General features: G+C 36.0%; 1 protein-coding gene across 1 annotated transcript; it reads right to left on the bottom strand.

Moving 5' to 3' along the window:
- Nucleotides 1–43942: 43942 nt before the first annotated feature.
- LOC110450382 lies at nucleotides 43943–46500 on the bottom strand. Its single transcript, XM_021497868.1, has one exon. It carries the CDS (start codon nucleotides 45290–45292, stop codon nucleotides 44030–44032), a length of 1263 nt encoding a protein of 420 aa, XP_021353543.1. The 5' UTR covers nucleotides 45293–46500; the 3' UTR covers nucleotides 43943–44029.
- Nucleotides 46501–72089: the final 25589 nt, after the last annotated feature.

Genomic DNA, 72089 nt, shown 5'->3' with positions numbered 1-72089 from the left:
AATCTGCATTTTAGTATTTGTATTATGTGCTCGAATGACATCAGGTTTTGGAATATTGTTTTACTGTTGTTACGTGATAATTTTGTATACTCTGTCGACCCTCTTAACTCGGCAGAGTTTATGATATTCAACACTAAATTCTCTGTCCGCCAGCATGTGATGGTTTTAATGCGTCAACGCGTTTTAATAGACGACCTCGGATGTTATTGTTTAGCCACTCTTAGTTCTTGTACTTTGGACCATTAAACGCTTCGTTGTGATTGCTGATTTTACAAATTGGGCAATGAACTATTGGTACGGAGGCTGAGAGATGATTTTTTGCCAAAATAAGGTGTTGTTTTGTAATCTTAAACGGTATTTAGTCGCTGCGACTAACCAAAAATGCCGTTTTGCCTCAACTTGCACTTTGACCCCTCAAAACCCGTCACTTTAAAGTGTTAGATAAGGTCAAAGGGGAAACTTCATTAGCGAGCTACTTGTTTTGATTTTAGCAGCACACACGAAATTCATTTGTAATTATGTTTTTCCTAGCAGCAACAAAGTGAAACAGCGACAGAGTAGCAATGCGCCACTGAACAAAATAGCATTGTGATTCTTTTCTTCACCTCAATTTGACCAGGTAAGTTACTATTCCAGGGCCGCCTTAGTGAGGTATAAATAAGATGGGTAATGTTGATGTTGACAGACTATACCCCACTGGTGTTGATGCACGTCCTTAAATGACCTTAGCTGTTAATAGGACATTAAACCAAACCACACACAACCACTGGTGTTGATTACAAATAGCCTAAGCGTTAATGAATCAGGTATTAACGCTGACAAAATATTAATGTAAACAAATAAAAGGTTACTGCCCTTGTATGATGTCAAGATGGAGAAAAGCAATATTAAAATAATAGGAGAATGTAGTCCCTATCGAAATATATAGTTGAAATCACTTTTATAAATATCGATTTTATTTTTGGCAAAACAGGTGTTTATATTTTGTTAAATATTTAGTTCGTAGTATGTAAAATGACGCTTTGTCGCTCTTCCGCTTTTTCGCTTGGTCCCACAAAAGAAAAACTTTTTAACTAAATAGCATTACCATTTTCCTTCTAGACAAATAAACGCCATTTTTTATGTACCAAATAAAAGAAAAAGAAGATATTCGAGAAACTTGCTAAAAACTACCAATAATAACACTTTTTTCATTTTGTTATGCTTGTTCTTTTTCATTTTTGCATATTTCTGTTTCTTTTTCTCTTTTTCTCCTTTTATTTTTTTTGTTCTTTTCTTTTTCTTTTATATATTTCTCAAACGGGTTAATGAAACATTCAGGTGATCAAAATCAGTATATATATTTTTTTAATTATTCAATATTCTAGGGAGGGGGCCAGTCAGGAGGTTATGATGCCAAAACACATATGAGTTTCTTTCTTTGCTGGTATATTTTAGTAGAGTATATCCTTGCAATTTTTGTTCATGTCTAACAGGTAGCATAATTTTGTAAAGATGACGCATTGTTTTTTAATTATTTTTTTTCGTTGCAGCAACAAAGCAAATAATGAAATACAAAATATGACCCCAATCAGGGACCATATATTGGATGAGATTGAGATGGGACTGTGTGGTAACCTACGAACACGTGTGTTTATGATTGAATACCAGCTCTAATCAATTAGCCTGTTTGTCTACAATTGTATGTCTACCATTATATAGCTTTGCTTGGGAAAATCCGATTAGTATCACCATGACAGTCAGCGTTATCAGAATAACGTTAAATCGGAAGATCACATAAGGAGTAGGGTAACAGAGCCGTCAGCTGTATGGAGAGACAGACCCGGTTGTTTAGTATCCTGTCTTACCATCATCATCATTTATTCATCATCCATAATTCCATTAGGATTCTGTTTCGAACGCCGCTCACCAATCAACGAGTCTGGCATCGTGTGTCAATGTTTCCTGTACCGTCTTATGTCTGTATTGGAGAAGCATACCGGAGAATGATTGAACAACTTACATAATTTCTCGGGTGAAATATTGAAAAATCATTAATTCGATAAAAGTTCACTCGTGAAAGACATAAACAGATAAAAGTCACACTCGTGAAACATATTTGGTATTACTGAAGACAATTTAAGATAATCTCTATACGGATGCTCTGTTCGACAAAGGTGATCTAGAACCGTTTGTATAGTAATGTTATGGATATTTTTGTGATTAAATGAAAACAATGATACAAGATGAAATACACTTGTTTGTATTAGAAACATTCAAACAAGAAACCCTCGATCCCGTGAGCTATTATTTCGGCAAACATATAATTTAAACAATAATAATTATAATAATATCACATGTAACAGGGTTAATCACAGATAAAATTAGTAACATATTGACAGCACAATTGATGTCATACAAGGACTATGGTTTTGGTGCAAGCTAAATACTGATAGAGCAACTCTTCCTGATATCATGCAAACTATATATATATGTAGGTTCCATGAGATACAAAATGTTTTAATATTTTCTTATCTACCTCGACTCATTATAGTCTAGCGTATTGCGTTCTCTCATACACTCAGGTCTGACAGGAAGCTCCATTTAGCTGAAAGGACAAAACCATTAATACGTAAAAGAATAAAAGAAAAAGAAAATGATAAAAATAAAGAAAATGGAGAGAGGGCAAAAAAAGTAAAAAAAAAACGAATGAAAGAAAAAATCAAAACCAAACGAGAAAAAAGAGCTATTGAATTTGATTTCGAGAGAAAAACTGAGTAATAGTGTCCTAATTTAGGCAGATCATTCGTCTTTTCAAACGAAATGATAAATACATGGGTTTGGATTCTATTGTGCTGCAATTGGTGTGCTATGAATGCGATTTCTAAAGACCAGACATGACAAGCTATATAATGTTCAAAACGAATGGACCTATTTTTAGATTACGATTACATTTTGTCTGCATGGTCTTTCAAAATCTTTCAAGATTCACAGCACAGTAGTTGCATCCCTTTGTGGTTTCAATCGATACACATTCGTTCCTATCTCCATACAATAATTCAATTATAAAGAATTATTTTCTTTGAAGATTTATGATTCGTAATTTAAATGGATATTCAATTTAAATGAATGGTTCTCTAAGTTTATGTTGCTTCTCCCTGATAAGATATGTATCTGACGAACCCTTTTACCCTAATGAAACTGTGTGCTATCTGTTTCATGCCAACCTGCTACAATTTTTATATCCTGCAGAGACCTTCATCATGTTTGTATCATCGTTAAATGGCGCTATCAGGAACATTGTGATACTGGTATTGGTTCAACACGCAGGATATCAAAATAAACGGGGCAATACGTTTGCTTAAAAAAATGTTCAATGTTGAAAACTGAATATTTGTTATCAGTTTTAGTATTAGCTTATCACGGATTGTCAAAATGACAAAGGCAATTAAATATCTAAATATCTTGCTGAATCATCTATGGTGCAGTAAATTTAATATTTTATGCAGTTTCTCAAATCGTATTTCTAGAAATTGTTTGTCGTAAAATGGTGGTTCCTGACTCTCCTGATGAAATATCAGTCATCTCAATTGGCCATAATCTTTTAGCTAGGATTATTTCTTGCATTGGTTACTTTAGAAATAATAATGTTTAGTGCATGCAGTGTTAAATATCTCCATATCCATGTTTTTTCAGGAAAATATTTTTCATTGTAACATGTTACTTACTCCTCGGCTAACATTATGCTTTTGGTCCTGAAAAGGAAACAGGCTGACGTTAGTAATGTCCGCATTTAACAATCTGATGCACATAATCTATTAATCAGCTATTCCAGAAAGAAAGAAAAATCTATTCCACCCCACCAGGCTTTGCTTATCTGTTTAAGCAAAACAATGGTGATGTAATGTGATAAACAGTTGAACAAGTACCCTTTGATTTTTTTGTTTTTGCATTCTTGATTAAACATGTGTTTTCTACAGTATTGAGGGCTTTTAATTCACTTAAACATTGAACTAATCAGTAATTGTTACGTCTGCTTCTAGTTGCAAAATGGATATTCATGTTGTGCTTACCAGAACGAGTAGAACGAATTGTTATGCAATTTCTGCAGACACTACTAAGGCAATAGTGTGTGGTTAAACTTCCCTGTCTTCAAAAGATGGATTATGTATTTATTATTTCTTTGATTGGCTGATCCTTCGGTTTGAAGAAGGAGGAGAAAAGTTAGTAGAAGAACGCATCTTCACAAATAACTGTAGTAGCAACCCTAGACGATACGCCCATACGGGAAACATATATACAGTAAATAGTGATACGTTCAATTTGACATGTAAGTTATTAGAGGTTATATTAAGTATATAAAGCATTCTCCATTTTTTCTCATTTATCATGAAAACTCGATATAAGACAAAAACAGCAAGATAAATGCCTACATACTAAACTGTGTTCCGAAAGGGGTGTGTTAATAGCAACTCCGACTATTATTGTACAGTGGAAAAGCATATCGATTATTAATGGAATTGTGTGGAACACTTGTGTAGTATATTATCGTTACTGTCAAAGAAATGGCAAGTGCATTAGATGGCGGAGATTAATGCAAGCAACCTTGGAGACAATGTATGGAAAACAGACGTATACATGACAGTTTATTTAATCATCCCCAAAACTATCAGCTTTCTGTGTGCGACTGACACTGTAATGTTTATAATGTTATTAGTGTAAAATTGGAGATAAATCGTATACTTCACATTCGATATTTACAATTGACAGTTCACCACGTTTCGTCGTCCATCTTGTTGTTTTCACATTCGGAACCTAGTTATGTAATCGGAAGTGTTCCGAGTAACTTTAGCGGGAATTATGCATGCGCAGTTTGCCGTATTCTGTCTATATAAAGCGGTAGTTTTGTATTGTTCGTCAGTCAGAAGTGAAGTCCTTGTGAGACTGCCTGGCTCTCTCTCTTTCTTTCTAGGACTCATTAGGTAATAAGGTAGGGCCAGCAGTAATGTTTAGCTTTAGGGTTAGGAAGTAGCTATACACATGTCTAGTTAGAATTCCAATGCAGAATCCGTCGTCTATGCTTAGCAAGCAGTGTAGGAGTATGCCTAGCAGCCACTAGTTTGAATGAACGGTGTTGTATAGGGTGCGTGAGTGGGTGAGATATATCTTATCGTGTACTGTACTGCTATTACTTTACACTTGTTGTGTTGAATACAAGATATTGAAGTTTATATCCTTGAGTCTATGTTCATTTGCCATACTTCATGTTCATCAATCTATAAGTCCCCAATGGGCCCAAAATCAACGAACCTGGCTTTGGTTTCTTGGATAGAAACCGCTCCATTATACATTAGCAACAATTTGTAACAGCAGAATACCCCACTGTTTTCTTATTAAGATTATTAATTAGTCCCATAATTAACAAAGAACATCAGTAATGTATGTATATATATCCACTTTTAACGGTGTTTTTATAGTACCTGATATCCAGTTTTATATTTTTAAATCTCTTACTTGTATTTCTATCGTGGACGATACGGGTTTTAACAAGCTTTGATTCATCTGTGGTGAAAACACTTCATTTTCGACAAACTTCGCTCTTCTCTTTTAATATGTGAATGTTTATTTTTCATAATAAAGAGTAAGTCTTTGTCTTTTTCTGGGTTTTTTCTATACGAAATACGATTCATTACTCTAAGAATGCCATCGTTCCGCTGCGATCTATTTCTATCGTGTGCTGCGGTCATCATGCAGGGCTATAAAACGGTCACATATGCATTACCTTCGGAACTTATTTCTTTATCTATTCTATACTCAGCAGAGCGTATAATGCTACAAGAACAAGATGACGATATATCATATTTATGGCAAAGGTAAACCTTTTGTAATAAAACGCACATGCAATGGTTGAGTAGGAAAAATATAATCTCAGATTCGTTCTCTGACAATTCAGCTGTAATTTGGAAAGGTCACTGAAAGTCGTTCTATCAGCATCATATCTAATTTGAACTATCTTGAGAGTGGATATATGTAAATGCAGCAGCTGGACAAATGATACTTTAAAAATCACATTTTGTGGATTTTGTGTTCAAGCGACTTTGTATTAGAGGAGTGCCGAACGAGATAAGTCTATAGAATCACTACCATGTACAGCCTCTCTATAACACTTAAAGTGACGTTCAAGCTAGTGTTCGGATGTTTATCAGAACGCTTTTTGACCTTTTGACGCTTTTGATGTGAGGTATCCACTGGACACGTCCCTTGTGTACGCAAGTCTCTGAAACGGGTAGCATAGCTTCCCTTCAACTTTGGCTGACCTCGTTTGGCGGCCATTTGCTTCATTCTATTAATGTAAATACAACTAGACTTTCACTTTCAAACGATAGCCAGTCACCAGAAATATACCCATGAAACAGTACAGTATATCAGAAAACATACACTTTGTTATCTTCACTTGTGACATTCTAAGATGAAAGATTGCATTACAATAAAATAGATCTACGTATATTTTTATTGTAAGTAATGCTTGCTTTAATATTGTTCCGACATTTCTTAGACCACATGAAATAGTTATTTAACGTGATATGGCGTAATCAATTAACCTTTTTATTTACATTTAAGTTTACATGATATGATAACGTCTACAAAGCGGTCGATGAAAAACACGTAAACATTACCCACATGAATAAACTGAAATACATTAAATCATTCAGTTTTTAGTTCTGATACCAAATAGTATTTATAACATAATATATTGAGTTATCAAGTGAATATACCCATGTCATTTTATTTTACATATTAACTCATGTTTTATGACCTATCATCCCTGTGATTGGTTGTAAGTTAAAATATTTTTCAATTGTGCTGCCACGCTTAGTACAGGAACATGACGTTGACGTCACAGACTGACGCACTGGAGTCAAAATGGCGGCTTTTTACATTTTAAGATTGCATACAAATTGTTGTTTTACACGAATAAATGCCACAAATCTTGAGTATGTGATATAAAGGATCTTACACTCGTTTTCATTTCATGCGAAATGGAAACTTATGTAGAATCATATATTTTGATATCTGACGCCTACGCATGTCATCCCCTGAGAGAGATATTCTCTAAGCAGCTCTCGTGTGGTGCCGGTGATATACTAGTGTCGTCTACTAAATAAAGATACGTTTTATTACTCTTGTGCTCTTCAAATGTTTCGTATCAGCTAATGACAACTATATGATACATTTTTCATAGTGATCATGCACGCGATCGATTTTAATTGTGGTTTAAATTTGGAAGGGTTTTTTTAAATCTTGTCCTACACAACCTTATTAACTAAAATCAATATTACTGTGTGGTAACTTTAGTTAGCAATTGAATGACTGCTTCGCTGTTAATTGTAGGTTCAAAACATCATACACTGTCTATATTATTTAATACCTTTTTACTTTTTGTAGACTCAATGCGACTTTAAACTCACGATGGCCTGCCGCTTTGCATCATAGGCGCCATCTTGGATATTGAAAGACACACCAAGACCCTGGCAAGATAAAACATGCTGACCCCTCATACCCATATACAATTCTGTCACCAACCAGCAGACCATCAACTAGGAATATACAATAACTGTATGTTTAACACGTAGACATTTTGGCTATTTTTTACTTATTGTGTTTTATAAACCATCTTAAACGAACTTTGGTGACATTCAGCAAATGATTGTTCCGTTCTTGATTTTCATTATCTTCCCGCAGTTATTTTACGAGCATTCAAACTCATCATGTTCAACTTAACTTGTCTCGTCTTTTTTACGAGAACTGAGAAAATTTGATTTCAATCTTCAGTGGCGCCCGCTGAAGATGGTTTTACCAAAGAAAAATGAAATCTTCACAATACATTTGTGTCACTTTGCAGAGATCTTTTCTGAAAATTGATACATTTTAACATAAAAGTGTGTCATAATACAGTTTGTATCAGTTTCGAAATCATCAAAAGGTAGTGATATAGTTTGAAATTGTCTGTTTAATACCGACAGCGATTCGTTAAAAGTGTATGAATGTTTGTTGCTAAAGATATATATTTCAAATTTTTGTCTTAGTTTATGTCCTGAAATCAAAACCAATCAATATCTTAGGGTATGTCCTGTAATTAAAACCAGTCGATGTCTTAGTGTATGTCCTGTAATCAAACCCAGTCGATGTCTTAGTGTATGTCCTGTAATTAAAACCAGTCGATGTCTTAGTGTATGTCCTGTAATCAAAACCAGTCAATATCCTAGTGTATGTCCTGTAATCAAAACCAGTCGATGTCTTAGTGTATGTCCTGTAATCAAAACCAGTCGATGTCTTAGTGTATGTCCTGTAATCAAAACCAGTCAATGTCTTGACACAAAGACTTTTCAAACGACATATAAACAAAGCGGAGTATATTATAAACGCAACACATCTTTAAACTTATTAACATCATGAAATAGCAAGAACAAGAAAAGATAAAAAAAAACTACATGGAAGTGATTGAATTCCGATGTGTTTTAAAGAAGATCCAAAGCTAATGTTTTGATGGTTTAGTTTTATTCTAATTTCTTGAAGGTCTACAAACAATTGCATCACAAAAAATATATTTTTACCCTTTTTCTTCAATTTGCATGAAGATATGTCCAGCATTTTCTTTGCTCCTATACATGTATCTTAGTGTATTTAAACTTTCCTGTAAGTGTCATGTTTGATACAAACGCGACTGATCAGCATCCTTGAAATAAAGAAAATCTTCAGACGTACAAGGCTGTAACACTAGCGTGTTGGTATGACCACAGTGGGATGTATGTATGGTGGTGACAAACGTATATTTGTATAGTATACCTATACAATGTGTGTTCATTGTTGTAGTGTGTCTTTAAGACATCACACCAATACTGTGTATCTGTAAATGTGGATTGGCTCAGCGCAATATCTGTTTACAATGTAACGACACACTTATATTGTCAGTTGTGTGTCTTTATTGTGTGTCAGTCTGGTGTTTCTGTTTGGCGACAACCCTGCAGGTCGGGGGATCGAGACCAGAATACACCTGCTATTACCCACGGCTTGTGTCATAAGAGGCGACTAATGCAGAAACACTCTGCAGAATAAGGAATTTAATTTGGTGTCCGCTATTTGGGGACACAAAAGCGACCAGAATAAATCTACTGCACCCATTGCAAAATTTGGAATCTTTATTTTTCTCTTTATTTCTAACTTCCTTTTATATTATCAGGCATGTGTCTGTATAATGTGACTTTGTCATCTGTTTACATGATGTATCTGTTTGGCGTATCTTTATGACGACACACTTATATTTTCAGTACTGTGCCTGACTGATGTGCCTTTATTTTATGTCCGTCTAATGTGTCTGTTTGGCGAATATACATGTTTATATGGCAATATACGTATGGTATCAGCGGTCTGTATGATGATAACACCCTTCAATAGTGTACGGATTGGGTTTTTTAAATAACGTAAGCAGATTGAGATATATCCAAGTTTAATAGTTTCAGAGCAGAGCTGCAATATCGATATGTTTGGTGTAAATACACCAAAATACCAGGAAAGATGTGTGTTCTAAAAATATAACACTTCAAAAACACATTATAAACATAAAATGCACATGTTTATGCTGGCCGTATCTCAGTCAAATTGTACGAAAATAATAAGGTTCTACTGTGCTAGTGATTAACAGGAATTAAATGTATCATCGTTTACACTTTGTCAAATTTTTAATTGCCTAATTTATTCAAGTGTATATAACTTTCTTCACAAAACCGTTTGTAAAACTGTTATCTTACGTCTAAAGAACGTCTAAATCGTTTAAATCATTGTCAACTGTTACAACCGTATTTTCTACTTGGTTTGTACGGTATACTGTTAAATGACTTTCAAGTGGACTGTTGAATTTTGATTTGATTTTCGAGGTTTATGTTTTTAAATGGGTAAAAACCCTTTAGTATTCGTTAAGTGTAACCTTTCTTTCATTTGTTTGAAAACAACAATACATTCAAGACCTTTAACATGATCGATAAACTATTGGAAAAATATAATTCTGGAGTAGACGTCATTTTGTGTTTGAAAGTAGTTCCCTGAAGAAAAGGGTAATTTGTTCGACCCAAAGGACATGTGTGAGGCATTCGTACATGATGAACAAACTTGGTATTTAACTGAAATAAACAATGATAGAAGGACATTTCAGGTTATTTATAATCTATTGTTCTACAGAATCAGGTTTTTTTTCTGTGTCTTCTAATAAGGGAACATTGAAGAAACTACAATTAGTCTGCTACCCCCACTGCAACATTTCGGATCTTTATATTTTCTCTCTACTTCCTGAAAACAGTTTTTTTTCTTAGTGCTTTGCTTGTTTCTCATGTTTTAGTCTACGTGGGGCAGTAGTCAGGAACTGGTCGCAGGTCGGTTGTTTTTCTCCGGGTACTCCGGCTTGCATCCACCACGAAAATCTGGCAACATGATATAAAACACTCACACACAAACACGAGGATTAAGTGTCTGTACTAAGCGCCATCAACATAAGCACATCTCTCATGAGGCAGTCGCTGTTGCGATGACCATAAACACTCAATCAATCCAATCCCTCTTGGGAACCTCATTTGAATACGGAAGTCTGGTGGTAGAACGCAGGCCTCGTGACCGAAGGGTTGATGGTTCGAGGCACGGCACCGTTGTATCTTTGAGCCAAATACTTTACTCTGCTTGTTCCAGTCTACTCAGATGTAAATGAGTACGTAGTTGGGCAGTGCTAGAATTGTAGAATGCAAGATGTGAGCGCCGAAATGGCAGCAACGGCTGTATGCTTCCTATGGAGTTCAGAAAGATATTGTCTGGTTGCAAAGGCCCTATAACCACGGATAGTAATGTATGAACCGCTTTGAGACGGCCGACGAACAAGGTTGTGATAAAGCGCTATATAAGAACCCCGAATTGATATTATTATTATTAATATAATCGTAATGGTGAGCATGTAGACAAACTGCACACGTGATTTCGACAAGCTCTAGTGCCTTAGACCTAAACACGTTTCACGTGTTTATAAACGGATTGAGTTAAAATATTGATTACCGATCAAGTCCATCTCCTTGGGAGATTATTTGAGTTGATCTTGAGACAAATCCTACATGGACTGATTCTAAACATCCATTGGACCTAATATATTGATATTTGATCTGTAGGTTGCTGAGATGATTTGATATCATGTTTATTCAAATAGCTGACCTGACCTAATTTCTAAGTCACATGAACGAAAGTAAGTTAATTCTTACAACAAAAATCCATAAGTTATGTGTATTTGGCATGAAGTGTAAATTTGCCCCATGTGGATTTTCTTAAACAAATGTGACCTGGGCCTTGAAGAGATTTAAATATGTTTCCCAATTTCGTTAAACGAGTAACAAAGCCTGTGTGACTTCTTTTATATATATATAAAAATGATATATGATTAAAATGTTTTCAGAATTAAGTAACTCTTTGTTAATTAAAGTCATCGTCTTAACGTTGTTTAATCCGTGCACGCAGTTTACTTTCGTGTTTCCTTTAACAGTGCCTTACTATCTAAAAGTACATTGTACGAATGATCTCTTGGTGTTTTAAATAGAAATTGAATAAATACTCTGTTTCAGCGAATTCACCTCCAACGGATTTTGGCCTACATACATATGTATATCTTGAGATTATCTTTTGCATGCAGCGTAACCCTCTTTTTGTAAATGATAATACATCATATTTGGTACAAGTACGAGACAGAATAAATATATACCTTTAATACATTTATAAAAAAAAAGATTCAGAGAGGTGTAAACAATGTGATGGGGATATCTCTTGAGTTTTATGTGCGTAATATCTATTTAAGTATATCAAAAACTGACAGTTGGTTATTCTTTTTTTTTCGTTTTGTGTGTAAAGAAAGATATGGGTATATGTAGTTTGAAATGAGACATAAAACTGTATATAACACATTTGTTGACTAACACCAAGGCCATTTTTAAAGGTTCCATTATAAGATTCTTATGTTGCAAATCGTAGAAGTATTAGTTAATTTTGTGTTTTTCATGCAAAATATGTTCTATACCGATTGATGGGAAAGGACATTCGAAAATGTATAGATAAACATGATATTCATGCAAGAAAAGTAGATAAAATTACCTGCAAACGCAAATGTATTGCGAGGAAACCCAAAAGCAGGGCTTGTAAGCTGTTTATAGACAGAAGTTGATAATGCATTAACGCGCAATTACAATGCGTTCGAATGAAATTACTTTTGTTAGAGGTTCTTTGCCATCTACCGTACCCAAGCGCTATATTTGATAACAGATACCTTCTTTTATTGAAGGTTCTTCAAGAAATAATGTCAAATGTTCGTCGACATATACGAAATTTCAAATCTGAATGCTTTAATTCTATAGGAAATTATGTATCTTTACTTCCTTAAAAAATGTTATAGTAACAAGGGGGAAAATGGAAACCTATAATTTTGTCCTTCAATTATTTCAACACCAGATACATATATACATTGTTGTTTAACAATTTACAATGTAGCTTACTAATGTCAGCACTGTCAACAATTATGTATTATTTGTATTAATATAGTTAAACACAGACGTTATCATGTGAACATCACTAGAAAATGGAAAACACAATATCAATTTTGTCGCGATGTGGCTTTAAAACATGGGACAAACAGAGAGTTGGAATAACCACCACAATATTAACCAGTGTACTGATTATATATGATATATAAAATAAATCTTGTTTAAACGAAACCAATATTCACTCTCATATAAATGTAAATTACTTGGTGGCATGCCTTAAGTGTCTCCACCACTGTTTAGCTGAACTCCTTGACCTTTGTACAAGCATGATCATTACTTTGCGATGACAATGGTATGGACGTCTACACGGTAGAGTAGACCACCGTAGAGTACATACCTAAATAAAGATTTGTTTAAGGTTGTTTTTGTAACAGTTTGCACATACAGCCTATCGGTCACCCTACAAGCACCTGCCAATAGCATAGTGAAATGTTAATGACACATCAACAACTTTCTAGCTCTACTCATATCAGATGTAAGTGAGGACAGGACGTACAATGATGTGTGCAGTACCTTATATGGGTGGAGATGAACTTATGACACACACATGCGGTTGCACTTATGCAATTTTTTAAATTGTTCGCACGGGGATGATCATGTAGGAGGAAACCCTAAATACCCTGTCTCTAGTGCACATGCACACATACACGCATATACAACACACATATAAACACGTCCTTAAATGACCTTAGCTCTTGATACATGTAGGACGTTTACCAAAGTTCAAATAACGTCTATTTAACAACTAATTATATAATTATAATCATAATAATTAGAGGTTCTTATGTACCGTTTTATTACAACCTAGTTCGTAGGTCGTCTCAAAGCCTACGAGTCACTTCACGGCACTGTCGCAAGAATAGCACTTCCGTGCTAATGTTTACTGTCTTAAATATGCGACGTTCAATACAAATTCTTGTATCTTGTATCTAAAGCGGGTCACAAATTATTATCCGTGTTTATAGGGCCTTTGCAACCAGACAATATCTTTCTCGGTTCCCTTGGGAACATACAGCCGGTACAGCAATTTATGCGTTTACAGCTAGAATTCAACAATTCTAGCACTGCCCAAACAAGTACTCTTTCATAGTCGAATAGACTTGAACAAGCTTAGTAAAGTATCTTGTTCAAAGATACAACACTGTGCCGTGACGTGACTCAAACCCGCAATCCCTCAGTCACGAACCCGGTGTCCTACCGCTAGAGTATCGTTTCCTCATGCCAATCATGTTTCGGGGTTTCCTCCTCCGTTTCTTTCCATAAGACCGATTTTACGATTTAATCCCGATATTTTAACATTCAAAACAATTGATAAGTACTCAACCAAGCTCAAAGTAAACCATTACATTACATTCATACATTCAAACACTTTACATTCAAACACTCAAACACTTTACATTCAAACACTTTACATACACTTTACATTCAAACACTTTGCATTCAAACACTATACATTCAAACACTTTACATTCAAACACTTTACATTCAAACACTTTACATTCAAACACTTTTAAATTAGTTGTTGCTATCGCCACACCTTTATAACTACCTCATGTTTCACCGGCATAGTATAAAACACTCCCAACGTATCTTTCAAATAGATGTATCAATTTTGTATTTTATCTAAACTTATGCTATCATATTTGGGACGTACAGTTTGTAAGGCGAAGATCTCTTTTCGTCCTTAATCCACTAAATGCTTCACCATATAATTGCATTTCTTATTTTTTCTAGACAGAGCGCATAAACAACAGAGTTAAACGCCAACTTCTACTATATATGGAAACAAAGATAACGAAGACATTAAGATAGATATTCAAAGTTATATAATGTTCACAACAAATCAAAAAAAGAAAAAAAAGTAGGACAAATCTTGTTATTTATTACAAATGTTGTGAAAACTATTTGAATTGCCAAAGTATTGCATTGTTAAAATTTAAATAGATATTCAGTAATTACTGAAATATTAATAATATCATTTTATTGTTCAATTGATTTATTATTTGTTTTTGTTAAAAACTTGCTTCCTGATCCAACATTCAAAAGTCAGGAAAATCTTGCTATGGTAGAATAAACAGTTTATTCTAATGAAGCATGAACACCTCATCCTAATACATTTTAAATAAAGAATGATTAAGAATTGCATAGCCTTAGTTTTCATTTGTGAACTGTGATGTATTAGTCACTTGAGATAATAATATTTTAGTGGTTTACGTCCTATTAAGAACTTTGGTCATTTAAGGACGTGCCAGGTTTTGGTGGTGGAGGAAAGCCGGAGAACCCGAAGGCAAACCACCGACCTACGGACAGTACCTGGCGACTGTCCCACGTTAGCATATAACCCGCGGCCCAGTGGTAGAGGGCTAGTGGCAGCAGAATGTCAGACGCCTTAATCACTCTGCCACCGTCCTTAAATGACCAATAAAACAAATTAAACAATACTAAACTAAACTAAATTACTCTGCCACCGCGGCCCCCCTCAGATAATAATAATACTTAAAAGGTGTTTAATGTATTGTATTATCCTGGATTGGGTATTAAAATATCGGTAAAGGTATTGAAATGTATACAAATTAATACATTGTATGTCTTTTTCTTGGATATCGCTATCACGCTGTTTGTTGTTGTATAATTACATTATATGTGTGCGTCGTGCATATAGGTAGTAATCCAGCTTGTTATACATGTACGTGCAGTAAATGTTACTATAACGAGAGATTTAAAGCCACATCCCATCTCTCCCCCTACATCTGCAATTGGTAACAGTCATTCAAGTAACTTAACATTTTGAAAGTAATTCCCTCAAAACATAATTAATCGAGTTTTTACCGTTCTTATATATTTAAATAAACAGCACTTTATTGGTTTGCATATACCTGTATTACTTCCAGACATGAAACTGTTCTGAATTCAATATTGGACAAAAAACAGTGGGAACCCCTCGAATTCTCCACATAGCTTTTTATATCGCTATGACGATCATCTCGACCTTCACTGTAACACGGTCGGTGTTACGACGGTGCGTTATTGATTATAAATAGCCCGAGAAAGGACAGGCCAGAAAGTTTTAACCAACGGATTCATAACTGAAATGGTTTATGAGGGTGTAGTCGTATAGGCGTAGATGGTCACGTATAACACATAGCTAATTAAATCCAGGACTGTTAATCTAACGTGTTCCCACTGACCAGCTAGGCATCATATGTATGGGTTTATGGACCAATAGGAGAGATAATGGCTGGATGCCTCTTATGATTCTAGGCCTCAACTAACTAGTTACGCCCGTAACAATTAGTTATGATGGGTTTATAGACCCTGTGATAGATAATGGCTAGAGGCATCCTAGTAACAAGGAAGATGTGGGTATGGGTAAAAATGTAATCTAGAAAGGAGATAATAGCAGAGAGCAGGGGACCGCGAGAGATGATACGAGAAGAGCAAAAGACGGCGAGGGAAGAGGATGGAATGGCTAGGGACGGTTAGAGACTGCACTAGGGTACAGCTACAAACGACAGAGACCGATCTTAACACTTGAGGTTACCAGAATAAACTTTCAACCAATCTTCAACTCTTGTCACTGGTGTTGTGCTACATCACCTTGACTTCCTATTGCGTGATCATTGCACACAGTGTCCTACCACCATTTTCACTATAAAGCCGATTTAAAGCATTTTCCAGCAAACTTAATTATCTCGTTTGCATTTAAAGCAACAACATTTTTTTAAAAGAGAACGTTACTTCTCAATATTGTAAGATGATGGGAATTTTAGAAATTCTCAAAATACCTAATCATTATTGTGAGTCGGAGTTTGTGTATTCAGACATTACCAAACCGACATTGATAGTGACGTGTACTTGTTAACTACTCACAACAGACAGCTTTGTTGGTGTGAAATACTTGGTGCGCTTAAGTAGATGACGCGTTACAGTTTACAGTGAATACACTTACACGTGCATCAACTAAAGAAAGGAATTCATAATGATACCGAGAGATACTGGAGTAATTTTGAAACCAAACTGTCTCTGGGTGCTTCTGGTGGCGTGAAGGAAACAGTATATTGACTCCTCCATACACGTTTACATGTATAGGATGTGACCTGGCGCCAATCAACTGTTACTAGGGGCTCGTGGATGATACGTATTTAATTGTACAATTATGGACTTTTGTTAAGATGAATATAATTTGATAGGAACCTGAAATAATGAGGATGACCGAGGAAGGTTCCAAACCGTACAGCTTGTCTTAGCAGAACAATCGTGCTAGTTTTGTTTTCAAAGATGACTTTATCTTTTAATCATTCATCTTCCAAACAAATTTAAAATGTGTATTGGGTTGCCCTAAAGAAATCAATATTTACGGTAAAACCAGTCTTCATGAGTGTTTGAGAGCTTGTCATTTGTAATGGACCCGACAAGTGGAATTGCGAAAAATTATCGAATCTATCACCGTTAATAACACGAGACAGAAACTTTGACTCAATTTTGTGATCCAATGATACTCACATGATATATTCACTGCTACTCAAATGAGTTGAAGTATTGCGTAAGGCGCACTTACGCTGTGAGCTCGACATAATAGCTACGAATATTCACTATCAATTACAAAGGTTATTCATCGTTCCTTACTGGAGTTTGACATCGTTAATCAATGATAATCCCATAGGTTATTCACGGTCAAATGCATGGGTTTTTCACCGTTAAACACATGCATTTTTCACCGTTGATCACGTGATGTCATTATTACATATATAACCAGGTGGGTTATTCGTCGTTAATCAACCAGTTTATTCAATGTTCTTTGCAAGATTTCAATACGACTATACACAAGCGTTTGGTCCTGTAATTCATGCAATTTCTGCAATTCTGAATGGGTTATTCACAGTTAATCACATGAGCGAGCTATTCTGCCTGCCTCACAGTCGTTGACACTATCAATCATATGGGTTTTTCACTGTTACTCACACAAGGTAGTACATGATTGAAATGTCTGTATGAATGCAATAAGGAAACCATAGTAGAGTGTGGGCGCCCTTAACGAACTGACAACAGTACTAGTTGTTGTTTATATATACTTGAGTAAGATACTTGATCTGATTGTTTACATCTACACAGGTGCTTGAATGGCTACTAGCGTGATGCAAACCAATTCAGCAATAGCATCCATCACCGAAACATTGCTGAGAAGTTGGTATTTTAAAACAAGTTTGTTCATATCGAATGCATGTGCTGACGTCCTTTTCATGAGAGAGACTCCCACGCCATTTTCACCTAAAGGCACTATTTATACATGAATAAATGTACGTTTTTCTGAGGGAAATTTCAGAACGTAGTTTTGCTTTAATGAAAAGTTTACCTCAACCGCCAGCAGGTGGCATAAGTGTAATCAGTGCATTTAATGTCAAATCCAATAGAATTTTAAATTATCAAACGATTTTTAATGAAAGCTGGTTTTCTCATTTTTGAGATAAAATTAGGTTCATACATAAAGCCCCGGGATTTGTCAATGGCGTGTAGTTGCCTCCATGCGATAGCCTTTATTTGATGCCTTCTTTATAGTGCTATCGTACCGGCTAATGCTATATTTACTTCAGGTTTGAGATGCATCTTTTTAACATTTATGAGGGTATGCAAAACAGTTCCGTTCAAACATTTTCCATGATGCGCGTTATTTTTTTAATGAATATTGTACGCCTCTTTACGCCCTTGGTAACGAGGGCGTAGTTTATCATAATAGTAAACAGTATTAATCTACAAAATAACATAGCGATCAAATGTTTAGGGCAAAACCAATTTTGTTTTGCATTTCTCGTTTCTTTCGATGGTTCATCAATCCATGTTCTACTTTTAACTTGTTACTTGTTTTCGATTTCTTTACATAGCTGTTTGTAACGTTAACTATATTAAATGGTTTGTTATGTGATATTGTCTCTAACTGTTCTACTATTTCATTGCATACAGGTTGCGCTATCCGCTCTCTAACGAGACATAATCCCCATTGGTTCCGTTCACATTCAGTCCATCCCCAAAATTGCTGCATATCTAAATCTGTCGTTTGCTATCCGGACCTAGGCTTGTGATTACTCGTATGTTGAGGATGCCAGTGTATCAAGATTTGTATTGATGTAGTAGGAATTTTTGAAAGTTTGGACGATAAACATCTATGTTGTTTTGGTTCCAATTCGGTTAACTCGTCGGTATTTGCCATTCGGGACTCAACAATCAAGTTTCTCTAATCCGTGAAACTTTTCCTGATAAAAAGTCAATCTTGCAATGTCTAGCTTCGTTCGGTAAGATAGGAATGAGTCATCCCATTTGGAATACGAATGTTGATCCAAACACATATAGAATAACCTGTTTATCAGAATGACTACGTGTACCGATAATTACTTTGAGTGCGAGTTTTAATCTCAATTAGTCTATACAGTCGGTGAAATTGTAATTATTTGTCATGTTTAATCACAGAGACTAATAATGTACACATAACAGGACCACAAACTCTACGCATTTTACTTACAATCCCCGGTATTCTGTTTCCTCCATCGATAATAACTGTCAATTTATATATTACCGCTACATCACCATTTCCCTGGGGGAGTTGTGATGGTTATACTGGGTTTCAAGGAACAACAGTTTTCCCTTAACCAGTTAAAACGAAATGCAAAATATGCATGGCGTCAGGTTCAGAATCATATAACTGCATTTCTTGAAGATGTACAGCGGTCTGTAAAATGACAACAAGAGAATAACGAAGTGTCAAGGAACCCCAAATCAATCAGACTACGACAAAATATGAACAAAGTAAATATTTTCATAGAGAAACATGGAAGAGTACAAGAAGAGTAAGATGTGGTGAACAGATAAGCGTCTTTTACTTCATCGACGACTCCATATAAAGTTTAATCGCAGTAAATGTCACGTCATCAAAGCCAGAAACGAGATATCTTAAACGGAACAACAAGGCATAAGAATGAAGGCGCCCAGCACAGTATTACAATTCCATCCTGAAGGCGCCCAGCACAGTATTACAATACCATCCTGAAGGCGCCCAGCACAGTATTGCAATACCATCCCGAAGGCGCCCAGCAAAATATTAAAATATCATCCCGAAGGCGCCAAGCACAGTATAACAATACCATCCCGAAGTCGCCCAGCACAGTATTACAATACCATCCCGAAGCCGCCCAGCACAGTATTACAATACCAGCCAGAAGGCGCCCAGCACAGTATTACAATTACATCCTGAAGGCGCCCAGCACAGTATTGCAATACCATCCCGAAGGCGCCCAGCACAGTATTAAAATATCATCCCGAAGGCGCCAAGCACAGTATAACAATACCATCCCGAAGGCGCCCAGCACAGTATTCCACTGATTGGCGTATCCAGCTACATGTTCCATGTCCATCTTATGTTACTGTAAGCGTACATATTTTAGTGGGTTTCCATTTTTAGCGCATTTTCGTTTTAAAATAATTGTGGTTGCCGTAATAGGGTTGCCGTTAATAGTTTTCAAATCAGGTATTGTGAGTGCCCTTATTTTTCAATCTGTTAACATTCGATATTTCTTCTAAAACTTGAGTCCGCTAAAATGGCTACAGTATTTAAATGACATGACAATAAAATGTTTGTATTGAATGGCGCATCATATAAATCACTAACATCGTAGAGTTTGTTTCAGATAAGGTGTAATGCGGTAAAATGTGATCTTCATTGGCCTTTTGAGCTCGGAAATTTGTATGGTTAAAATCTGTAAAATTTGAAAGAAAACTATATGATGCAAAAATAATCTAACATAATATCAAATGATATGAACATAAATTTGATGGGATTTCATCATAGAAACGTATGGTAAATTATATCTGTTATGTTGCAATAGTTCCCCCTGAGAGGAAACGTCTATATGTATATACAAAAATATTATGCACTGTGTTTTTACAGGTCAGTTACCAATATCGTCATTTTATCCTCTTTAATTTTTCAATTGTCAGTTAACTTTTTATTATTATTTGTGATGAACCTCTCAAGATACCAACCAAATGCTCCATGAGGACCGACTTAAACCAATCAAAAAAACATTAAGATAGACTACGATGATCGGATGTACACTCACGCAATCAGGTATAACCATCAAACCTAAATAATGACAATTTAATGATTTCAACCAGCGTCATATAATCCAAAACAGAAATTTTAAACGAAAAAAAAAAAGTTTCGTTTTGAAACATTTTGTACATTATCAGAAAAAAATAGTATGCTCCATGGCTTCGTCACGGTAGTAATGCTTTCGGAACGCCTCGCCCCAATTATAGTTCCGTTGATCAGATAACCGAATCGGCAGAGGTGTTCCGAATGGGTAGTCATTCTACTGTTTACAGAATAAACAAGTGGTGAGCTGTATATGCATGAACGAATTCACTGATATGTTCAATGTAGACTTTTTAAGACATCTTCAGATACTTTTTATAATGAATATAACATTTTTCTCTGATTAATATCCAAAAATAAATATCTAACATGGTTTCCTTTTAAATCTTTGATTTTTAAATGATTGCTATGGTTTCAAAAAATGAATATTCTTATCCTCAGAATTTCTACATGTACACGTGATCCTTTGTAATCTTTTTAAATACTTAATGACGCTATTGTTGTCATTTTTTTCAATCATTTCGGTTTATTGGAGCATTTTTCTTTTCGCCAACGCTATCTTTGGGTATTAAAATGATTTTACTTAAGATTTTGTAAGGGACGTATAGGTATATCAATAGCGACGAACAGATCTCTGCAGAAACGGTATGTGTATCAAATGCGGTACGAATATCTCTATAGAGAAGATAGGTGTATCGAATGCGGCACGAATATTTCTGTAGAGAAGAAAGGTGTATCGATGCGGCACGATTTTTTCTGTTGAGAAGATAGGTGTATCGAATGCGGCACGAATGTCTCCGTAGAGAAGACAGGTGTATAGAAATAATCCCCTCCATTGATTTCGAAGATGCATCGACACCTTAAGGCTTAAAAACTTGCGTTCTTGACCCTTTTTCCTAAAACTTAAATAGTTACCTCCTTGTACAAATATTAAGAACATCCTTAAGTGTTAGCGACAATGCGAAATAAATATTTTGTCAATATATGATATTTCAAAGACTAAAATTTTCTGAAAATTTGTTTCATAATATGAGTTACTAACTTAATAGAATGTAATAAATCATTCATTTTCTAAAAATGGAGAGATACATAATAGAAATGTACAAGCATTAGCATTCGCCATGATGGATATGTTCAGTTAGAACCGGAAGTGACCGGAAGTGATTTCCAGGAAATTTCGAGCTTATCTACGTCTATTAAATAATTGACCTACTTCATCCTTTTGAAGATTATGTCAATGTAGGGTTGTGAGAGTGTGAGCATGGCAAATAAGAATGAGTAGTAGTGTGTTTGAAATACTAATAATTTTGAATGTGAAGTTTGGTTTTAAAGGTGTCGATAGATTCTGAAGTTACCAGGTCAGGAGGTAATATATTCCACTCTGGGATAGTTCTAGGAAATAAAGAGAATTTACGACAGTCAGCTTTACAGTGAGGAACCTGATGGGAATGTCTGAATTGTTGTAACTGTGGTGTCAAGTGGAGGTCTTCTTTGATGGCAACTTTATCGTGTGATAGTTTATACATCATAGTAAGACGGGCGTCCTTACGTCTATCAGCGAGGCTGGGCCGGTTAAGATGTTGGATCATGTAACTATCGATAGAGGTGTTATGGTAGCGGTTAGTGACACATCTTGCAGCTCTACGCTGTACCATACCAAGTTTGTTTATATCACCTTGTTGGTAAGGATCCCACACACAACTATCATTTTCTAACATGGGCGCACTAGAGATGTATATGCTCGTTCTTTAATATTTTTGGAGTTTACTTTTAAGCTGCGCCGAATGAAGCCTATTGCTTTACTTGCTTTGTTTGTAATGTTGTTAATCTGGGAATCCCATAAATCAGATCTTGTCGGATTGTGACGCCTAAATATTTTGCTTTGTCAGTGACCATGTAGGTAGTAATTGTAATGCGTGTTGTTGGGTTTTTTTTGGTGGAGAGAACACTACATTTTTGGGGATGGAATTCCATTGTCCACCTGTTTTCCCAATCTACCAATTTGTTAAGATCGTCTTGTAAGGTATTAGATGTTACACTGGAGTAGATAGACGTATACACAAAAGTGTCGTCGGCGAACAGTCTAACTGAGGATGTGAGACCGAAGGGCATGTCATTCATATACTATAAAAACAAGCTCAGTCCAAGGACCGACCCCCGAGCGACCCCCTGCATATACTGGTACGTAGGTAGACTGTTCGCCGTCGAGTTTGATGACTGATTGCGTACGATTTGTTAAGAAATTTCCTGTCCAGGTGTGGACATTTCCCCTGATGCCATAGTGGTGAAGTTTGTGAAGCAACAAGTTATGACTGAATTTGTCAAAAGCCTAAGAGATATCGAGAATGAGAACATCAGCCTATTTGTGATTTTCCAAGTTTTTAGTCAAATCTTCAATAAATTCCATGAATTGTGTTTCACATGACCTAGAATGTCTAATACCATGCTGGTGTCGATACAAGATGTTATTGTTATCATCATATGTCATGATGGAACTGACAACTATGCGTTCAAGTAATTTACTGCAGATACATGTCAAAGAAATAGGCCTATAGTTTTCTGGATTATATTTCGTTCCTTTTTTTAATAAAAGGGAAACATGTGCGATTGTCCAATCATTGGGCACAGTACCAGATTTTATAGAATGGTTGAAAAAGGTAGCTCAAGATTGGTGATACCTCAACAGCCATTTCATTTCTTTCAAGAATTTCGGTTTTATATTGTGTGGGCCTACTGCTTTTGTTGGGTTAAGATTTTTCATTAGTTTTGTGACCCTTCATTTGTTATACGTATGCTGTTCAGGATGGTGTAATGGTGGTTTGGCATGTTATGTTTTTGTCTAAAATCTGCAGAGTTATTGTGTTGGGTTTTGTAAAAACTGGCTTGAATTGTTCATTTTTAATCTCTGCTTTTGTGTGGGAGTCTGTGAATGACTTGCTGTGTTTCTTTAATGAAGCTTTACCATTGTGTTTCTTTTTTATGCTTAATATATGTCCAAAACGTTTTCATGGAATAGTAAGTGTTGCCAGTCTTTTTGTGGTGTAACAATTCCTTCGATATGCCTGCCTTATTTGTTTTTGTATTTGGTGTTTCGAAGACTTGAATTTCACTTTGATATCTACATGTCCATATTTTTCATTTTCTTATAAAGGTGGTCACGCTTTCTAATCTGACGTCATATTTCAGGTGTAATCCAGGGTTGACCATCTTTGGATTTTGCGGTTTTGTGTGGTTTTAGTTTTTCTACACAATCGTGAACAGTTTATTTAAGCATTTGCCATATTTCATCGGTATCTTTGTCGCTGTTAATAGGGTGGTCGTGCAGAGAATTTAAATCAGATTTTATATTTTCCCAGCAAGCTTTTCTATAAAGTGCGATGTTTCGTGGCTTTTGGATGATCTTATACATAGATATTCAGCAAAGATCATACCGTGGTCAGATAAACCTGGCATTACTTCGGTTCACTATATTTGATTTGGATTGTTTGTAATCACTAAGTCTAAGGTGTTGTTTACTCTAGTTGGTTCATGGACCATTTGGGTTAAGCCTGTATCTATGTATTTTGGTGAGTTGAGTTAGGTTTCAGAATTCCGTTTTTCCAGTCAATACCAGGAAGGTTAAACTCACCGTCGATAGTAAAGGAAGCATTTTTCATTTGAGTTGCTTTTCTGATGGATACATCAAAGCCCTGGGCGCTTTGAGTGTCAGATGTTTTCTGGTTATAATAGGAACAAATGTACAGTGATTTGTTGCCCACAAGGTCGAGTTTGGCCCAAATGATTTCACAGTCTGGGGAGGGGGAAGGAACATCTACCTCTGTGCTTATGAAGTCTTTGGAGATAGCGATGAGTACACATCCCCCTTCCTTACCACCATTCGGGGTTTTCCTGTCTTTCCGATAGATATTAAAATCGGATGGAAAATATTCAGTCCTGGATATTTGGGTTTAGCCATGATTCTGTACCAATGAGTATATCTGGCTTTGTACTGTCAAGAATGTTTAACAAAAGATGTTTCTTATTTTATTAGATTGACAGTTGATATTCAATATCCTCAAGGGCTTTTTATTTTTATTGTATTTCTTTTCCTTGTAGTAGTTGAGGAGTGGATAGGAATGGGGAGGTTCTCAACCTCTGTAGAGGTGTACAGTAAAGTATCAAAGGAATTATATGTAGCAATACCATGAAGATCAAAAATGATGGAACTATAGTTTGGCCTGTTGCATTGTATACAATACCAGCTTACCATACTGTCATTGAGATCTTCATTTGGCTGAGTGAGTATGTTCTGGCAGTCAATATGATACCATTGGTCACATGCTTCACAAACAATGCCTCGATGATCCCATGCCACAGTCTTGTCACATGAACCACACATGTATTTTGTACTATCGTTACAAGGGTCAGGATTAATTTCAACGTCATGTGCGTTGATTATCAAAAACATGATATATAGGGCAATTGTTTTCCCTGTAGTTAAGTTAAACCATGTCTTGGTTTTTTTTGTATAACAGTTTGTGAAGATAATGCTGTATTAATCCAGATGATAACTCGATGTTAGAAGGCCGTTTCTGACACAGAGTATCAGTCGGTGTTAGATGACATCGACAAGGTTTCGGGGTTGGACTTTAGGTAATAGCTGCACAGGCTGAATCCAGGGGTATGGTGAATAGGTTGCATATCACATAGACATAAATCGAAATATGATGAGAAACTAGGGTTGTGAGTTTCAGAATCACTTTTTTTCATCTGTGGTCACTAGTAGAATGAGCACTGCCGCTTTAAGAGCGAACGTTGATAAGCCTGGGTTGGGCGACATGACTTACCGGTGTGGTGGCTGGGAGAGAACGGTGAGATGACTGACACAAGACGTTTGTTACGACAGATGCAATGTTATAATCTTCGTCCCCAGTGCGACCCTGGGGCTTATATGATACACAGACAGATGGACAGCGGTTAGCAATGATATACACAAATGGGTAGTTGAGGTAGCCCCCAAGTGCGAGATTTGTTTACACCGGAAGTCAGATATCGGTAAAAACCCGTGCAACCCGAGAAGGCTAATTTACAATAGGACACACAAATACAGTCAAATTACTCAAAGGAGACACTGAACTGACTTGGGTATATGATGATATTGGCCTACAGATGAAATATTACACTTCTTACATAGATGACGTGTTGAATATATGCTGAAACATATAATGAAAACCTTCAGGGCAGCGGGAGCTCGGAAAAGACGTCCATTTTATTGCGCATACGCACAACCCCTAGTCAAATACTGATAAAACAAATTGTCAGGTTTATCTTGATATTTGCTCAAATATGTTGGGATGCCCCTACAGTTTTTGTTTTTGTTTTATTATCTTTTTTTTCTTTTTCTTTTTTCTTTGTTAAAATGCAATTTGATAGATTAAAGCTGGCCGGCCATTTACCATTTTTAACAACTTCGGTGGCAGGTGGTTCTGTCAATGATGAAAAAAAAAGTAAATTACCGCAGCCTGCTTAAGACTCGAATTGTATAAAGAATGAAGTAAAATTCTCCTCAAATGAAATATATAAAAAAAGGTCTGCCGTCAAAGTATCTAAACTGATGGGTGTCGTCTGGAAGTTTCAATCACATGACCATAAATTCAGGATATCTTCATGGGCGTAAGAATAAAAATGATTAATTAGCTACTGTAGCTTAGGTTTTTTACATAAAAATAAAAAAAGGTATTTTTATACCTCATCTTTAAAACAGCGTGTCTGATTGGATGATACTTGTCACATGACGGATTAATAAAACATCATGTCGCCCTCACGCTCTCAAGTTCCCCCGATCATATACACAATGTATCCCTTACTCGGAGTCTCTATAGAAAAACTGGAAGAGCCAACACAACCTAGTCCCGAATGACGAAAGCAACGACAATAATTGCGTGTCGACACTGATCGTTATTGGTTTTTATTTTTTATTCTGTCGATCCTTGTACTATTGAATCACGATTCTTTGCTTCGGCCTCGTAAAACATGATTAACCTCGGAAAAGCAAAGGAACATGTTTCCCTACAGTAAGGGCAATACATGTATAATGTAACAGTATCAGTGAATGAAATTTAAAACTTTATAGAATGTGGCGTGACGTAAACTATGTTTTACCACTCGGTAAATTGTATATGTTAACAGAATTTTAATTCATTTAAAAACAACACCGATTTACATTAATTACGACCCTTCCTCGCTCCAATATAAGTAAATAAATTGAAAAAAGTAGATTGGAGTATAGTAGTCCCTTTGTCTGTGCGATGTGTGGGCGGGTGCGCGACCGTCTGTAGTAAAACGATTGTGTACATATAACATAAGGGTTAATTCTCGAGCGTCACTCCTGCCCACTATTGGAGTAAAACGTGTGCATTACAGAAATCGAAAGTATTTTTTTGCGTTGAGTAAAGGCAATGTAAATATATATGTTGCATGCCATTTTGAAAATTTGTATTAATATATTGTAGGAAAAGGGCTTTAAATAAGCTTAAGCTGTTAAACATGTGCCCAACCCCCATTGTATAGAAATTACAATAAAATATGTTTAGCCAAAACGCGAAAAGTTCCACGTTTACAGTATTCACATGATACATGTATTAACACCATAGAACTTTTACAATATTTCAGAAACTGATTGCATATTGTTTTGGTCATGGCCAAGGATGAGGGATCAAAGATGATAATTGACCGCTTCGGGAGACTACGTGAGACTACGCTCGCTTGTTTATGGTATTGTTTTCCATCGGGGCAGTTTTAATTGTGAATCATTTTCCACTGCTTTGCAGAATATTTGCTGAAGCGAGCGGATGAGAATAAGATCCTCGTTCACCCGACACCTTGCCTTGTCCCATCAAACAGTTCCGTATGTTTCACACTTAGCATCATAGTTAAACATATCGATAGTATATATAGTAATATATTTTGCATCCAACATCCCGAGTGCTGGTTACATGTAGTAATTGTTTTTTATTTTGCTCGAGTTATTTCATTTTCAAATAGTATAAAGACACGAGGTTTACTCAATTTAAAATTCATAATAACTTATGAGTTTAGGGGGCCCTTTTTTCCGAGAACATTCATATTATGTCTAGAAAACCGTATGTTATTCTTGGAAAAATATAATTCCTATTTCCAATTGGGGAAACACCCGCTATAACTCATGACGTCGCTTTGGAAGATAACGGCGTTAAGCATTTTTACGCGATATCTTAACAAAACGATGGACCAATGAAGAAAGATCCAGAAAATTACTCCAAAGCTTAAGTGAGTTACCAAAAAACGTTGATCAACCCCTAGCAGGTTTATTCGGTGAGTCGGGTGTGATAAATCTAAAGTGGTTCCGAAAGAAGTTCTATTTTCCCTGGTGACAGGTATATTATGATGTACTCAACTGTATTTGTAATAAATTACTCAAGTCTTTAACCCTCCTTCAAGGTTAACATATAAACTCTATTTATTTTATAATAATTATGAAACAAGTTATTTACACTTATATCAATCACTCCTTTTGGCCCGGATCATCCGGGATGTTAGCATGCGGGGGTCTAAATGTGGGAGGAAACCGGAGTACCCGGAGAAAATCCACGTGGTCGGGCAGGTGACCCCATACCTTTTCAAGTCCAATCGAAGAAGGCAGATGCGCTATCCACTGCGCCAACCGACCACTACAGGGGTCAAGTGTGTTTGCCCACATCATTCAAAAACAAATGAGTGAAGTAGGACAACTGGGCCTCTTTGTTTCTTCGTGTTTTGTGTTAAACGTATTTTTTTCAGATGTGTCATTCATTCGTGAAATTGTCTAGCACTTGTTAACTTATTTTTATGAATGTAAGGAGATTGCAATCATTGCGACGTTACAGCCCAGAAACTTTGTTATTTTCATGAATTTTGTCCTGACATATTTTAAAGGTGTACAAAGATATCTCATGCGAACCTTTTGCGAATTCGAAGATGGTGACCTTTTTACAGAAAATTAACGAACCAGTTTGGTATAAATCTTTTCATGTTAAGTGCATCTGGCCAATAAAAGATATGAATGTCTTACTTAAATCTGTTCTTTTCAATTATATTGTTATGTGAAACTGTTTGTGGTAACAAAAGGACCGATCTCTGTAAGCGTAATACGTAATTTACTCGCGCTAGACAAATGACAAATACAGCTTGGAAACAGAAGGTACATGTACAACATAATTTGAAATACAAAAGTGGCATTTCAATTGAAACATCGAATATTTGAAATGAGTATGTAATATCACTAAAAGATACTGGTTAAATTACCAGCCAGACAATGTCTCGAAAACGTTTTAAAGCCATCGGAGACTTGCATCACGTCGTAGAAGTCAAGTGTGTCACTTTAACCTGTGTACAGTAAAATCAAAACACTTCCTTGAGTCGGAAACTGGTCTCGTCTTTCCGGCATACTGTATGACGCAATTTCCGAATGGATTCAGATGCCACTAGACGAAACAGATACCTGTAGCAAACACCAAATTGTTCTCCGGAAAGTGGAACTGGTTTTTTTTTACAGCATTTTCCTCAGCCATTGAATCTACCAATGTTTGTCCGAAACTACCACTAGCGAGTTTCCGATGTATACATGTGGGCGTCTTTAATCTAAAGTTGAATACAACTTCTTACGCTAGTCTCGATCAACCAGACGCTTGATCACTTGTAATACAACAAGAGTCTGGTTGAACGAGACTACCTTACACTGGAAGCTTGTCGATCCCGCGGGATGTCGGTTTTATCATTCCGGAATTTGGTTGACCTTTTAAACGAGAATCAAATTATCTAATTCCTAAAAAATTTATGTATTCAATATACAGTAACGTGCCTTAAGTCTTCCACGTAACGTCATTTCCCCTTTGGATTATATGTAAATACCCTTTATTTTAAAACAAAAACCCGACTTCATTTGACATCCGATTTTGATAATGCTTGACATTCGGTTAGACAGCTATCTAGTTGTTCTCCTCGTAATATATATTTTTAATCTATAGCTCTGTTATTGAGAAGCTAAACGTAGACGTCATTCCCATATACAGTTGTTAAATCCTGACTTACACAAATGTGTTTTTGCCAATTACCCGCTCACGGTTAGAGTTCTATGAAACGGAATATTTAATAAATATGAAAAAGAGAAGCGCTAGACAATGCTTTAGCTTTGTGTTGAATTTATCAAATTTTGACTTAAAATGAAGTCAGGAACATAAATTTCTCAATAGGAAATTAATATAGGATCGAAAGGGGAAACGACAGAAGGTGAAACACTGATGGTACGTAACCGTTTAAAGCTTATTTTTTTACAAATGTATCACTGCACATGTAACTCGTAAAGATGTAGGTAACACAATTTTAATATAATAACAATAATAATATTAATTTGAGGTTGTTATATACCGCTTTATCACAACCTTGTTCGTAGGTCGTCTTAAGGCGGTTCACAAATTACTATCCGTGGTTATAGGGCCTTTACAACCAGCTAATATCTTTCTCAACTCCCTGGAATGCAAACAGCCGGAGCTGCCATTTGGCGCTTACAGCTAGCATTCTTCAATTATAGCACTTCCCAACCACGTACTCTTTAACGGCTGAGTAGACTGGAACAAGCTGAGTAAAGTATCTTGCTCAAAGATACAACACAGTGCCGTGCCGTGACTCGAACCCGCGACCCTTTGGTCGCGAGCCCGGCGTCCTACCACTAGACTACCGTGCATCCTTTTTAGATATTATATATCTCTGACTATCAAATCATGACGAATGTATCATTTCACTATGCCCTTGTGCTGTACACTAATTAAACACTTCTTGTTATTTATGTTATTTACCAGCAGTGTCCTCGTCTGTCGTACGATGGACTTCAGAGAACCCTGTCCCGGGTTCGAATACCTGAAGGAGAGGGATATGACCATTGGCAAGCACGCCATCAACTTAAGAAAACAATAGCCATCTTTAGACCGCCATATTTGCAAAAAGACAAAGCTCCTTTATGCAATTATACATTTATATGTGTGGGGGTCGTTTTTCTATGGTTTGTCTAGAGATGATAGATAAGCAATGTACAGATCCAGAATCAAAACATTCATAAACATCTATTTTCATAAATCGTTAGGATAACTAATCTTTTGTTTACAGAACACGACTAGCAGCATGTAACGCTCAATTCCCACGTGGTCGGAAGATGAAATTGCTGCCATTGAAGTGAATTCTGTGCTATTAATCATTAATACAGCATTGCTAGCAGCTGTGTCTCTCTCGCAAGGTCTTAAAATGATTGCAAAATATCGTGTCAATGTCCCTCTGATACCGATAGCCGTCTGACACCGTTCAAATAAAATTGTTTGCGCTGGAAATATTTGACCTGCTAGGAACCTCTACTGTGTGTTGTTGGTGAAGTTACATACAGATAGTGCGACACATTATCTAAACATGTATGATCATGTCTCCTTCTGGTAAGTTTAAAACATGTATCATTGTATCTTCAGGAGGTGCCGATGGACAACTTGAAAAATCCAAGTTTCTGTTACCAATTTGGCGCCGTTCAAGTATCTGTTACCAATTTGGCGCCGTTAAAGTACTTTCTCATAATATTTAAGGGTTTCCAGTATCGTTTATTATATGGCGTTGATATGTATGACTAATATAACAATCCCGGTACTTCACATAGGTGGAGTATGTTTTATGCATCATCTATATAACAGCTTGTCTGATTGGATTATATTTATCACGTGTGGGGCTATAACACAGTGTGTTCCCCTTACGCGCTCGAATTTCTCTGGTCAAATTTCCCTTGTTCGGAACCTCTATTGAAACATAAGTAAGATGTATCAAACCCCTCGTTCCAACTGTCTGAATCAAAGGACAACAATTGAAGATCTTCACTGTTGTGTTATTTTTCCATTTCGGCATAAGGAAATATGTTTTCCCTTGCGGGAAAGAAGTACGATCCTTTCTTTCCCCTGTAATCATGTTTCACTCGGGCTTTGCCCTCGTGAATATTTATTTATCTCGGGACAAAAGCAAAAAACGTTGTTACTTTCTGCAAAGGCCGTAAATATATACAAATAAGACTTTCAGATATTGTGGTACAAAATTGTATCTATACAATGTGTGTATCAACGCCGATAGACGCAAATTTTTGGAAGCACTTCTGGTAAAACGGTCATTTGTAAATGATTGTGTTATGTCATATATCACATATCATCCACAGGGACCAGCTTAAACAAAGTAAACACCAACAAATAGTTGAAAGAATGTTGCTTAATTACCCCAAGAATGTCGTCACCCATGATAGGATTCGTCAGAGTGTGCGCGTTTAACACCAATACCGCTTCTTTCTGCCAAACTAACGCCATCTCAGTTACTCGCTTGAACCAGAAGATGTCATATTATAAATTAAAACAATATCATAGCTAGGATATCTTAGAATTGTAACTGGGAGCAACTATCTTTACCGCCATCAAAGAATTAGTAGGTTCGACCGCAATCTTGGTCATTCGAACGTTTCACAATCCTCCCTGGATCGATTCCCCCTCTATCCTGACCTCGAGTTAAAAGTTCCGAAAATAACATTCGGTGCCTTTTAATACGTTTTATAAGGGACAACCATCCGATTGTGAGGGGCTGGCAAATTTGTAAATACCAGACTTTTTTTTCGAATACATGTATACGTCAGCAAATCACGTACACAGAAGCATATGAAGAAGTTGTTGAATGACGTAAGTCGGGTTTACAGACGTACGGTTATTACCAGATTGAGATATTTGGGGTACAAAAACCTCTAATAATACTGATCATTGGATGACTGGTCCAAAGTTCTCAAACGAGGGGGAGATAAACTTGTAGTAATATGCAGCTTGAAATTTAGGGGCTGGTAGCCAGTCTAAGTAATCATCAGAAAACACATACGCAATGCCTTTCAATTAAGTGCTGTAATAACACTAGCACGCATCGTTGATAACAGCAACGTGTGCCAGTCAGGAACGGTAACTCGTGTTCTTATCGCAAATGACCCGGATCTAACATCATTAATGTCATTCATTGTGAAATCTGCCAAAAACGTCACAATATGTATAGTTAGCTTTACTTGTTACTTGTTCTTTGTACAAAGTTTATTTTATAACAGATATGCTTGTTGGTGTTATTCGTTAGGACCAGCAGTATCAGATTATGTTACACAAAGTTATATGCGTACATACTAAGACTACAGGGACTTGAGAGCTTGGTACAGCTACGTATACATTTGGACCTTATCTAAGGTGTTCAGAGTTTTTGACACGTTTTATGAGTTTCGATCAATATTTGGTAAACATGCCACTCACAATGAGTCGAATACCATATAACGTGTAAAATTACTCTGAACACCTTAGTTTAGGTTCAAATATAGCTGTAACAAATTCTCAGGTCCCTGTGTATGAGAACACTAATCTGATATCACCTAAAATTGGATGTACATTAAGATATTAAACTGATATCGGATAAAATCATAAAATTATATTTAGATATAATTATACTGATTAACGTATACGACAAAGTACATTATACTTTTATAAATGTTAAATTAAGTTACAAGTTATTTTCTCCCACAATCACTATACGTCTCCTCATTCAGAACTCATTGGATCAACCTGCATGGATTTTGTAAACAATTTCGGTAGTGGGTAACCCCCTAGACGTGGTTTCATCGGTCAATCGTCTAAATCTGACGTCAAGACAAATTGTCTTGTTACGTCATCTTCCATTGTGACTTCAATGACAGTTGTTATTACCAGATCGGAAACTAGAAGAATGTATTCGAGACAGAAACATATGGTTTTCTTGATATAATATCAAAACGTTGCGGGAGAAAAAGGTCTCAAAATTCATTATGATTGATTATCATGTTTATATAACTCTCGTTAGTTGATTTTCAAATTGTAAAAGACACTCGGTAAATCTCGTTTTTTTTATAGAATTGGAAATTAACTAACTCGAGTTAGAATACAGGATAATCAACCATCCCTTTATTAGTGTATGAATATAAATTTACACAACACGTATTACAAAAAGGCTACAATTCTGTGAGGGAGTCGATTTGACTACGCCTGTCTATACTTTATAAACATCTGTGTATATCTAAACTGATCTGGCCGAACAGTAACAAGTGCGTCTATGTTCATGGCTTATTTCATCAAGAAACGCTGTTTTATAATGCACCTTGCCAGGACTGCTGAAAGGATTTCTATGTTTGAACCAAATGAATTGACCGTGCGCTAGTTGTTTTCGATTGAGAAGCGTCGCACTCTGAAACTTGGATCATAAACGAAGATCGCTTGCTCCTCTGTGTATACGATAAAACGGGGAACTATCTTTAATGTGCATCGCTGTCTGTATTGCACAACGATTTGTGATGATAAGTGAAGTTGTTTTTGCGCATTGTCATGGGCTTCACATTAAAAGATACGTACATTGCGTCAAAGCATTTTTATCAAACATATATTCATGACTTTTCCTGTTCCATCTATGATGTTGACGGAACGAAAACGGAAGAATTAAAATTTAAACACCTCCACTAACAGCGGTAAGTCTGACAGGAGTGACACGTGTCTGGCTAGGCGTGAGAGTGTTTATGACTTACGGGATCACGTGATTTCCTTTCGTCATTTTCTTGATATATTATGTTACGTTTCATACTTACTTCAAAGCCATAATGGAAACACAAGACTTGTAAGGCCAATGTCAGAGCCATTGGTGTGTTTGACTGGTGTTTCGCTAACGAAGGGTTGGATTTGTATTCAGATTATACCACACCTGTAATGCTGCAATCTTCAAACATGCTTTTATTTATTTATTTTTTCATTATTTTTAATTTTCTTTACACCGATTTATCTCTTTCATACAAAAAAGCCATGCTATAGAAGAAATCTTTCACATTAAACATTTGTATTCTTGACGTCACCAGTTTCGACGACTTTTAAAATACAAAATGAAGACTGTGTCCAAGCTATGACATTTACAGGGTTGAACAGGATTGCCATTGTACTCTATGGTTTTTTATTAGACACATTTCATGTTTACATCAGACGCCGTTGTGTAGGTCATGAAATCTCATGTACATGCCAAGTAGATAGGTCATTTTGTTAGGCAAGCATCTGGCTAAACGACAGCAGTCTACAACATAGCATGGGCGAGTTATTCCATCGACATCGGCTTTAAGAGTAATGTTTTCTGTCAATATCGACTGTGTTGAACAGTTACTAGTTAATACACCGATGCCATATATCAAAGTTTATCTATTACGATCGATTGATTGATTGGTTTTACGTCCGCGTCACTACCGAGTCGTTCGGTTATCCAGCAGACGATATTTATTACATAGAGTTCCCCCAACATATAGTGCTTGGTAACCATGTTTATCTAACTCGAGTTTGTTAATTTTCATATTGTATACAAGCACGAGGTTTACCGATTGTCTTTTTCCAATTTGAATAAAAACTAACGAGATTGTATACTATACATTATTATTTGTGTCTCTTGGGAATACATTATTCGTGTTCCCGATCGATGAGACAATTGCCACGAACTATGACGTCACAGTGGAAGATGCCGTCGCAAAACCTTGTTACTTGGCGTCATAATTAGAAGATATTGACCAATGAATTAACATCCAGGGTGTTACCCACTAGTCGGTAACAGAACATGTTTACCAACTCCTAGCATGTTTGTCAAATGAGTCAGGAATGGGGAAACCTATAGCGGGTGTGGAAGAAGTTATGTTTTATCAAACAATGTGGCGTCATACTGTAAATAAGATAATGGACGCGATACTGACGCGTTATAACGTCACATTAAAGACATGTTGCTCTGTGATTTCAACGAACAAGGCCACTTCGATTGCAGATTGTACTGTCTGTTTGTAAAGAACTCAAAAATGTTCACGGAAATAACAAATTAAAATTGAAATTCATCGTAATTTCAAGCATTAATTCTTCAACAGGGGATCATGTTGCGTCACGTTTCGATGGATCAAACGAAGAAATGCTGATAGTGGGAAAATCCTTTTAACGTAAATGTGTTAAATGACAATGCTCTCAAATTTAAAACCTATTGTTAAAGCTCAAATAGGACCATATTATTTCCGTTTAAAGATTCAAACACATTACACTACTCAACCTCTGCAGGTAAAAGTGATTTAGATTGAAATCCCAAAGGAAAAAGTGAACATTTGTGCGAACAAGGATGCAGCTTTCTTGCAACACCAACAGGGATTATTTTTATCTCGTCCGATTTGACTAGGTCCTTTGCGTGACTATTAGTACTTATTTCAAACGGCACTGTATTCATCTGCGTGCTGAAACAAATAAATAACATACATTTCAAATATTCTTTTATTCCATTCAATGTATTGTTTTTGGTGTTTCNCCCCCACACACACACACACACACATCCTCACTGGCTAGGTTGTTACTATTTTTAGAAACATCGAGTTAATATTGGCTTGTTATATATTGTCACTCAATGATAAAAATAATTAATAATTCGGAGTTCTTATATACCGCTTTATCACAACCTAGATCGTAATTCGTCTCAAAGCGATTCACAACTTAGTATCCATGGTTGTATGGCCTTTGCAACTAGCCAATTCTTTCTCAACTCCCCGGGGAGCATACAGCCGGCGCTGCCATTTAGGCGCTCACAGCTACATGTACATGTAACATTCTACAATTCTAGCACTGCCCAACCATGTACTCATTTACAGACTCATTTACAGCTGAGTAGACTTGAACAAGCGGAGAAAAGTAGCTTGCTCAAAGACACAACACAGTGCCGTGCCGTGCCGTGACTCGAACCTGCAACCCTACCGTGCTTCAATACCGCAATGCTAAATGCAATACTTTTCTCTTGAAGATTTTCTCACGATTAAATCCTAATAACTTTATATCTGATATATTAATTCATATTACAAAAGTATTGTACCTTTATTTCGGTGAATATGAACCTGAAAAGTGATATTAACCTGGTCTTCATTTCGGTTAATATCGCGTTCTACGGTTTATATAACCACATGTCCATAATTGATTTGAATTATATGTATCAATTGTTTGCTTTATCTTCGTTAACATTATTGTAGGATAAACAGTGCTAGTCAATCATACATTATTGATATAGATGTACAATTTAGTTTTTAATTTTTAAGGGCCTTTAGTTCGGTTTATACAAACTCTGTCTTGAATTTTCCACTACTAAAAAAAAACTTTTTCATTTCTTTTTTTGCAACAGGATACAACTTGATATTGTCGTATTTTCTTAATGTTCAACAATGATTTCGAATTTCGACATTACAAGTTGATACCAAGTTGTGGTATTATTTATTTAAAAAAAAAAAACGCAACATAAAATGATCTTCCAATTGCGTTTAAGACAAAGGACAATGGCATTATACTGACGTTTGAAATAAAAGAAAAATGCGTGTTCTAAGGTCTAGTTCAGTCTGTCAAATCGGTTGATTGTATATTAGACGTACGAAATGTATTTGTGATAATTTGTTTGCTATTTATTGGATGACGTACACTACAAGGTACTATGGTAAATATACTGATAAACATATATCAGTTATTGCTCAATTTCTATAAACGTTATCATCAGCAGCTGGTATACTTACGATTTAATTGACGTGTGGTTAACATTGCACAATGACGTGACATTGTATTGTCTAATACTAGAATAGCGCATGCCGGTAGCTGACAGCATCCTACATGTTAAAAGAATATGTTTACTGCAGTTCATGTTTCCATAAAGAAAACACTCGTTTTCAACCAGGAAAACTGCATTTCACGTTTCTATAACAAAACACCCACTCTACCATCAAATCATAACTAATCTTATTTCCGTTCTACTTTAAATATAAGGACTAAGATCAACCCTTTTTTTCAAACACATTAGACAACATGTGTATTTATGTTCTAATATTTAAAACGAATTTTCATACAAAACAAATTTTCGTTTCTATTTTATTTTTCAGATGTGATAAAAAATTAAGAAACTCTTTTAAAATGAAATATGTAAAGTTAATATTGAATACATCGTTTGTGTACAACTCTTTATCCGTTCATATATACCATACCAGATGTATTATTTATATATGAAAAAATGTTGATATGTCATTTCAAGTTGACACTGTGGTATTATTCATTTTAAAAAACCCGCATATAGGTGCATACAAGTATCTTCCCATTGCGTTTAAGGCAAAAGACAAATACATCACACTGACCTTTTAAAAACGAATAGAGGAGACAAGTTATCAGGCCAAGTTCAGCAAGCTAATCCATGTCAATTACTGGCGAATCACCAACCCTTATGACGTCATTTGAAGACAAGTAATGGACATGACGTCAGCAGCGAGACGTTCAAGACATAACGATATATGTTATCTCTCTAAGAACTCGAATACATTCTTGATAATGTGACCAAAATACCCCGGCTGATGAGTAGAAACCTTTGAATTGTGTGGTTAACGGACATGGAGCAATGCTATCTAAGTTCGTAGTCAGACTATGTACTTCAGGAAGCCCTGTCGGAATGTAGAAAAAAGCGACAAGGCGACTCTATGATAGAAAACAGTACACATAGCAGAGTTACTCTATTTGATAACATTAAGTTTGAGGCTGTATCGACATGTAAGATAAACATAAAGGCACGAGCTTCGTCTGTCAAGACACTTAAAATGTAACCAGATAGGTGTATAGTGCCTGTACGTGGTATTATTTTTATTATTATACCTCATTTTTATAACAGCGGTTGTGATTGGATGATATTAGTTACACGACGGGGTAATAACACAACATGTCGACCTCACGCGCTCAAGTTTCCACCAAGTTTTAATCAATTTCATTGCATACAAACGACAAATGGATTGGACAAAATTTGTTACAACATATTTACTTCTTACGATCCTTTTCGTAACAGATGAATATCTATACAAAATTACTGTGTCGTGCGATGGCCTAGAAAGTTTAAATATAAGTACGTTTTAAAGTTAAAGATGAGGTTACAGCAAATATTGTCCTTATTCGAAACCTATCTAGAGAATCGGTATTGTTGTGTTTTTGTTTCTGATTCATTTACTTATTTTTCGGCATGATAAAATGTTATATCGGAGAAACAAATACTCGTGTTTCCCTTCAGTAAGGAAACTAAATGTATAATGCTTCTTTCTTGTGTCGAGTAATACATGTACATTTTAAGCTGTGACCATCTTGAGACAGTTTACAAATAGTAAAAAAAGTATGTAGCGACGCCCTACTGTCTGTTCGGCCGGATAGTATTACAGTAGTGTAATCGCTTACATGTACTCCCCCAGGTCGTCTGTACCTTGGTATTGGTTTGTCCAAAGTTGATTTCAAAAGGATTGTGTGTTGATACGTTACATCTGGTCTACACAGTAAGTACCTTATGTATATAGTTAGCGGTGTATACTTTACTACTAAAGTACATTACTACAGTATACGCCGTGCACTGTGTATATCTAACTCCTAGAGTACATTGTATACATTACAGTACACCATGCACTGTGTATACTTTACTCCTAGAGTACATTGTATACATTACAGTACAACATACACTGTGTATACTTAAGTCCTAGAGTACATTGTATACATTACAGTACAACAAACACTGTGTATACTTACCTCCTAGAGTACATTGTATACATTACAACACAACATACACTGTGTATACTTAAGTCCTAGAGTACATTGTATACATTACAGGACAACATACACAGTGTATACTTAACTCCTAGAGTACATTGTATACATTACAGTACAACATACACTGTTCATAGTTTAATCTCGAATGAGTTATTGAGCTGGAGACCCGATAGATATCATAATTCTTTTTGTTTGTTTCTTTTTCATTTGAAAGTTTGTTTAATAAAAAAAAAATTGTAAATGCATCTGTAAATATAGATAACAGCTAATCATTTCCAATTGCATACTACAATATTTGTCGAGTTCAGTTCCTTCCATAGATAGGAATATTCCAATGCTGGCCAGTCCAATCATCGGGTGGATGGTCCTCCTTCGTTAGACGTTTCGGCGCTTATCCATGACGTTATCCAGAGGTGCACCGACTGGGTTGATCAGACCCAGCCAGGGACTGGTCGGCTCTCGCTGCTGCTGCTGGTTGGAATTGAAGCTTGCTGCCATGTTGTTGCTGAAGCCTCCTGCGACATCCATCAAGTCTTGCCATGTTTCGTGTTGTGGCACCGTGTGACTAGCACTGTTGTTCGTGTCCACCCCACAGCTCTTCTCTCTTCCTCCACATCCAATTGGATGCCATCTTTGCCTGTCTGATCACAGCACCCACCAGCTTCTTCCGCTCTGTCCATATCATCCCCAGCAACCTCAAAGTTCTCCATTGAAATTGGCTAGGGAAATCACTGCAACCAACCTCAACTAGCAGACCCCATACCTTCCAACCTCGTTGTTGACAATCCTCTACAAGTTGCTAGTACTTCGTCCTCTTCCGATCATGTGCCCCCTCTCTCCTGTCTTCCCATGGAACTGTCAGCTCTACCATCGCGACCTGCCTGAAGTTCCGGGACCACAACACAATGTCTGTGCGGAGTGGTGTAGCAGCCACCTCTGCTGGTAAACCCATCCTCTGTATTCCGCCTCCCTCCGAGCTGCTCTTCCCTTTGGTTCCTGCCTTCACGAAGTTGACAAATCCTGGTTACTTCGTCACTGCTCTTTTCATCCTTCTGGCATCGTCGAGGCTCTCTGCTATTTCCTTTAGGACCTGGTCATGGCGCTATGTGTACCTGCCATCTGTAAGTGCGACCGTGCAAGATGATATCACAGACGCCAACTTGACAGGTCGTCCGCACTGTCCACCTGCTGCATTGTCCCTCAGTCCCAAGGTGTGTAGGTTTTACGGGCTCGGTAGCACTTCATATGTTGCCTTCATCAGGAAGCCGAGTATATAACCCTTCATCTTCCAGATGTCACCCCATGATAGTTTCCGCTCTCGTGCACCCTCCCGATGTAGCCAACGTCCCTGTTTGCTCATGCCGACGGCCTGTACCTGCCTGGTCTCCTCTTCCATCGTGGCCTCTGTTTGAGTCATCTCTCTGCGCTGCCTTTGGCTAACCCTTCCCCAATTAGGTCTGAGGATGTTCCAACGATGTCACTGAGCCTCAGACTTTCTTCTGCCTTCTTCACTGCCTGTTTTGCGTACCACTTCGACAGAATACTTCATTTTGTTTACAAAGGTGTCCCGTACAGGTGACAAACAGCCAAACGTGATATACGACGTTGCCGAACAGACTTCTTTCAAGCGATCTGATTGGCTACTACAATTGTAATCATTTGGTTTTGTGATTTATGTTTTCATTGGTTTCCACCCGAGGATTTTATTTTTTTTACAATAGAAATGCTTCAATTTGGTATTTCTCACCGCCGTGAAAACTAAAACTTTTATTTTATGAACTTTAACTTATATTTCATTTACATATGAACAAACGTAATTAATAGATATTTGAATGGTCTGTACGTTTTTTTCAATTGAAGTTTTGTATTCTTAGATCGCAAATCCACTATAAAATAGAAATACAAATTTGAATAAAAATCATATCCGAAATTGAAAATATATTTTGATACATAATGTAATTGTAACTAAATATTATTGAACCCAGTATAGGTTTAAACTTTTAAGCTACAGCTTTACAAGTTTTTGTTTCCGTTGATTTATGAAAAGTTACAATACTAATGACTTGGGGGTCCTATGTCGAATAATTCTTATACTTTTCTAATATCGTCAGCCATCAAATCTACAAAGAAGGTACCAGAAACACAAATAACGAAGGAAGACGGTTTATGACTTGCGCCCTAACCGGGCCTCGGAGTCACGACCAGCTGTACTAAATCACCTAGCGGAGAAATAACATCGGCTATGATTTCCACTCCACTGCCATCACATCACATTAACTCATTCACCCCTGAAGACACATTTGAACTCTTGCTGTTCAAAAGTTGGAATAGTTTATTAGGAAATGTTAGGGGTGAATGAGTTAAAATGCTGGTTTATTGTTGCTATTGTACAATTTTACCTTTGACATAATCTGGTTTGGTTTGTGCTGTACGTCCAACTAACTGATATGGTTATTTAAGGACGAGCTACCGACCGCACACTTTAGCCTCAAGCCCAGCGGTGAAGGGACAGTAGTCATAGATGGTCAGAGGCTTCAGAAGCGACCCAGTGGCGGAGGCCTTGTAATCATAGACAGACATATAACTTAACTACCGTGGTCCTATCTTCGACATAATCAGGTATAACTTGTCAGTGACATAATAGAAGTATGGTATTTTATGATATGATATTGCGACAAAGGTACACTCCTATGTTTCCCTAGGTATGGTACTGTATATATAAGGAGTAATGTGATTTACGTGGAAAGATTCTACAAATTAACGATTTTAGTGTTTACGTCTTTTGGTCTAAATTTGAACCAGGTCAGCTGCTCATCTTTGTATAACAATTTCCGTCCTGGTCTTGGTACAGAACCCAAATCCTTCATCACCCGGGTGAACGCCCAACACTAAAAGCTACAGGTGAGGTGGTGTCAAGCAAGGCGCTAGTATAAAAGATAGTTAGAAGCAGAGAGAAATATAAAGATCCAAAATATTGGGTGCAGTAGATTTATTTTGGTCGCTGTTGTGTCCACAAATAAAGGACACAAAAGCAAATCCTCAATTCTACTGCTCTGGAAATCATTATTTGTTTAATTGAATCTGATAACGATGCTCGTTCACAATGATAATTAAACATGTGGATTGAATTCATTGCCAAACCATCCTTGATCGAGCAGTAATTTCCATTGCACATTCATGAAATCGATCAAATGTCGATTTGTAGTTAACGAGACTCGTAACTATCAAATTACTTATGACGGACATAGCGCATAGGAAATCCCGCTGTCTTCGGATTCTATAGCCCCCGTTAAGATGGCTACAGCAAGACTGCAAACGGTTGATGCTTATTTATTCTCTCAATCATAACAGAACGACGACAGAACCATGTTGAATTTACAATACGCAGAGAGTATGTACTGCAACGCTTAGAAGAATCAGTTAGTATACATACAATATATTTAGATAAGTAGACTCTGTTTTAACGAAAAGCACATTACGCTGTACACTTTCTGTTGATACAAGAAGGTCTATTAAACAATCGCTATATTTGTTCTACTTCGGGATGCTAGCCAATTAATGACGCTCCTATAATGTTTTACGTATATCATAGTTTTTCTCTCTATTGATGTTAAAAGTAAATTAGCGTAGATATTATCACGTCATTACGTCTTAATAATAAACTGTTTTTAACTCTCAAGGAATCGCAAAATACCAATCTACCAATCTGAGTGAAGGTTAAATATCTATTTTAGAAATGACTCATTGCTTTATGTTTTTCAAATTTATATATTTAACCAAACGTGCCATCGGCATTTCAAACTTCAGAAAATTTTGTTAATTTTATACATAATAAAATCAAAGAATATATACTACATTATCAAATAGAAGGATATGACACTCCTCTTAGGTTATGTGTAATTATATATAAATAATGATATTAACCGAAATTGTAATGAAAGCCATTAAGCGAAATTAATGACATTTATGACGTTAGTTACATGATACAATAAAAACTCGATATAATGCCCCTCGTTTGATTTGCCACCTCGTTTACCAACAGCATATTCCAATGTCCTCTTTTTTCTCGTTTTGTTAAGAATTCCTTTACACGTTTCTCTCAATTTATTACCAAACCCCTTTGTAACGCCAAACATTCTCTGGACAAAGGGTGGCAGTATAACGAGGTTTTATTCATTTCATTCAAAGCATTTGTTCTGTACAAGCATATTCTATAACCAATAAACATTACTCATCCTAATATTTTAGTTCCCCCGAAAACTTAAACTTTACAACAAGGGTAGACAAAACGACATTCTGGTTTACATTCATTGGTTTAGTTAATGAATGACAACTGATACGTTTCAGGAAAGTTGTAAGACTTCAAATTTCAATTCTTATTTTTATATTCATAATCCAATATGCTTGTTTTACTAAGGAAATGAACACAATATAATTAAACTAAAAATATCACAAATCAAAACAAACGTGACATTTTTATAATTGTTTGAATAAGTTTTTATTGATAATTTGATAACACATCAAGTTTATGATAAAGTGTGTCATCTGATACTTATCTATTGAGCGTCATAAATCTGTCAGCTTTTGTATCCAAAACAACAGGCAAAGCAAGATAATTTGTTCACTTCCCTCCTAAAGTGTTTATCGAATGTGAAGTAAATAAACGGATTCATCACATTGTTTAACAAATGAAGCCTTAAGCAAAACATAATTGCTAAAGAATACACTCCATCGTTATTAAAATTGACCCAAAAATCATTCGATTCAATATTTTTGGAAAGATTTACAGCAAAAGTCGGTACAAGACACAGTATATACGCTAAAGCCAGAGTCATAAACATGTACGTCACACGATATCGCGCCGCCTGGCTCTTTGAAGATGGTTCTCTTTCTAAATTAGAGTATAAACTGTCATGTTTGGCTATTTCGTCAGTGAGCCTGCACATTTCAGTTTTAGGTGCGTCCAGTGTGGGGCCACCTGTAATAACTAAATCATTTCTGGTCATACCTTTAGATTCCCCGTTAGTGGTGACATCTAAATGTTCCTGCCATGGTGCTACGTCAGCAGACTTCCGGCTTGGACTTGCCGGAACTTTTGAACTCACGTGACGTTTTAAACGATTTTCCTGTCTATATAACTTTGTTCCGACTGAGCTGTAAAATACAATTATTCCAATGACTATCACAAGACTCAACAATCCATTAATTCCCTGGTAAATATAAATTAATGCTTTGAAGGTAAGGTCAGTTCCGTATCGACTTCCGCATCTATTTCCGGTCACATTCATCTTTTGGTTATACACAGGTACTCTTGCGAAGAAAGCCCATGAGGGTAGAGATAAAACCGTAGCTACAGACCCGGTGATAAATAACGTCTTGCGTCTAAACGCCAAGGTCATGTTCTTACCAAGGCGACAAATTTTCATATAACGTTGATACGCTATCACAAGATTCAACAGACCGGACCATATCAAAACAACACACGCAAAAAACCACAAACATTCACACAAACCCGGAACCGGAAACATGACTGGATATATGTTAGTCAACAAACTGACGCCACATCCGGCTAAGCTGGCAATGGCGTCTGTCACTGCCAGGACTGGAATGAAGTAACGTACATCTTTTTTGTTTTCCATTTTGAAAATGTAGACATACAGGACAATAAGATTCCCGAGAACGCCTATAACGAGATATAGAGCGAGTATGACATCGTTAGGAAGTAAAGCTAACGATATATTGGAATTCCATTCATATAGACGATCCCGCGTCGTTTCAATGCTGGTATTCATTTCCATTGTGTTATACGGAGAATGATTCTGTCCTTTCACAACGGACATGTATATAATCCAAACTGCTTCCAAATAATGTTGAAATCGTGTCAATTTATATAAATACTCAAAAGTTCCCTTACTGTTTAGGCGTCATTGTTGTGAAAAATAAAATCTCCTTGCTACCTACATCATACGTTAATTTTCATTTTAAGGACGTGTAACATTTTCTTTCATAAAATCAAAACAATCAAAACACTGTCAACATGAAATGAAACAACTAACACGTTCGCTGTCATAAACAAACGATATGAGCCTCTCCTGTTAAGAAGGTCTTGCAACTGTGAAGTGTTTCCAGAGTATGAAAGAGAATACAATACCTCCTGCAATGTTCAAAGTTTTTTCACAGTTACTTCACATTTACTGAACCGAGCACGGAATCATCCACAAACACTTTTTTGGAAAGCAAAGCCGTTTCCATTTCTTTGATCTGACGTTTCAATTTACGAGCATGTCGGAATGTTAACAGTCATGGCATTTGTTTCCACTGTATTGAAACAACGTTTTATAGATTGTGTGTTCTCTCTCGTGAAATAGGACAGTCTTTATGTTCTGATCTCCTCCGAGTAATTTATAAAGTGTCGGATATCGTATAGTTGTATGTTGTATGGTAGACAGAGCACCGCGATGTTCTGTAATCCCCCAATCCAAAATGTTGCGTTGAGGTAGTTTTTTGAACAAAAAAAAATCAAAGTACGAAGAACGATGACATTACATATATTCCGCTGATTTGAAGAGAGGACATTTAACAAGCTTTTTGTTCAATAGACTATCACTTGTTTTTATACTAAAAAAACTGTTCTGTTACCTAGCACAAACACCGCCATCATAACGCAAAACGATTTTGATGTGAAATACATTTGCTATTTTTAGTCGAAGATTGTGTATGTAAACTTTTCTCTGGTATTTCAGAAATATTTTGCGAGTTTCTGATAAACGTGCACAAACATCCTTCCTGCTTCAGAATCACTCTGGTATATCCCGTACAATTGATAAGACTAAATATACACGTTCGCAGGCTCTGGCTGGTCCCGGAACGTTCTAACGATAAACGACCAAGCATTTTCCTCACGATTACTTCTTAAAAAGCATAGACCTTTAAATTCTCATAATCCTTTCCTGTGAAGTTTTCGTGTTATGCGTAGCCCCCGAGATTGTCTTGAAACATGTTGGTATCATTGTAGACGAGCCTGCACTGAGTTCGCGTCATCCTCGCTGGCCAGCCACTGAATCAGCAGCGCGTTGCTGGCTGTATATATATATACCTCACCACTCTGTGTGCTATATTGAACTCAGGCAGGTTAGAATAGGCCCAACCCTTTCCAACCTTCTGAATCAATATTTACATCTTATTGTTATTAGCCATTGTGTAAAAAAAACCTAACATGAAAGGTGAATACAATCTTTTACACATATATAATTCATAGGGAAGGTCTATGTTTTCCTATGCAATACTAACGAGGAAATGGATTCTATTGTTTAACGCATAACACGTCATTAGTTCTGTATACATATACAATAAGGCATTCCTTTCTTTTCTTATGATGTATAGATGAACTGCACAGGTTTGACCTGTGATGATAAGCCATGTAGTTGCACTGTACGCAACCCTAAGACGAAAGTATTCAGATAGGCTCCTTGTTACATAAATGTTCCAACTAGTTACATCATTCTCAAAATGTTTGGCAGGCCATGATTTCAGCAACGAAATACATGTACATTTGAATGACACTTCCGATTTAGACCGCACTGAATGGCAGGCTTTAGTACAGTAATACAAGTTCCTATTAGGGATCACATTACTGTACCTACCGACTGAGGGAGATTAGTAAAATCGTTGGGCAGTGCTTTTTTTGGCCATGCACTTCAATACCCCTTCCAACAATTCCTGACATTTTAAGCGGTACCAACGTATTTTGATGTTCATTAATTGGTGAGGCAATATGACCGTGATTTTTCCATATCTAAGTCTGTTTAATATCTAATCAAGCAGTTTATGATTTTTCTCGTGTGTTTCTTGTCCGTCTTACAGCTGGCATCTTACACATGGTTAAGATAATGTACTGACTAAGTCCATGTATATTACATAATCTAAAATCCATCCAACATGCCTTCTTTTATATAGATCAACTATTCTTAAAATGAGCGTGGATATATTTCCTTGGCGATCAAGGTTTCTAATCAAACAGACACGAAGTTAACTAATGGGATTTTTGTTTAATTTCTTGAAACCATCTCAGTATGATAGTTTATTACCTGTTATTTACAATTTATAGTAACCACAGCAGATCATGGGGTGGAGTACCCATTAGGGATTTCTTATTTGAATAAGACGTATTAGTAAACTCCCTGACTCATTTTAGGCATCAGTACTACGGTTACCACGCCTGCAGGTCGGGTAATCGAGAAAAGAATGCACCTGCTGCTACCCACTGCATGTGTATCGTAAGGGGCGACTTATGTGCTAACCCCCTGCATAATTGGGAATTTGCTCTTGTGCCCTCTACTAGGGGACACAAAATTGACCAAAATAAAACCGCTGTCCCATCGCAATATTTAGGATCTTTACGTTTTTCTCTACTTCTACATTCTTGCTTGGCAATACCAAACTTTTTGTCTTAATGTTAAGCGTTCGCGGGACATACCAAAGTCCTTAAAATGGTAGTTGATATTCTCTGCTTAACGTTCAGCATTATGGATAATGACTACATCTAGTTCACCTGTTGTCAGTACAATGTGACCGGGCGGAACACTGTGCTGGGTGCCTTCGTCATTGTATATTGTATATTCAGTGAGATAGCACTATAAAGTCGGTATATGAATACAATCTTTAATGATTAAGATGTCTGAAGTAGTCTCTGTCAAGTGCAGTCTGTCTTAATGTGACCTATCAGGATGACTAATTAACGCAGTACTTAGGTGGTTATAGCGTACAATGTATATTGATTGGACTACTTTCTCATGGTTAATTACTCAAGAGGGAGATGAACAAGATAGGGTTACAGCGCTAGTAAATCATGACCCTCAGCGTCTGCAGTGACACCAACATCGCCGGCGAAGAAATAGAAATGTTGTTTTAGATATCTTAGACAGGCACTTGTTTGAGTTGTATCTTTGATCAATCAGCAGTATTTTATGAAGAACAGGTTTCCTTCCGCCACAAACTCGCGATATATTCGGTATATATCACTCACGCTGGTATATAGTACAGTAGTCATAGGGAGATTGGCACAGAGTTTTTAGACTCCCCGCTAGGAAGTTATTTTGGGCGATTCACGCACTTAACTCAAATGATCAACTATTATTAAAGCAGGCTGTTTGGTAACGACAGAATGACTCGGGTTACACAGACTAAACACCGAACGTTAGGTGAATATAAGTTCACACCCTCAAATCATCAAAGACTTCCTCTGTTTGTGATAACAAAGAAGTTATTCAGGTAAACAGCACCGGAAGTTGGAACTACTCGTAACGACTTTAAGACCCGACAGCATGATGTGATGATATGTTGTGGTATTATAAAGCCGTATCGTTTCCCAAAAACAGGTGCCAGAGACTTTTTGTAGATTTTGGCGCATGAAATTTTAGAAGTGTGTGGACGTTTCGTTCTGGGTCTCTGGTTTGCACAGGCAGTGGCGTAGCAAATCATTTTTCGGAGTATATGGCACGCAACACCGGAAAGGGTGGGGGGGGCTTGTTATCCCGATTTGTTATATGAATATTAAATTGTGTCCTTCACTTTAGAGGTTTTTTATTTACATGAATCTTCGAGATTTGTCAACGTGTTTGTAGACAAAAAGAATATAATTCAAGGGGATATTTTTTAATATCTTCCTTTTTATTATATTATTGATATGGACGTTCCATATAAATTACAGAAATCTTCCGAAAGATTTTACTACCCGGCATTTCATCTCCTAACTGTCACACAAAGCCCTAATCATATGCGCGGAATTTAGATTAACATAACAGCACTATATACCAGTGTAGCTGGAATTCATCTACGTCATCGCTCACACTCTTCTTAACAATTCGGTACTTAGTATAACGTAGTAATAAAACCCATGTACTGACGCAATCCGAGACAAAAATTAAAATGAAAACTTTGAAACATTGTGACATAATGAAAATATATACTTTTTGATTTCAATTCAAATTGGTTATATGCCATATGTAAAGAAAAAAAATCAAAACAAAAGGGACATCTTGTAAGCCGTATACTTGAGGTTAAGGAATTAATATCAGGATTGGATAGGTCAAAGTTCAACGATGACTGGTTTGAAATTACTTTCAAGCATTTTTGCCATGATGACGTTTTAAGAAACAAAGAAATTCATAATTAAATAAGCAAATGTGTTATGTGCCCAAAAGGTTATTCTAAAAGACGCATATGTTTGTTTAAAACACAGATTTAGTGTTATTCATGTATGCTGACAAGGCTTATAGAAACTAATCCATTAATCTTTCCAGGATGGTAAATGTGACTGAGATTAAAAAGAGCAAATATAGCCATTTTAATGTTGCACCCACTCAAAGCAGCATTAGAAGCTCTAACATATACAAAATACCACCGTAGTGCGTTCTGCCTTCGTTTCTCCTAGTCCCTTATCTTTCACAAAATTCCCCTTAATCATACCATCCCTGATCCAGGAACCTCACGCTGTGGTTCTCTTCTTTTCCTCACAAAAATCAAAACGACTTTATGCGGCTGAATAACGAAACGAACGACATTTTAATTCAGCCAAGTCTGTTTCTATCGGCGAAATATCGAAGCAAAGACATTTTGTAATAGCTAATTGGCGTTTATTCGTAGCGAAATAACACGAGCACAAAAGGCCAAGATTTGTAACGATACTGAAAACAGTTGTAGGTCGATATTTGTATTTGAGCGACGAAATAGCGAAACAAACGACAGTGAATAATTACAATTCTCGAAAAAACAGAGTAACGAAAGGGCACATAACTGCCAACAGTTTTTCGTGATATTCTCTTCAGTTTTCTTTGCGATCAAACTAATTCACGAGCAATTGAAGCATATAGCAAATACTGATATTCACGTTTATTTGCAAAGAAATACATTGGCAATTTAAAATTATTTGAGAATATAAAATCGCATAGAAAATCACTTAGAATTTTAAATAATATCCCCCAATTGGGAAATCGCACTTTTGTTAATAAAATCCACAGGCTTATTTCGCGAGATATTTACTAGTAACACGCCAAAATAAAAGATGAAAACATTGCAGTTATTATCTCCGTTATTTGGTTTGGGGGAATGAATCATATTCGTGAATTCGGGGAAAAACGTAAAAATCTACATTTGAAAGTAATAAGATCCTCCAAATGCTCTTAGCTGATAAGGCAAATGCGGAATTAATGCATACATAATGCCGGTGGAGATAGCAGCCTTGTCGTAATATAAGTATATTAACCTGTTGATAGACGTTTGACACTAATTGAGTTTTATATCAATCACGTAATGACATGTTATCATACCATGTTCTTCTTCCCTGCCAAAAATGCTTTCGTGTTTCTTCTGTACATAGACAAACCACTGTTAATGCCAAGTCGTTAGCGTTCTTCATTTTGGTAGTAATTCATTTTATGACTGGTTTTTCGTTGTGGAATTCTTGCCCTAACTTTGTATACGACACAGCCCAGACTAGACACACAATCATCATTCCCCTCCTACACAGATTCACCTTTGTCGAACTTTTCCACCAACGTTAAATGTCACATTTAGAAACGTGACATTTCGAAACCAGATACATTTTATACATATGCTTCTTTGGAAAACTTCCCTATGCTTAAGTTTTGTTTTATTTTGAACGATACGCACATAAAATGCTACAGGCAGTACTAGATGGCCTCTGATTGCTCCTAACAACGATTGTGTAACATGTTGTAATTGCGAGGATATTACACGTATTGAACAAATCACGTGTTTTATTTCAATGAAAGAATATAGACTTTCACGTCCACTTTAACTTTTTATTGCTAGTGTATTGTAATATTTGTAACATTTGATGTTCTAAAGCAACTAACGTATTAGATTAATACCATCTACACTTTAATTTATATTTAGGAAAAGCTTGTTCCAGTATGGTTCATGCATGGAATAAAAAAAAAATGTGGATATCTGTATGTCTCTAGCGAGTTACTATTTTATTTTTCGCGATTTTGAGGAAGTATATTTTCTGTGAAATCAATAGCAAAATAATTTATAATTGTCCTAACACATTAAAGCCAAGGACAATACACTTGTAGATCCTTGTTTTTCATTGAGTTAAGTGATAAAATTGCTGTCAACTCCACAACAAATGATAAACAAGAGCCTGTTAAAAGAACGACAGGGTCAATTGCCAATTTGTTATAGACGATCATCTTCTACTGCGTTTCATTCTACTGAAATTAGAGTTGGTGGTCTTGTTGCCTTATACACCTCTTGTATTAAAGTTCTTGTCGGAAAAGTAGATACAATGGGAAAAACTAAATTTAACAGTCACAAAGCGATGTACAAATAATAATGTCGGCTAGTCAAGTCACTTATCTGTCAAGGCAAGAATGAGTATCAATCAGATGAAATCGCTGAATGGGGTTCAGTCCATAACCAGCTTTTACAGAAAAGCATTCTTCCTATCATTCAAAATTTCTTGTCCAAAATCTTCGGTAAAATAAATATCCTCACCCTGTGACCGATCATTGATGCCGTTGACGCTACTGTTGGCATTGCTATCTTAGCTAGGAATGTAGACATCCAATTCTATGGTGTACCTTCCACAGAGCGCCGAGGATGAGAAGTACAACTACAAAATTTTAAAGTTCTAATTCTGGGTATACCTTAATCTTATTAAGTAATGCTTTGATACACTGCCTCATTGGATTACCTTGTTCATGGCGAATTCAGTTACTCTATTGTTCTGTATCAAGACAACAAAAAAGCTTTAATAGACAAACATTGAAGATTCCTAGAAAAGACTAGGATGAGCTAACTACTGAGCGTCTAGTATCATATTTACCGTTCTCGTGTAAGACATCTTAGAGAGGGGTAGGGGACGTAGCAAATTGTATATTCCCTTTGCACAGTGTGTATGACAACATTACTGCAGCCATGGATAACAAATGTAGAGTGATGCTTATGATACTGGACTTGACAGCTTCATTTTGTGTCATTTTCCCAGTAATAGTAGTTATCGATTTCTTGCCATAACACTATGATATCGAGTGACAATGTTCTAGGTGTAGATGTTCCAAAAGAGCCAATGCGGAACCAGACAGTTATCTCCTCTATTAAAATCCAAACCCGGGAGACATGTCATTTTTAAACCTCCGTCTATCACTGATGCACATTGAACAACTGATGGCACGGATATTCATGGTAGTTAGACCGTTTAAGACTACTAAGACTACCATTCCATATAAGAAGCCATGGAAGTTTGACAAGGATATGTTGGTACCGGCACAGACGTAAGGATAGTTTCGCTTAATCGAAAAAAAAACCGGTTTGTATTTCACCAAGGTATCAACAGACATGGCTCTCCAGTTTAAGCTGGATATCAACATTACTGGTGAAATCCAAGCTGTGCAAAGACCATTTTGATTTTCAGTGCAAATTGAGAAACGTAAATGTTATGCAAAATCATGTTACTACAAGGCTACAAATGTCAAATTTGTTCAACAGTTCGTACTTAAATATTTCTGTCAGTTGATGCACTTGAGAGATATAATATGTCTCTGACCTATTCTATGAAATGTCCTATACACTATAACTAGCCAACTGTAGAGATTCTAGAACAGTTCCAAACAAATGATGAAATTGTTCATTAAAAGTACAAGGCACCTAAAATGAAAAAACACAAAATGAACATGACCTGGCTACCATTTACTAGATGTCATGTTCTTTACTGTTGGGTACATATTTTACCGTCGGATATAGGAAAAAGTCGACAACCTTTTCCAGAGGCAACGTGAACTGTACAACCTCCTACCTAAGATGTTTCCTATATAATCAAAGTTTCTGTCTTCCAGGACGACAATGACTAAGACTTTCTATCGATGGGATGTAAAGATACTTCTATTAAATATTGATTTGATACCTTCGTTTCTAAACAATGGATGTTTATTTGAAAATAAGGGAATGAAACCAAAGAGAATATAATGGGACATTTCATACTTATAATATATAATGTTGCTGTCAGCAGAATCCTAAATGCATTCATCCATTCACTTTAAACTCCAAGTGAACCCTGTTGTTGATGACTTCAAACTTGGTGTGAATTTGATCTAGTAATTTAGTATTTAAGTATGTACTGATTATGTTTGTATTTATGTACAATTGTATGTGCATGATTGTATAATGTGTTCAAGCATTTAGTTATCACTCTCCTGATTACGTTTGTGTGAGTGTGTGTGTGTGTGTGTGGGGGGGGGGGGTATATATTTAAGACTTGTATACTTTTTATGCTATATGTTTTTGTATCATTGTTGCGCCTATGAGTCATATGGCTCTCGGCTTATAAAGAATCTGAATATGAATCTGATCAAACGTTTAACATATATGTCAATATGAAATTGGCTGTATATGTATGAGTAGGCTATAACTGACCAGTATAAGAGTATCATATAGAGACAACTATGGATTGTCAGCCATTGTTCTGATTGATCTGCAAATGTTTATGACAGGTGTAACGTTCGGGCGGTCACCCATCCAACTAATGACCACGCCCGACGTTGCTGAACTTGTGAGAGAGTCCCCGGGTTATACTGCATGACTGGAAAAGCTAGATTGCCAGTAAGGCAGTATTTCCCCCTCATATTCCTAATCTTATACATTGTTCCCTCCTCCGAGAAGAAGTCTCGTCTTGGCCTGCGGAATCCCATATATCCTCCCTGTGTACTGGGAACTGGACTAACATAATCACATAGTCACTTCGCTGCCACCTTATGTACATGTAACGTGCGGGCGGTCACCGATCCAACTACTGACCAAGCTCAAAGTTGCTGAACTAGTTGAGAGGGTCCACGGTTCATACCGCATCATTGAAAAAGCTAGCTTGCCAGTAAGGCAGTATTTTACCCCCATATTCCTTAACTGTAACACGGGTAGTAATTCAGGTTTGTGTTGCATAACTAGGTCGGGAGTTTTAGTAGCTAGTTTAATTTTAAAATGCATTGTAGTAATTTAATGTAAGCGTCGGCGAACATTTTGATCCGAACCTAATGCTATTAAGGAACACTGATGACTCATGTATGCTTAACTTTGCCGATTCGCAATTACCTTTAAAAATACAAGTGATGCACCGAACATGCATGTTGTGATTAATAACACTAATGATCTTTGCGTGGTATAATGCTTGCACTAAAAGATAGCAAATAGTTTAAGGAATCATGTGGAAAAACGATACGGTGTATTAAAACATATTAAAGAAAACAAAGTCAGGGCTATGCCAAAATAAATAGCAAAGAAAACAAGGATTACAACAATTATTAAGTCTGTTGAAATTATATGTTTCACTACTATCGGCAGGGAAAAAGCGCGCAGAGGCTCGTCATGGAGTTCTCGAAGAAATCCAAAGGATTGGGCAGGTGTTCAAAACTCATTTTCACGACTAACCCGGTAGTCACGATGAAAAGACAAGGGCACTATCCACTGCACACCCGACAACCTATACAATGTATATGTATGAAAGAATAATAAAACAGGATTATATCAATGTTTATGAATAAGAAATGGACAGGATAGATCAAATAAATATTTAAGAATTATTATTACATAATAATATATCAACACATATTTTCGAAAATAAGACATGAAATGAACTAAATTGCAAGCATGCCTTCCTCATTTCAAAATTCTCAAAAATGAAGACGCCAAATTAGCACAAAGCTTTTGGGTCATTACAACAAAGTTGATTACAAAATATTATATTTACAAGTTGAGTTTTGACTGAAAAGATGATTTGGCATTAAGTTAAAATATTTTACTCTAGATCTTTAAACATAGTATAAAGTTACACTGTAATGACAATAGCGGTTCATGGTATTTGCTTTAAGACAATATGTAGGTTCTTTGTATGTAATAGAAGTGTCCGTCACAGCAGACCGGAAATAGGATGTTGTCCACAATGGCGTCAATTGTTTTAGTTCTGCTTCGGAATACTATATGACTTCCAGAATTAAAACGCCTATCATTTACTTCTAGCAATGTATAACTGTCCCTGCAAAGCGAACGTACCAGAACAAAAATAACCTATATTAATCCAAAAGTCACGAATAATCGAGATTCTCGCAAACAATATGAATAGCAAGGATCATCCGACAATGCCAAGTCATGTAATCTTGCACAAGCAAAAATTATCTGCGCATGAGCGGAAGGACTTGTTCCATACCAAGGGAGCACTTGTTGACGATATTATCAATGTCATCAATGATTACAAGATCTCAGAGCCAAACCGATCCTTTGGAAAGTGTCTCAGAACTACATTATTCATTTTAGGGGTTAGACAACCGATGTTATGTTCTTTACATTCATACTCAGATGATCGGGCAAGTAAACACGTGCGTTTATGCACGTAGATAGCTGATGATGGAAGAACAAACTTTCGTTCCGTTAAGGGACACACAATACTATATTGAAAGTCTCTGAAGCGATTACTGTTCGTTATCAAGAACAACTGTCTGCCGGCTATCAACACTCGGGGGTGTGTCGGTTCGTCTACACAGATATCCTTTTTACGATACCACTCCGCAGATAGTCACGTGACGAATGATCCCCGACACATATTCACGTCATGTGATGACTTTCTGTCCAAATTACGCTCAAACATTGTGCCAAACTGACACTTCCTTTTTATGTCTTTCCTGTATAATTGACATTGCCGAGGCGTCCTCCACATTACGATGTAATTTTTATGAGATATTCCGCTCTAAACTGATGTAAACTGTTTATCTTGTCCTCACGTCATTTTATTTTATCTTCGAACAGCCTCGAATATAGTTTCCACATGTACACGTTAAAATAGAACCTCATTGACGCAGTATCGGAAACGCTTTAAAATATTATACCAGTTTAAATTTCTTTATAATTTACCATAATATCGACATTGGTTTCTTAACATTCAAAGTACATTCTTAAAAGCTCATAACTGTTATAATTTCCATGTGGAGAGGAGGGGTGTTTTTAGTTCCTATCTCACAAAAACACGAGGTGATCTGTTTCTTAGAAAATGTTCTTTAATTCATTATGAGCAGTATCGGTATCTTTGGGAACTTGACACCAGCATCAAACATTACACTAGGTCAGTCTCTGCTATTTGCAGACGATAAATTGAAAAGCCTATTGATCCATAACGTATAAGGAGACTACACTCACACAAAATATCTTCCGTTATTTATTTAGATTTAATCTCAACCTTTTTATGTTCTCTTAGTCCTGACCAAATATCAAGGACAATTTCTCATGAATAATATTTCAGGGGGAAGCAAAATCTTAAAATTTAAATTGAAGGGGTTTATTGAAAGACCTAAATGTATCACTAACGAGCAGTGAACGAAAACTTAAATACTGTAAATATGACTTACTTCGATACCACTTTACTGCAGGTGATAAATAGCTATATTTTAATGCGACAAATAATTAATCAATCAATATGTTTATTTCTTCTTTTCAAACACATAATATTGCAGTATAATCTGTCTCAACCGTCCCCTGTCCAATCCGGGTCCCTGTATTAACCGGACCCTGTCCATTCCGAAAACCGGCGTTGTTTCACAAAAGTTGGCATAGTGATTCATGTACATTCCGGTCCTGAAATTTCTCTCAGCCGATTACAATCTAAAGCAAACACATTCTAAACAAGTTAGCACTATCTAATGCTAGGTCGCTCTTCATTTGTATCATAAACTTTATATTTTGTTAATAATTAAACGTTCCAATATTGATTCATATCTCTGTTGTTAATGTTTACACACTTGTATACAGATCGTTTGCAAAACACTATAATTTCAGCTATGAAGGACTGCAATGTAATATTGATTTTACATTCTGTACTTACATCACTTTTTTTTTTTTTTTCATTTCTTCAACTAATCAATCCTGTCTGAATTTAATTTTTCCCCTTTTTCGTGCCAATTCGATTTATTCACGTGCTTTGATGGTTTGGCATGCATAGTTCTTTTAAATCCGGCGAAAACATCTCACAAATATAACCTCTGGGCGGAACATCGGCGTTGATAATGACATCGAGGTCTATTTCAAGCATCAATATCCTTCTAGGTTGCTCCTTTGAGAGATGTGCTGTCATTTTCAATGTAGTTCTCCCACTTATAGTCTGTTTATCCCACGCTCCAGACATTTTTATCGCCAAATCCAGAAAGTTTGGAGTGGGTGGTTATCTAAATATGTTGTAGTTGCCCCTGAACGATTAAAATATAAACTAATTATCCGAGAACTGTAATAACCGACGACAGATTTCGTTGTCAGCAGAATTATAACAATGTTTATAGAGACACAACTACCCATTCTTATGCAATACATACGAGGAGATATACCTTTCGTGGTTTAAATAAAGATATTCTGGCTTGGCCTGATACTGTGTTTATGCAATTCAGTGTTTCTATTATAGTTGTTCAATTTCCCTGATTGGGGGGATTTATTCAGTTTTGTACACGTATTTATGGTACCTGCCATTTCTCAATATTTGCAGTTGGTGTGGCAAAGGCCCTTCCATATTACTACTAAAGTACTGCCAATAGCAGCTTTATGTTATAAGACAATATGCAGCGCACCATTCAGTCTGTCAGTGACACACATTGACGGTATACCAGTAGGTCTGCCACATCTATGCAGTTTATTGCTTAAATGTCGCCTGTTTAGATTAACATTAAAGAGAGAGGACGACATTTAAAACACATTTTCGTCGGTCAATTTAAATTGTTAAAACAATGCCTATGTAATTCGAGATTTGCAAGCATCAACAAGTTATTTATTTTGAGATTACATTACATAGTCTCTGCAATTTGTTTTTCAATTTAACCGCGATAAAGAGCGTTCATTTGATTGTTAAGGTAATCTATATGCTTTCTTGGCTAACGAAAAAGGTCAAATAAAGGGCTGATTTAATCAAGGAAAATATGAATGTATGTTTCTCAATAGAAACAAAAGATAAATGTTATTCATAATGATATGTTATATTTGATATTTATTATCTGCTTGCATTAATGATATTTATTGACGTCACTAAGCTTTTTCAAATTCCATAACAGTAGGAGACAATTTTTTCCAGGCGGATATTATACTCCTTGTCGTGTAATGCATAATGCTGGGATAATTACGCGACGTAAATGGAAACACACCCATGTTTTGCCATACGATGAGAAAAAAAGAATGTTTTAATTTTTTTTGGATATTCAATTTAATTTGTCTATATGTTTATTAAAGTACGGCATTAATACACTACTTTTCCAACTCAGTGTATGTATTACATTGACTAAGGTAAGTGTGTGTGTTTGGAGATGTTTTGTCTGCAACTACCATGGCATATGGAAATGATGCATAGGAGACCCTACCGAGGAGAAAGTGTAGGGAACGGAGAAAATGTAATATCATAATATGTATATACATATCATAATTTAAATAAGTTTTGCAAATGGCAGCAAATCAATTTTGTTTTCTTCAAAGACCCCTTAGCAGAAGATACGAGAAAATCAAAAAACATCATTCTGCACATTCTGCAGGGGTAGTGTGGGCTAGGGGAGCACACTAGACGAGAGTGTTGATACAAGTTTAACATGTATAGCGAGAAAGGCCGGTTGTTTCTCATGTTTTGTGAGACGCAGAGCCTGCGGCTGCTAGGACACTAGGGTCAGTCGGTACAATACGTACCTGCATTATTTACAAACGCGTAAGACAGAACCAGTAAATAACCTAATCATTTTCACGATCAGTCAATTAGCCGACCTTGTCTGTATTGATTCGTGCATGTGATCATTGATCAACTATTGAGTCATGTTATTATGACGAGGAGTGTAACAATAATAGCAATATGGCCGGTACATGTAGGTGTAACACAAAATTAGATTATGATTTATTACCTGACGTGCACCAATACTAACAGATGCGTATTATTATATCAAAAAGAGTCTATCTAGTAAACATTTACCTGAGAGGTCAATTTTATTTTGGTTTAATAGTAAACAAATCTTCCATGTACGGTCCTACTTCTATAAATCTTATTTATTTTTAAAACAAAAAAAGTTTTCTTAAACTTATATTTATCACTCTTATTGACCCAGGTGTTAGAGAGCGCGTGTTTTAATGCCAAGTATTCAAATAAAAACCACGTTGTCAAACAGGTGACTAGACAAGTAGATACATTTTGTAGTGATGCGCATACACAGACATTAACAATTAGAGCGCCACAGATTTTAACAGATAGAAACTATTGTTTGGTAAGAGGCTCGTCAAAGTCACTACACACATAATGCCATGCTAACCAAGGACACCAGATTAGTATAAATGATATAGAAAGTAGGTTACAATACAGTATAGGTTAAAATCTTCCAGATTTTTTAATATAATCACGGACACGAGAGAGAATACATTCAATGATAAGGTTATGTAAGATGATACCTACCTGTTTGTTTCACCTGATTTGCACAAGTGTTGACTATATATCTAATGCAGAATACCACATGCTGGTGAACTGACCCCGCTCCGTCTGACCGCATTGTATTTGGGATATCGATAAAGAAGGCCAAAGGAACAATCTATTTCAGCTTATTCCCTTATAACTAGTTGCAGTTTTATGTTCCTCATAAAAACGAATCATAAATGTTGCGATGAATCGTTTATATACACTAATATATGGATAATACTGCTATATTATCTTTGTCGATATCCCTACTATTCTGTGGTCAGTTTCAATTAGTCAGACGGACCGGGTCAATTTCACCAACATGTGGTATTCTGCATTAGATATAGAGTAAACACTGTTGTTTTCAGTAAATTACCAGCCTAATGGACGAACCTCTGGACTTGCGGCGTTTTGATTATTTTGAAAATATTTATTCTGTTCGGCACTACGACAGATCTATATAGCTAGACCTAGGTGTGTTGTCTGGGCAGTGTATGGCGTTTATTAGTAGAGAAATAATTAGACGAAACAGCTGCCCAAGTCAGACCTTCTATTCCAAACAAGCGGCCGTACTCATCCATCTGATTTCCAATTTAGACTATTGATGAGGCTGTACAGTAACGGCCTAGCAGCAAATCTTTCGTATGAAGCAAATCGGTACAGAAAGTATCGTTACTCACTTATTGAATATGCATTGAGTCAAAATTATTGAATAAATCCCTTAAATTAAGATAATAATAATAAGGAACTTATTTGTTCATCTAAAGTTCGCGTCACCTACTTTTTTTGACCAAAAGGATTTTACTGATCCTAAATATTCATCACACATCACATGGAAAATTACCCCTAAATTATATAGCGTAAACAATACATCCACGCAATTATGCAGATGTAGATATTCTATAATGTCCCTTTATCCTCATTGGTTGGATTATAGTCACATTGAGATCGGTGATAATGATATTGACTCGCTCGTGTTTTTGTTTTTAGAAATATTGGGTCAATATTCATTTTATGACGTCATAACAATTGTGACGTTTCAATGTTATTTGCCTAATGCAGTACGTTACTCCTGACATGTCTAAGTTAATATCCCGTTTATAGGTTCATATAACCATATATTCATCTCAACGAAACCGATATTGACTTGGAGTTCGTGATTTTTGTTGAAGGATTGGATGTTTCTAAAAATAGAATTATGACGTGTCTCCAAACAATGCACCGTCCCACTTTTGAAGCTTTTTTGTTGTGTTTTTTTTTCAGGTTGCTTACATCACTGTTTTGTCAAATAATAAAACAATTGTAGCCTTTAACTTCGGTCAATACCTGGATATATCGACCCGAAAAATAATATATTAACCTCGGACTGCGTCCTCGGTTAATATACCTTTTCTCGGGACGATAAATCTAGGTTTCGACCTCAGCCAAAAGCTATAACTGAATACAAAACGTATCACGTATCGATTACAAACGATGTGCACAGTTGCCATTGTTTGAAGTTGTGTTTGTTCTTGCCGTAGCAGACCAATCAGTCTCTCTAACTATACGTTTTATTTAGATAACTGATTTGTTTGAAAAAGAAAAAAATTATGATGATATTATTTACACAAGAATAATCAGACACAAACTCAAGCTTATATGATGATATGATGAATATGAAATATCAACTGTTGTGCTATGTAAATGGTAAGGATAATATTGGAAGGAATTAATAGATAAATGAACAACAAACCTATTATATAACAAAACAATGACAGCTCTTTCCCGAATGGCCGTTCATTTGCAAATATGTGCAAGCATGTTTTTCAATGAAGAAACCATTTCATTCATAAACACAAAAAGTGCACTTTGCTAAGATTAAAACAAAATATCAAAGAAACAATACTTGATTTAGAATATGGAGGTAAAAGAATGAATATGCGGTTTTAGAAGTCACAAGGTAGGTATTGACGTATATGAATTGTTTCAGACTTTAACCGTAATATTTTATATAGCAAGCGCTCTTACAACGTGCGTTCTTTGTTTACACAGATGCGCATATTGTTTACACGTGTTGTCTTGAGAGGAAAAGCAAATAGACGATTTTAACTTTCAGGTACATTGCAGACTTAACTACGTCATCAGTGGATGCCTTCGGCGCAGATGAAACTTGAGGAAAAGGCGGAAACATGTCGTTACATTTTCATTATTGGCATTTTGTGGTGAGTAAGACTATCAATCATAGCCTTATACAAGTATTAGTGATATTTAATATGATAATCTCAAAGGCAAGGTAATGAATAAGTATTATGTCAGATACAGTATGTGGCAAAGACGGTAGACGAAGCCGAAAGGTTCAGTCTGTGTGCTCCCTATCTAGTTGAGTATACCTATTGATAGATGGCGATACATGTATACATTACAGCCCTCAGACGAACAGGTTCATTAGGTACGGTGGATGCAGCCTTGTACGCAAGTTGATAATGCTGGGAGGGATACATGGCGGGAATTCCAAGCGCGAATATATTAGATAGAAAATTAGATGTTTGCACCTCTATTCAACGTCATAGATTCACATGACGTGCGATTATTCATTGATAAGGTTTTATGAAAATTTCACAAAAAAAAATCAACACAATTAAGATGTTTGAAATAGTGCTGATATTCTATATGACATATACTTCACCGACATACATGTAGTTAGGGGGTGATAGGTACATAAACGTGCTAAAGTAGAAAAAGAGGCAGAATCAAAGAATTTGTGAAGCTTTGCTTTAATTTTCATTTGATCTTCACTTTTTATTCGTTGATATAGAAATTAAGGGTTCTTTGATAACGGTGAATTCTTGTGTATGAAACATTCAGAAAATGTGCTTTCTTTTTACTTTTCGTTTGTGACAAGAATTTATATAGTAAATTTAGAAGATGCAAATGTGATGTCTAACACATGGCTTTTATGATCGTCTTATACTCGACGGGAGGTATTTTAGAGGTGCACTTGTTGTTATAAGTACAGTTTTATATAAAGTTTGACAAAAGATGATTCTACAAGACCTTGGGTTTTTCTTTTTCCGTTAAAAGTTTTTCGGGAGGATGTATTTATCATAAATTCTGCTTTATATTGTATATAAGGGCATACAAAATGTAATAACTTGAAATGAATATACAATACAATAGCTATTTTAATATAACATTTTGACATTTTTGTTTTGATCGTTGCTACAATGCAAGACACTCCAAATCGGATTATCAGGTATGGATGTATTTTTATATAAAAAAAACTGTTTCACAGAAGATAAGTGATTATCATGATTTCAAGCACATAGGAATTATAAATAAAGTAGATATACATACAACACCAGATTATCAGATACACCCAATATAGCTAAGAGCATATACAACTGTATCACATTTTGACATTTGTTGCACTCAATAACCCTGTAAATGGAGTTATCTATCACTGTACAAGAATTATTAAAAATGTTTTAATAGTGATTAACACATCAGGTAAGAAACATTCTAATTTACTTAGTTTCACTCTTTTCAAGTTTCGTTTTTCGTGATTCGTAATGTATGGCAAGTTCTAAATTTTACTCACCCATTACACGATAATGAAAACCTTGTTTTAAATAAGCGCATCGTTAGCAGGAAATTTACCGTAAAGATAGACAGGGTGGGAGGAATTAGGCCTGAGGAGACGACCTCTAATGATGTAGGGAGTTAATTATCCATAGCTGTGAGGTGGTATATAAATAGATTTTTTTCATGTAATCGAATATCATTTACGAGATTTATATATCATGCAGCAAGTTTCGAGTAGACAGAAAAAGTCTCGTCATGCTCATAAGCCCCAAAATTCGCCAAACTATATCTAAGATTACTTACAGAACCGAAATATTGGCTACACGTACTAGTTGATTCATACATGTAATCCCTGTTTTACTTATTTTAATTTCTTTAATTATAGAGGTCCTAATTAAGTGACAGTTAGAGAATCGGGATTGAAATAAGCAATATATAATATTATGTAATAATTTATTCGTCAGTAAGCTGACAAAACTTGAAGCATCATGACAATCTGTAGTTCAGAATATGTTGATATGACGTGTTTTACCAAGCTTTGTTAGCTTAAAGGAACTTCGATCAAAACAATTAAAACTATATAAATATGATATGAATACAGATATTTCTGATATCATAAACAGATCAATCATAACAACGCAGATTCGTGTATCTGATAACAAACCCCAGTAAAGCAGTCAAGTTTAATTTAAATAAAAGCCCTTCCTTCCAAAAGCAGTATAGTTTACAGGAATGTATTTGGAGGATTTGAAATAAAGCACTCAAGTTCTTAGCTCTATTTAATTAAGTTTGACACAAACACATGATAGTCTGTTACTTCTGGTCCCGCTCGTTCGGCCGTACATCTACATCTACGATAACCTATCTCTGGTGGAATAGCACATCTCATTTATCAGAGATATATGTGAGAGTAGACATAGATGAATGTTTTCATAGTTTCCTATAGCCGTAGTTTAACCGAATCAATAATCTTACCAAGTGCGTCATGACCGTTTAAAATGTTCCCAACTGAGGACCATGTGTTAGATTATTCGTTGGCTAAACATGTTTGCATCCTAGGTAAATAAAGTATTTATTATTAAAAACGTGACTATATTTATCCATTTTTATCCGTTTGTTATGTATCACGAAAAGTTTGAACAAACAACAATGATGAGATGAGGGTGCTAATAACGTGCTTCAGTCGTGTACCTGTTTGTATTAAATAAAACCTATAAGACATATTAGGAGAGTTGTTGACCGCTGGTACAGCTTACAGTTATTGTTTACAAAGTTAAGCTATATTTAACCATATCTAAGTAATGTGAACTTTTGTACGATGCTGAATAATCACGGAGTAATTAATATGATTAGAGAGGGAGCATGCCTATCTACGTCAGGGATAATTGAGTTATACAAATATCCAAATATTGATATAAACCAGTGTATATGGATCTGGTTATCAATTTCACAATATAAACTCCTCAACTGGACTAGTGTCACTGTTCTTTCTCTATTGTACCAGACACGTGCTTAAGCAGACATGGAACAAAGGTCTGCGAGAACCCATGTCCTGATATTAGTACATGTGTATATACCACAACATTTCATAACGAGACTGTTAACCGAAAATATAAACAAAGCTCGTATCACACAAGATAAAAGTAGATGTGAGTGATTCAAGGATAAACATGGTAAGGACCACGCGCAAACAATCAAGAAAATATGCTTCTTGCAACAACAATGCCACAAGACAATGGCCATAACACGATACTGTCTATCGGGAAGTTTCCGCCCAGTCAAATTTTCGACCATCGCCTTTGAAATTAATATTCGCCCAGTGTTCATTTCATTCTTCACAATCAATTACTATATTTTATTGTTATGCTGTTTACTTCCATTCGCTGTAATAATACATTTGCCCTCATTTTGAAAGTACATATTGTATTATATTTTGTAAATAATAAATTGTATTATGTTGTTAGTACACATTGAATTTTATTTATAGTAAATAAACATTGAATTGTATTGTGTTGTACAGATGTGTGACCGCACAACACACCAAACACAGCGTGCGCACAGCGTGCGCACAGCGTGCAAACACCGGCCTACATCGTCCATACATGGTGCGATTTAACAATCGTTCGCCCCATTGTGCGCTTCTCTCCGCACAAATGTGCGATTGGGTACAACTGGAATATAAATATTACGGAAAGAAAAAATCCAGAAGGCTCGTATTGATAAAGAAACACTGTGAACATAAATTTCTCGTTGTATCAATTAAAATTATGTTAGTTTTACAATGCGTGGTACACAATATTACCAGTGACTGTTACACTGTCAAAAATATGTTTGGCTCCCAGGTATCAGAACAGGTAAATAACATTTTGATGAGTGACCGGAGTTTAAACTGGCGCCCTGTGCCTGACATAGAGAGCCGATGTATGATACCGTATAACACAACTGGATGTTAAATATTTGTTATTTGTATTCGTCTTGGTCTATGGATCTCCTTCACCTGGAGTTTCACACCTTCACGTACAAGTGTACTTGTACAAAGTGGCCATGTTTACCTGTATAACGGATCATGTCCATAGGTGTTATAATATAACATGTGTCGATTTGGGGTCGTTTAGAAAAACTACCGAAACACCATTTCTAAATTAAAGAAAGACCAGCTTGTATATGTATCTAGAATATAGAAACATTCCTAAAACGTCAAGTAAATATGTTTAAACACGAAACCGTATGAATTGTAAAGCCATTTCTAAATTTACACCAACCACGATTGTCATCGCACAGCGTTCGTCCATCGTCCGCACAATTGTGCGCAAGCAATAATCGACCAGATTTGTATCGTGCAAATATCGTGCATACACCGTGTGCACATCGCGTACACATTGGATTGTATTGTGCTGTAAATACACATTGTATTGTGTTGTAATTACTCATTGCATTGTATTATGTTGTAAGTACTCATTTAACTGTCTTGTGTTGTAATTACACATTGTATTGCATTGTGTTGTAATTACACTTTGTATTTATTATGTTGTAAGTACATATTGTATTGTATTGTGTTATAAGTACACATTGTATTGTGTTGTAAGTATAAATTGGGTTGTATTGGGTTGTAAGTACACATTGTATTGTGTTGTAAGTACACATTGTATTATGTTGTAAGTACACAATGAATTGTATTGTGTTGTAACCACCCATTGTATTTTATTCTATATTAAATAGTTATTGTATTTTATTATATTGAGAGTACACATTGAATTGTATTGTGTTGTAAGTACACAATTAATTGTATTGTGTTGTAAGCACACATTGTATTGCAAATACACGTTGTATTTTATTCTATTGAGAGTACATAATGAATTGTATTGTGTTTTAAGAACACAATTAATTGCATTGTGTTGTAAGTACACATTGTATTTTATTGTATTTTAAGAACTTATTGTATTTGATTATATTGAGAGTACACAATTAATTGTATTGTGTTGTAAGTACACATTGTATTTTATTGTATTGTAAGTACACATTGAAATGTATTTTGTGTTGTTACTACACAATGTACTGTATTTTGTGTTGTTACTACAAATGTTATGTATTTTTTGTTGTTACTACACAATGTACTGTATTTTCTGTTGTTACTACACAATGTGCTGTATTTTGTGTTGTTACTACACAATGTACTGTATTTTCTGTTGTTACTACACAATGTACTGTATTTTGTGTTGTAACTACACAATGTGCTGTATTTTTTGTTGTTACTACACAATGTACTGTATTTTGTGTTGTTACTACACAATGTGCTGTATTTTGTGTTGTTACTACACAATGTACTGTATTTTGTGTTGTTACTACACAATGTACTGTATTTTGTGTTGTTACTACACAATGTACTGTATTTTGTGTTGTTCCTCGAATGTTATGTATTTTGGGTTGTTACTACAAATGTTATGTATTTTGGGTTGTTACTACACAATGTACTGTATTTTGTGTTGTTACTACACAATGTACTGTATTTTGTGTTGTTACTACACAATGTGCTGTATTTTGTGTTGTTACTACACAATGTACTGTATTTTGTGTTGTTACTACACAATGTACTGTATTTTGTGTTGTTACTACACAATGTACTGTATTTTGTGTTGTTACTACACAATGTACTGTATTTTGTGTTGTTACTACACAATGTACTGTATTTTGTGTTGTTACTACACAATGTACTGTATTTTGTGTTGTTACTACACAATGTACTGTATTTTGTGTTGTTACTACACAATGTACTGTATTTTGTGTTGTTACTACACAATGTACTGTATTTTGTGTTGTTACTACACAATGTACTGTATTTTGTGTTGTTACTACACAATGTACTGTATTTTGTGTTGTTACTACACAATGTACTGTATTTTGTGTTGTTACTACACAATGTACTGTATTTTGTGTTGTTACTACACAATGTACTGTATTTTGTGTTGTTACTACACAATGTACTGTATTTTGTGTTGTTACTACACAATGTACTGTATTTTGTGTTGTTACTACACAATGTACTGTATTTTGTGTTGTTACTACACAATGTACTGTATTTTGTGTTGTTACTACACAATGTACTGTATTTTGTGTTGTTACTACACAATGTACTGTATTTTGTGTTGTTACTACAAATGTTATGTATTTTGGGTTGTTACTACAAATGTTATGTATTTTGGGTTGTTACTACAAAATGTACTGTATTTTGTGTTGTTACTACACAATGTACTGTATTTTGTGTTGTTACTACACAATGTGCTGTATTTTGTGTTGTTACTACACAATGTACTGTATTGCGTTCGAGTACATATTGAATTTATTCTATTGTAAGTGCACATTTGTTTTAAATTAATACAAATGCCCATTAATAATAATTTTGTATGCAATGTAGATATGCATAAAGCAAGACACAAGAACAGTTTAGAAATATGTTTACATGTTAAAAATTACATACCAAGTGGTATGTACTGTTTAAGAAGAAGAAATAAAAGGATATAGTAGTAAGAATTGAGGAGGACAAAAAAAAGGGAAGGATGAAGAGGTTTCGAAATATTTGACAGGGGTTTATTGTTCATTTTTGTTTACACTTTCTGTATATCGACTATTACCAGGGATTACCAACACTATCCCTGGTAATCCATTGTCTACAAACTTATAATATAAAAAACTGACAACAAATAATGCAAAGGCGAAAGCGTCTAAACGAGATATCGGTAATAATTGTTTTCGTCGGAAATACTAAACGTCTTTCAGCTTTTTCTTAATTCTCACAAAAGAAACCCACTTGTCATGGCTACAGATTATGTCATTTACAACACGGAGTCAGTTAGTGCCTATTTATTTTGCAACCTTTGCCAATTGCAGACATTTGAGAACGATAATGCGTATTGCATCGATTTGTCATATTTTTATGGCGGCAGCATATCCGACAACAAAATAATACAAAGAATAATAGGAGCGCAGAAAATGAGTTTAAACATCATGTATACCAGTACGAGCATGGTCTGTCAGCGCTTGGTGTTGATGACAAAGATTAATGTGTAGCCCTGAAAAGTTTCTTTTATGAAAACGAGAAAACGCTGAAAGACGTTTAGTGTTACAGACGGAAACAATTATTGTCTAGATCGTTTAGACGCTTTCTCAGTAGATAAATATGTATTGTTTGTTGTTATTTTTGTATATGATAAACATGCAGACAATGGATTACAAGGGATTTCATTGGTAATTCCTGGTTATAATTAATGTACAAATAACTGGATTTATATTAAATATTAAACCCCTGTCAAATCATAAGACACCTCTTCAACCTCTTTACTTTCTACTTATTCTTAAACAGTACACAACACTTGCTATGCTAGTTTTAGCATGTTATATTTAACATTCCTGTGTTTTGCTTATCCACATCTACAATGGATGTAACACTGTTCAGTGTGTTGTTGTTACAATTTATAAAGTGTAAGGAGGTTTCTGAAAATAATTGTAATTCTGGATTTAAATATACAATTTTAGTTTAATTTTGAGAATCCTAAAAATTGGCAAAGCAATGAAAGAAATATTGGAGAAAGGAGAAAAGGTGAATGGAATAAAATGTGATTTGTGTAATGTCCTGTCGACAAACTAAAAATCAAAGCTCTTAAAAACATAAAATATATATGTTGACAATGAAAAAATCCACACAATTAAGCAGAGGTTCTCATTACAGTGTAGCAGCAATAAACAACTAGCATCGTTAAATCGTTTCTCAGTGTATTAGTGTGTATTGTTAATTGTGTTTGTAGTATATTTTAGGTATGAAGACATGTTGAACATGGTTCAGGACATCCTCGATATCCAGGGGCTATACTCACTTAAGCTCTCTACACCCCTGGACTCATCCTCGATATCCAGGCGCTATACTCACTTAAGCTCTCTACACCCCTGGACTCCTCCTCGATATCCAGGGGTTATGCTCACTTTCGCTCTCTCCACCCCTGGACCCATCCTCGATATCCAGGGGTTATGCTCACTTTCCCTCTCTACACCCCTGGACTCATCCTCGATATCCAGGGGCTATACCCACTTAAGCTCTCTACACCCCTGGACTCATCCTTGATATCCAGGGGCTATACTCACTTAAGCTCTCTACACCCCTGGACTCCTCCTCGATATCCAGGGGTTATGCTCACTTTCGCTCTCTACACCCCTTGACCCATCCTCGATATCCAGGTGTTATGCTCACTTTCGCTCTCTACACCCCTGGACTCATCCTTGATATCCAGGGGCTATACTCACTTAAGCTCTCTACACCCCTGGACTCATCCTCGATATCCAGGCGCTATACTCACTTAAGCTCTCTACACCCCTGGACTCCTCCTCGATATCCAGGGGTTATGCTCACTTTCGCTCTCTACACCCCTGGAATATATCATAGTAAAGTTAAAGGATCAGTGTGCGCCACCTTGTTGATGAGTCAAGAAGATTAATTCGATCCTTTGATGTACATCAAAAGAATCTCGCGGTCACGTAACGGTAAACATTGACAGGCTTTTAAGTCGGGCGTCTCTCCTTTGTAATCTTCAAAGGACAGGCATCGGCCTAGCGATTGGTCAATTATTTTTACCCTAGACCAATCAAATAACTATCTTCATGCCTTCAGTTTCGTTATGACATATTTCAGGGGTGTAGAGAGCGACAGTTAGTGTAACCCCTGGATATCGGAGATGGGTTCAGCAGAGTCAATAATCTTTTACACAACGTTATTCATCATAGACTTGGTTAAGCTTACTGTCGTCGTAAGCCGATTACTTTATACATTTTAATCTAATTTAGTAAAATGTTAACTTTGTCTTACTTTCTGCATCTATAAACAAACTTGTCAAATAGTTGTTATATTTCTTTCGTAATTCTAGAGACCATTTATGACGTAATGCAATCAATAATAAGTAATTGTCTGTAGATAGCCGTGACGCTTGGAGACGTAGGTAACGGTCAATTTAATTTGCCTTGTTGATTTTATCCAACATAAAATATAGATATTATTGTACATATCCTGTGATTATATAGATAACAACTGTCTTTCCTAGATCAATCCTTTAATCCATTGATAGGTAAATGGTCGGATCACGACACAGTATTCATTATATACTTGAAAATTCAATTATTTCCCGATGTCAAATTAATCGTTATCCCATAACTTCCCGCAGAACGCATTAGAATTTCCTAGAATGACGATGTCCGGCACGATTACCTTGTCCTGAACATCGTGACGATAACTCTTCAATCAGCACTTGGAACTTAAAGTACATAACGGTCGGCGTCACGTGGTAATCGTACATTACTGATGTACTTTGCAACAATTGTACTGATGAACTGCTTTAGTTTCAAAACAAAAATTCCTTTCAATATTTTTCAGACGAACAAGATAATTTCTCGTAAATATTTGTCAAGAACTCATCGTTCAGATAAATCATGCTAACAGATAAATTCTCTACTACGAAACGTTCAACTTGAAACACAATCGCTGTTCAACATTGTTCGACGCAATAACCCTGTTCTACCTTTACACAATAAAGCGTCTGGTGCGTCTAGTGGTAATTGCGATTATCAAAGCACAAAAAGGAGCATTTCAATACAATGCTCCTCGTTTAGAAATATACCCTACAGATGTATTTTAGAATTGCCCTTTACTCTTTTTCTTTCATATATTACTTTATCCCATTATAGCACTGGGGGAAAACGTGGCTGTGGAATGAGATTTCACTGTGCAAGTAAACATATGATTCTTCGTAAATTGTGTATATTTATCTTTAATCAGACCAAGTCAACACAGATAATGTGTTGAGGCAACGGAAAGCCGGAGAACATACCACCTGCTCAACATGTAAATATCCACGATAAAACAGTCGGCGGAAGTCACTGATCAGCGGGGGTTTGGGGTCGGGGGTGGGAGGGGGCAGTTTTATAGCATCTCACACTATTCAGTACTCTGCCACGTGTTTCGTATCAACGTTCATCTGAATTTTGTGAAAAGTATACCATTACAAGACATTTACAGAGGATAATAAAGACATTTTTAAGACATTATCTCACGAGTTCGTCTGTCTTTTCTCTTA

The sequence above is a fragment of the Mizuhopecten yessoensis genome, unplaced genomic scaffold (genome assembly GCF_002113885.1).
Source record: "Mizuhopecten yessoensis strain PY_sf001 unplaced genomic scaffold, ASM211388v2 scaffold5193, whole genome shotgun sequence".
Taxonomy (NCBI): domain Eukaryota; kingdom Metazoa; phylum Mollusca; class Bivalvia; order Pectinida; family Pectinidae; genus Mizuhopecten; species Mizuhopecten yessoensis.
This window is presented reverse-complemented; position numbering and strand designations above follow the sequence as displayed.

What these genes read in the sequence shown, in the direction of transcription:
- LOC110450382 (XM_021497868.1), bottom strand. Translation starts at nt 45,292, where the DNA reads ATGTCCGTTGTGAAAGGACAGAATCATTCTCCGTATAACACAATGGAA.